The following is a 72,089-nucleotide window of genomic DNA, read 5'->3' on the forward strand; positions in this document are numbered from 1 at the left end:
AGTATGAAGACAAGCATTTTCAGTGTTCTTTTTCAAAGCATGTTTTTTCTATCAAAGGCCGGAAAAGATGCAACCAAAAATCTCCAGTGGAGACCGAAGATGAATTGAATGGGAAGTTCATTATAAACAATGACTCTGTTTACAGTATCTTTATGACTCTGGCCCATGTCTTGAAGGCTGCATATTCATCCAGGTCCCAGAGAAGGAAAGAGGCCCAAGAGACACTGGAGGCTCTGAGGCTGCAGCCGTGGCAGGTATGAGGTCCCAACAAGGATCCAACAAACTCATCTTACCAATTCATTCAACAGATTTGGCCTATCTAGTTGCTGGGAGGTGGGGGGATAATTCACCAAGGAGCTGGTAGCAGATGTAGTTTGATATTAAACAATTTTTACATTATTTATTTATTTATTTTTATTTTGTCAAGCATGTATTAGATGACATATATAGATATAAACATGATTTTGAATGCATGAAATGGATACAAAAAAAAAGGAAAATTAGGACGGGGGTGGTAGACACGCTGGTGCGCTTATGAATGCCCATTACAGACCTCATAGGAATGGGGTGAGGTCGGCAGTAGACAGTCTAAGGTTAAAGTTTTGGGGGTTTGTGGAAGAAACCGCAGAGTCAGGTAGTTCATTCCAGGCATTGACCACTCGGTTGCTGAAGTCGTATTTTCTGCAATCGAGTCTGGAGTGGTTTACCTTAAGTTTGTATCTATTGTGAGCACCTGTATTCTTGTGGTTGAAGCTGAAGTAGTCATTGACAGGTAGGACATTGTAGCAGATAATTTTATGTACTACGCTTAGGCCAGACGGAAGGTGATGTAGTTTTAAGTTGTCTTAAAACTTCTAATTTTAAAAGGGTGATTGCACTTTTTAAACAATGTTTTAACAACATCCCTGTATGTAGCGTTTGTGATGAGCACTGTAGAATTTTACTGTTATAAATTTGAAGGAGACCATGAGAACAACAGTTGTCCTGAGCCTCAGCTGGGTTCTATTTTCCAATGTGAGGGGCTCATGAAACATGCTGGAATGAGGGAGGCAACTTTCAGTTGTTTATTCCTGCAAAAATAGAGCCTCATGCTTGGGAGAGAGGTCCATTTCAAGTACTCTGAGTAAAAGCTCAGAACTCTATACAAAATGTTCCTTTGTTGATTACAACATGTCAACCTATGTAACTTCTCTCACAAGATGTCAGCATTCCAAGTATCATGCAGAATTAAATCAGAGTCCAAGGCAAAATGATCCTTAAAGTTCCAATTTAATAAGTCAGACATCTTGGCACATCTGTGGAATCCCAATTCTGGAAGTTACCCAGGATTCCCATCCAGTTGTAAGTTCATGATCTTGTCCCCACGCCCACAAATCCATCACATGGTCCAAACTTCTTCAACGCAGGCATCTCCACCCAGCTGGTTCCGGTCAGGTGCAGAGGTACAGAGGTGCAGAGACAAAAGATGACCTTGGCTTCTAGAAAAGAATGACAACAACACATTCCACAATTCTACTCCTTTCTATTCCCCCTCCCAACTACTACACTAATGAAATAGCATAATAAAATAAGAGGGAGTGTGGCAGGCCAATGATCCTAAAAGGGATATAACTGCAGGCCTGACACAAGATCAGAGTTCACACTTGGTTGAATACATTTGTGCTTTTTGGTACAGGATCACATTTGTTGTGTTTAGTACAAGATAGGAAAAAAACTTTCTAATCTTATTATTTTTAGGAATTTCTTGTTGCATATAGTTTGTCAGTTTTGCAAGGAAGCTGGGAAAGAGGGGCACATAGACAGCCCGGTTGGTGGTTCAATCCACTCAAACTTTTGGTGGCTTTTTTTCTACATGTTTTCATCTCTTCCTGGCTGACTTGATGTTGAAAAATTATTTGTAATCTTTTCTTACAAATAGTATTCTTCTCATTTAGAAGTTGTTGCTTTTGTTCCTCCTCCTCCTCCTCCTCCTCCTCCGCCTCCTCCTCCTCCACCTCCTCCTCCTCCTCCAGGATTTTGAGGGGACATTCCCTATTTGAAGGATTCCTTTGTTTTATATTCTTAAATTGTTACCAAGCTATCATAGCCTAACCCTCCCCTCTACAGAAACCCCAGTTAAATATTCTCACTCTCTGCATTAAGCCAACCAGTGAAGGGGAGATTGAACTTCTCTGGTTCACTTGTGAAGCTGTAAAACTGCTTCTCTTCTTAGGATATTTATTTTCCCTTTAATTCAGCCAGAGTATCTTCACTGAGTTCATTTTATCATGTTCCAGACTCTGGTGTAACCGTGAACAGATCTTAAGCCTCTCTGTAACAACTTTCAGTTTTTAGGAGAGTGTTCTATCCTTCCCTTCTCCAGTTACAACACTATTAGAAAAGGTCCTTCCAGACTCCTGATTTTCAGCTCCTGTAGATCAACATGACTTCCATGATTCTCTTAAGAACACTCCAATAAAGTAGCATTAGCTACTGTGGTCATATTTCCTGGGAGCAGATTAGCTTGGGAACTTTCATCTTGAAAAATCCATGCTTTCTGGTAATCAATTTGTTGTTTTCAATGAGTTTATGAACTCCTTGTTGTTGTTCAATTTATTTGATGCCTGATATAGAATGTTCCCTATAATTGATCCAATGTGTCTATTACTTTTCCTCAATACATGTTTTTTTTCCCAATATACAATTGACAAAGTATGCTGAACTTTTTTCGTTCACTTATGAACATAGTGGTAACACCTGTTGCCCCAATAAAGCATGTTGGCACATTTTAAAAAACTGTAGAAGGAAAAGTCATAGATGAAAATACCAGGTGGGTATGAAGGTTTCTGCTTTTAAAACTCCTGGATGTTTCCATTCTAGTTCCATCCCTTTCTGGAGAAGAATGAGTTCTGCAATCTTTCCCACTGGAGCCTTTACGTGGACCATAATGGAGAAATAGCTGCAGATATGGACATCGAGTTCATGGTGATTTCACCCGATGGGGATTTGGTGAAAAGGAAACTGGGGAGTATTGAAAGAGAGAGAATTATTATTAATGAAATTGCTCTTTCATGGCTAAATCTGCTGAACAGGGTGGGTCAAATATTGTTGTGTTTTCTCTTTTTTTTCTTAAGATTATGACTCATTTCAAGTGAGTCAGAGGTGGGTTCCGGAAGGCACTACTGCTGGTTCACTCATGGCCATGTCACATGTGCGATTTGCGTGTTCACATGCACATGTGCAGTTCAATAACAATTGTTCTGGGCATGCATAGAAGCCAAAAACAAGATGGCAGCACCTATGGTGCCACCAGGAGAACCGGTTTGGGGAATGGCAGGCCTGGGTCTCTACCAGTTCCAGTGACCCAGGCTGCCAAACCACTACCTGTTTGGCCTTACTGGTCCAAAGCAGTAGGAACCCACCACTGAAGTGCGTTAATTCTCATTGCCATGATGGATGAGCCTCCCTGGGAGCTGAATGTACAGAAGAGAAAACTTAACATTTTGTTAGATGGATTGTGGGGACTTCAATATTATTCAAAAAAGTGTCCTTCAGATCCCATGATAAAGAATATTCTTTTAGGTTGATTTAGTCATGTCCAGTATTGGGTGTTGGATAATTGTTCTTCAGGATGGAGATCAGCTGGTGAGAAATATTCAAGTACTGGCAATTGTGTTCCTAATAGTCTCAGGTTGTTTTAACCAGTTTCTGCATTAAGGATTGGACTGAATCGTATGAAATATAGTCATGTCTGATTAGAGATCCTGTTGCTCCATATTAGAAATAAGCCTCACTTTGTCCAGGAGAATCAGGTTTCTATTGAAAGGTCACTGATGTTCTACAATCTTTTTAAGCAGCCCAAACCTGGCCAGAGTTACCATATCTCTCCTTAACCCCACTGTGACAAGCAATAGGCCTTTTGCTCTTCTGAAGAAGATCCAAAGATGTTCATGTATCACATGAAACCATAAAGGTTGTTTTGATGTGAGATAATGCCCATAACCTGGAAAATTGAAGCACTGAAACAAGACTTTGATTTAAAAAAAAAAACAAACCCTTCCTCATTTTTTATTTTTATTTTTGAACTAACCAGGGTGAATTTGAAATGAAATGCTACTTTGATTTGGGTTTTGGTTTATAAGAGGGCACTTCACCTGAAAAAACCTAGAATGCAGGTTTTTTATGTTTATTGCTAGCTTCGTTTAGACCCTCTGTGCAAAAAGGAGGATCCAAATTTAACTGATAAGAAATGTAGATTTGTCTTTCCATGAAAATTGGTGTCCCCTAACTGCAATTCTTCAGTAGAAAAAGACCCAGATACAGAGCTGGACAAAGATCATTTACTCTTGTTCCACTTGCTGAAGATGAAAAGATCCCTTTTTGAGGGACAGGTTCTCATGACCTCTCCTGCATCTCATCTCACCTCAGTTCTAGAAAGTAGACAGTGAGTTTTAGTTTTAGGCGAGAGCCATATGAACTCAGGAAAGAAACACACAAATAAAGAAAGTCCTAATTTTTAAGGATTGTTTTCTCCTTTTTATCTTAATTGAGGGATGGTTTGGTACTCCTTTCAAAGGGAAGCGATTTTGCAATGTTCTATATACTCCAAAGAAGCCTATCCAGATCCTACTGGTCCAAAGTTTCTTTCTTCAATACAGTTTTATTTTATTTAATAAATCTAATTTAATAAATATTCAATGCAAGATCATCATACTGTACTTTAAAATCATAAAAATCAAAGAGGAGGTGGAGATGACATTGCAGCAAAACAATGGTTCCTCCATAGGTCTATGGAGTTTCACCAAATTCCCCTTGCCAGAGGGTCCTAATGGACCTAAACCACCTTGGAGGGGTGGCAAAGAAGAGAGGAGACCCTGAGGTCACAAGGAGACCACAAACTCCTTGTTTGACTTGGGGAAGCTCTCAATCCGGCAAGAAGGAAAAGGCGGACAGTGTGTGCTGTCCAAGGCTGTGACAGTCCGATCAGAGAAGAATGAAGAGACATTGAAGAAACAGTGTGGTGACTGGGTGAGAATTTTTTAACTTCTGCTAAAATTGTCCCGTTTAAATTGACTGAATAATAGTGGGACTGATAAAGAAAGGGGGTGGATTTATTTATCTCCCACCCCCAGAAACAGTGGCAAACACACATGTAGCTGAAATAGACTTGAATAAGAAGTTTGAACTATTTGGATAATTTGAGAATATAAGTACTAAAAAAGAAAAATCTAGGAAGTATATTAACTGGACATTGTCTAATTATTGGGGATTATAAAACTTGGACCCTGGAACTTTTAAAAGGAAAAAATGGTGTTTGCTAGAGAAGCTTAAGGAGAGTAAATAGAGTAACCACGACACCTACTGGCTAAGGAAAAATTATAGGGAAAGTGAAGAAAGTGCAAGAAGAAAGTGAAACCTCTGACCTTGAGCAGCTTATTGAAAAACCTTGTTACAAGACTGTTGCAAGACTTAGATAAGCTGCCTGCACCTGGGAAATGTTTATAGAAAAGAACTACAAATAAAAAGAGTCTCAGCTGTAAATACTGATTTTGGGCTGGATACAGATTTTAGCAGCTGAGGAATAGAGAAACTGGAACTGGGAAATAATAGAGGTTTCTTTCAGCCTTCAGCCTTCAACTCTTCTCCATAGGGTTTTAGATTTTGTTGAATATAATTCTGGGGTCTTAGTGGGCCTTTGTGGATTACTGGTTGGTGTTTCCTTGTGGATATTTGAATGTTATACTAGAAGATTGGATTTACTTAATAAGGAAGAAGGGTTGATGAGTGAAAACCAAGACACTCAGACAAGGGAGGAGTCAACAGAAGAGATGAAGGAGGAAAAGGACAAAGAAGAGATAATAATGAAAATAATAGTGATCAGTGAAATTAATAAGGCGGGAAATACATTAAGAGCACTGGAAAGACTATTTGAAAGGGATATAGAGGTCTAGGTAGAAATCCTAGAAATCAGGCAGTGGAAAGGGGTAGAAGTGGGAATAATACTTGGAGTGAATATTCAAGCAGCAGATGTAGACAGAGATAAAGATTTGAGAGATGTATTTGGAAGGCAAAAAAAACAAATCAACCAAAATATTGAATAAAGCAAGAGATGAGGGATAGATTTTATTTTATTTTTACTGTTGTTTTGACTTGCTTTTCTCTTTCCCTCTTTTTTCTCAAAGAATAGCAATTAAATTGCTATTGTGGAGTGGGAAGAGATGATGGATGGATTAATTCTCTTTTTTGCTCCTTTTATGATTTGCTTTTCCTTCTCTCTCTTTCCCTTTGCTCATTGCTTCTTTTTTCCAGATAGGTGACATGATTAGAAGTTAGATAGAAAAAAAAGACTCTTTTAATAAATGGTGACATGATTAAAAGCTAGAATAAGTGATAGAAATAAGAGAAGGGGGAATAATAGTGTATACATTTTTAAACAATAAAATGGAAGAAATAATAAGACAAATATGAAAATTGAACAATGATAGATTGCAAATTAATATAAATGTGTATTATTACTAGAAATACATAATGTAACAGTTATGAATATTTTTATCAGTTTTATCTGTATTAGAATGTATGACACCCAGATGCCACACTGTTCAACCTTTGATTTGCTACATTTGTAAAAAATAAACAAAATCATAAAAATCAAAAGCTAGGAGGAGGAACCAAACTGCTTGTCACTTAAGGATGAAATCTTTTCAATTCCATCCTTCCAGTCTTTCTTAAGTAGAAAAAATACTTTATTTCAAGCAAAGGGGAGTGAGTAAATGAACAATTGCCAGTATTTATCTCTCCTAAATCTGTTTGGAATGAGTCAATGATTTCATATTTATCTAAGTGAAGCTGAGGAACTATTTGGATAATGTTAATGCCTACATCCATTTTCATTGATGCTTCATTCCAATATATTTTCTTTCACATTTCTTGTTTGTCTGCTTAGTCTCTGCCTCAATCCCAATGTGTGGAAAGTTGTCATCCTGGGTTTGTCAAGCGGAAGCGAGAAGGAGAGCCTGCTTGTTGCTATGACTGCATTCCTTGTCCTGAGGGGACCATCTCTATTCATGAAGGTGGGGAACGCCAAGGGAAAGGACAGGCCTTGTGGAAGTGGATTCATCTGAAACACCGTCATACAAATACAAGTTATAAGACAGATTTAAGCTCAATTGTTTTTTGTTTTTGTTTTTGCTAGCAGTTTGGCAGTTCAATTCTCACCAGCTGAAGATTGATTCAGCCTCTTCCATTCTTCTGGGATTGGTAAAATGTGGACCCAGATTGTTGGGGGCAATAGGCTTACTTTGTAAACCACTTAGAGAAGGTTGTAAAGCACTTGAAGTGGTTTAAAAGTACTATTGCTATTAACTTCAAACTGCACAATTTCTTATCTAGAGAATAGAAGAAAAACTTTGAGGGAAGGCCTAGGAAGAAATAGGAGGGTGGAGCAGATTGAACAACCTTCTCTACGGCCAGGAAAAAAAAATCTTCTGCTTTTTAGTTTGGATTTTAGCTTCCAGATTATTTGCAAAACTATTTTTTCTATTTAATTAGATTTCAAAAGATAGGCATCCAGAGTCAAGTATATTAAGAATTGATCTGGCAGGATCCAGGAAATGTGTTGAGAAAGATTAACTGATTCATTATCTACCTCTAATAATGTAGGTTCTGCAAATTACCAAAGAAATCATTCAGATTCCAGGACTTTTTCCAATTTCATAAATTATAAAAATATATCTGATTTTTAAAAAAAGAAAATGACATTTTCTCACATTTCTGTAGAGATTTTAAGCAATGTTTCTTGGAAAAGTCTGCTAGTAACAAATGTTATTCCCAATAAAATATTTCTTGAAAAGTAAAAGTACTAAATATTAAAATATACATATTACTTTTTTTTGTTTACTCAGATACAGAAAAATGCACCAAATGTCCAATTGAAAAATATCCAAATGTGGACAGAATCCAATGTATCCCCAAATTTATAGCCTTCCTATCTTATGAAGAACATCTGGGAATCATTCTGGTCTCTTTTGCCCTATTCTTCTTCTTAGCCACAGGTCTTGTTTTAATCATATTCCTTAAACATCAGGAAACTCCCATTGTGAAAGCTAACAACCGAGACCTCTCTTACGTCCTCCTGGTCTCCCTTCTGCTTTGCTTCCTGTCTCCCTTTCTCTTCATTGGTCAACCAAGGAAAGCCACTTGCCTTCTCCGACAAACAGTTTTCAGCATCATCTTCTCAGTTGCTGTTTCTTCTCTCTTGGCAAAAACCATCACAGTGGTGCTGGCTTTCCTGGCCACAAAACCAGGAAACCAGGTGAAGAGATGGTTGGGGAAGAGCTTGGCCAACTCCATCATCCTTTCTTGTTCTAGTGTCCAAATTATGATCTGCTCCATCTGGTTGGGAATTTCTCCCCCATTCCGTGACTCAGACTTTTACTCCCAGCCTGGAGAGATCATCCTACAATGCAATGAAGGCTCTGTTTTCATGTTCTACATCACCCTCAGCTACATGGGCTTCCTGGCTGCCATCTGTTTCACAATGGCTTTCCTGGCCAGGAATCTCCCTGGAGCCTTCAATGAAGCCAAACTGATCACCTTCAGCATGCTGGTCTTCTGCAATGTCTGGGTTTCCTTCCTGCCCACCTACCTGAGCACCAAAGGGAAATACATGGTGGCCGTGCAGGTCTTCTCCATCATGGCCTCCAGTGCTGGTCTGCTGGTCTGTGTCTTCATCCCCAAGTGCTACATTATCATTTTGAGGCCAGACTTGAATACAAAAGAGCATCTTACGACCAGAAGAAATGTGTAAATGTGAGTTAGAGGAATTTACACTCTCAACACATTCCAACAGGCCAAACATAGACATTGTTTCAAACATGAGCTGGGACAACAATTTTACATGGAATAATCAAAGGGCCAATGGAAGATAGGTCCTCCATCCTTATCCAGTATAATTGCAAGACGTGAATACTCTGGTGTTTTGTCCTTACCATACATTCGTTTGTGTGCAGCTCAACATGAACCTAAACCCACCTATCCTCCAACAAAACAGACCATATGCGTAGATCTGAAAGCTTTTTTGAAAGAACAGGATATGGTGAAACTGGGGAAAATAGGAATACATACAATGAAAACCAAATACAAGATAGGCAGTATTGAGTTACTGCTCAACATAACAATTAATACATACAAATATTTTAAATCTCACCAATGATACTCTATTTGTGGATGTGTTTGTCCTTGGATGACCATGTGCCATTAAGAGGGATTCTTCTCTGTGTGTCTCCAAATGCTATAGGAAATGGAGTCTGGCTTCCCAGCATACACTTGTTTGAGAGTGTAGGCTGATGGGTAAAATGGGTTGGATCAGCTTCAAACAATGTAATTGGTATTGTCTCCCCAGCCACTAGATGGAGCAACAATATATAAAATGTATATGCTGAAGCATGACATCTAAATGATCCAGGTGGTCAAATTATGTAGTAATAAAATAAAACGGGGGCTGAAATAAAGCCTAAAGAATCGAGAGTGAAAGGATTAGAGCATGCACAGAGTGTAACTAACTCAACATTTGATATTCTGAGCTTCATTGTAGCCTAAAATGCACCACCTGCAGAGTTAAAAACTCCAGGCTAAATGCCAAGCTTAGCCTTGCTAAGTAGCCTTGCTGTAAGTTTAAAATGTGTATTCTGATTGCTGTAACTACCTTATTTGAGATAGCAGCCCTAACAAGCTCCAGGCTAAATGCCAGAAAATGTGTACCCCTTTTTTCCTTGTGAGCCCCATTGTTCCTAAGCACTGGGAAAATCATGAACTTTACATAAAACAGTGGATAAGAAATTATGTTTCTAAACAATGACAAGCTATGCATGAACTATGTGTAAACTATAGAAATAAAAAAAAGTTTTCCCTTTCTGCTTTCCTGATTGAGGCAGAAGATTAAGGACACTCAGTTTTACTTTTGATCAAAAATAAAGCCGAATTTCAGTAGCCTCATGTTCAGATTCTCTTTGGGATTAATTTAAATTCTGAGCTGCATAACCGCTACCCTAATAGAGAGTATCCATATTTAAGTGTCCTATAAATGTAGTGTAATGGAGGGAGGTGGGATTGGGCAGAAATACTCCTTACTAAGTTGCAACAATTCATCCATCTCATTCTTCTGATGGTAGACACTCCAGACTTATATACCCAAGGGACTTTGGAGGTCTTCTAGTCTAACTCCCTGCTTAGACAGGAAATTCTATATACCCTTTTCAGATAAACGGCTGTCCAATCTCTTTTTAAAAACCTCCACTGTTGGAGCATCCACAACTTCTGGAAGTTAGTAAAACAATTCCATGATAAGTTATGTTAACCCCTACATTATACTCTTTTCTTCTAAGGAGAGGCCGCCTGTCAGACCTGCAGTCTTTTTGGGATCTTTGGCCTGCCACATTTCTATCTACTATGCTGTTTCTATAGTAGGGAAATGAGAGGGGAATAGTAAGGAGTAGGATGTGATGTAACCAAAACAACAAATTATAACAAAATTCTTTCAAGAAAGCCAAGGTCATCCTCTGTCTCTATACCTCTGCACCTAACCGGAACTGGATGGGTGGAACTGCCAGCATGACAGTGGAAGATTGGACCATTTGATGGACTTGTGGGTGTGGGGGCAGGAACTTGAACTTCCAACTGGGTGGGGAAAACTGGGAAGCTTTCAAATTTGGGTTTTCCCAGATGTGCCAACATGGCTCTCTTAATAAAATGGAACTTTGAGCAATACCTTGCCTTGGACTCTGATTTACTTTTGGATGCTATTAGGAACCCTGACACCCTGTACTAGACCTGCTCTAGGCCATATGGGAGGCCACAAAATTAATGACTTAACCCATTCCACTTTCTGGCAGATTCTTCACACACACTTAACCAAGGACTCTAGAGCATCAAAAAAACTGGACAAGTTTTATATGTGTGTTTTTATTAGGTTTATTTACCTGGATCAATTCTACAGGTTTCATAGCTTTTATATCTAAAAATGTTATGCTTAAATTTAAGGAATTTGAAGGATTTGAAGGATTTGAAGCAGGCTCAATTTGCATGACTGAATGTACTATTAAATTTGGATATTAAATAGAGATGCAGAGAATTTGGGTAACGAGTATTCGATTTACATTCTGCCATAAGTTAAGATACATACATACATACATACATACATACATACATACACACACACACATACATACATACATACATACATTTGTTTTCATTTGTTTTTGTTTTCTGAGGTTTTCGCGGGTGTTTATATGTAGGTCTTTGGTTATTCGGGTTTTTCCCCGCGTAAAATTGGAAGTGTCTTGGCAACATTTCGACGAAGTCTCATTCGTCATCTTCAGGCTGGTTTGCTCGGCTTCATGCTTCCAGGAGCAATGTGAGATGGCAGTTGCTCCTGGAAGTATGAAGCCGAGCAAACCAGTCTGAAGATGACGAATGAGACTTCGTCAAAACGTCGCCAAGACACTTCCGATTTTACGCGGGAGAAAACTCGAATAACCAAAGACCGACCGACCGACCGACCGACCGACCGACCGACCTACCTACCTACCTACCTACCTACCTACCTACCTACCTACACACACACACACACACACACACACACACACACACACACACACATACATACATACGAATGAATGAATGAATGAATGAATGAATGAAATAAAATGATGTATTCGTGATATAGGACCTCAGAGACATTATAAACATTTGTAAACATACTTCAAACCAATGCAAGAATTGGGAAAAGAATGGGGAAACATTTTATCATGCAGGGTGGAAATTTTAGATACAAATTGACACAATAATGGAAAGAATTTGAAAGGCTAAAATCATGAAGAAACCACAATTCTTTTTATTGGGACTTCTGAACAATGAAATTAGAAACCATTCATAGTAGATTTTACATATGGTAATTGCAGCAGGATTATTGTATGCTCAAGGATGGAAGATTCATGGAATTCCCACAGTGGAGGACTAGATTGTGAAAAATTTGCAGAAATGAAAAATTATCTGTTGAAAAGAAGATTAGAAGTCAGGGTTTATTTTCTCTTTTCAATTTCTTCGATCTTTTCCTCCTTTATCTATTTCTTTCTTTCCCTTTTCCTTATTATTCATTTTCTGTAAAAATTCTTAATAAATGTAAATTTAAAGAATAATTAAAGAAAGTGAATAATAACTAGATTACTTCATACATAACATGCATGCAGTATCCAAAAATAAAAGAAAAATGGAAAGTAACCCAGAGTTCCATTCAGATAGGTGAAAAGATTTTTTGGTGATTTGAAAATACCTCCAAACTTCTCAGCTTTCGGTGGATTAGAAATACAATTGTTAAAAGTTAAATACAATGCTGCTTCCATTGATTATGTCCTGATATATTCATACTTTCAGTAAAACAACGACAGACTACCACAGAATCCTATCCTTCCTTTTTGCAATCCAAGCAATCAACAAGGATCCCAACATTTTGTTCAATGTCACCCTGGGATACAACATCTATGAAAATTATTTCAGAGCAGAAATGACCTCGGAGGTTTTGCTGGACCTGCTTTCAGAGGGGGAGGCCAACGTTCCCAACTACAGCTGTGGAAGGCAGAGAACCACAGTGGCTGTTCTGGAAGAGGCTGATATTGACATCTCCTTCCAGATTTCAACCATGTTGGGACCCTACAAAATCCCACAGGTGTGTCTTTCTTGGGAAGACCATTTGTAGACATGCAACATACAGCAGCACATCCTCTTTTGTAAATGAAGAACAAAGTTCTGTTGTAGGAATTGCATGAAGTAAGGATGGAGGTTCCATCAAATGGAAGAGAAGGTCAGAGGGGACAATCCCTGACACACTTGTAATGCAGACTGTGCATCTTTGCTGGTTCTTTGCAACAGCCAAATGTTGCACTGAAGTGAGAAGAGATGCAATTTAAGCAGAATGACCAGATACTCCCTATAAAATGTTCTTCATTGCAAGGAGTGGAGCAATTCCTCCATTAGAGCTAGATGCAGTTTTTATGGTCTCCAAATTTTTGTTCTCTCCAATAAAATAAACGTTTTTCCCCTTTTCAGATCAATCACAGTTTTGAGTCCCAGGTTGTGAGTGATGGAAATCCTTTCTTCTACCCAATGCTCCCTGCTGACGGAGCCCATTACCCAGGGATGGTGAAGCTGGTCCTCTATTTCAGGTGGACCTTGGTGGGTCTCCTTGCTCCAGAAACTGAGAATGGAGAAAGGTTCATGAGGACAATGACTTCCATGCTGGTCAGGAATGGCATTTGCCCAGTTTTATTGCAAACCTTTTCTACGGTTTCTTTGAATGCGAGAGTAGACTTGTCTTTATACTTGAATTGGAGAAAGATGAATGTCTTTATTTTTTGTGCAGAGTTGACTGTAAACCTTAATGTAGGTCTTTTCACTTTACCTCAGATATGTGAAATGATTGCTGAACCTCCTAGAGGAAAAGTCTTGATCACCACAATCCGCTGGGACTTCACTGCTTATATGTCAGAAGAAACCTTTCTTGTTCAATACATCCAAAGCATATTTTCCTTTCCTTTGATGAATATTGAAATTGAAAAGTATGGCAGGATTGTGAAATTAGACCCTCTTATCAAACACTTTTTAAAGACCTCTTTCCTGTGTTCCTACACCAATGATGCCTTTTCAGTGAAAGTCTGGCGATGGTGCAGGCAGAGGGAACAACTGGAAGCTCTCACGGAAGAGGAGATGGCTGTAATCCTGTCAGAGGATGAGTATTTCATTTACAACATAGTCTGGGCTGTGGCACGGGCCTTAAATGCAGCTTATACATCCAGATCCAGGAGGACATTTATAGGTGGTAAAAACATGGAAATTCCCATGCTGAAGGCATGGCAGGTACTTATTTTCTATTCTGACAATTCTATTCTATTTTATTCTGATATTTTTATGGTATCCTGTATTCTGAATATAGAGATTAAATTAAACTCCAATTTTCCACTTGCTCTCCATTCTGCAATTCATTTCACTCTGCTAACTTCTTTTCCAATTTATTTTTACAAGTTTCTTGGTAAAAATATTTCTCTTCAACCTCTTTCTTCTTTGATTCTTTTTTTAACAAGCAGAACCATTACCATGTGACACACAGTCTAAGAAAAGTGACCCATGTATATTAAGTTGTCTAACGTCTCTGATCCTCTCACTTCCTTGGCTGTTCTTCTGCTCCAGGGCAGCCTTTACCCAGAATGGGTCTTATTCTTTGGCTAAAAATCCCTTTGATTTTCCTTCCCCAGCTCAAAAGTCTCAGTAGAATCACAGATAATAACGGATCTCATCAAGCAGCAGCATATGGAGAAGCTAAGCAGGCTAAAGTCATGTGGGAAGATGTCCCTTACCTTCCACCACACAGAATATCACCCAAGGCATTTATCTTCTTCTGATGCAAGATTCCTTTCACCTTTTTTCAATCTGATGTTTACTTCAAAGGCAAGAAGTAGCAGAAGAGATTTCAAAGACTAGAATTGCAAAAATTACAGTGAGGAGAAACTTCTCCTCTTGGGACCCTGAACTCTTGGGTGCCACCTGTAAAGGACAGCTGAAGAATCTTAGCATCTTGGTGAAAAATCACAAATCCACCTCTGAAGGAACTGTTCCTTAATGGCTGTGGTCCTTCTTGTCAGGACATGTCCAGAAAGTGATGCTGGAGGAAGATAGTTCAATACTCTGATAATCTCCTTCAATGTGGTATATTGTCTCCAGAGACCACTGGAGATAACATCAGCCAAAGCTATGGAGTTTGGTGACATTTTAGGTTGCTGGCATTTAACTCTAGTGCTGCCTGTCTTCTAATGCCAATTAAGTAATCAGTAACCTTGAAACCTGTCTGTTAAAAGTTGGGCCTGTTTATGGTTTTAATGCCAGGGTTTCAAAAAACACCCCCAATGAAATAAAACTCCGAGGCTTGAGTTCCCTCAAAGTTCCACTTTATTAGAGATGTCATGTTGGCACATCTGCGAAAATCTGAATCTGAAAGCTTCCAGGTTTTCTCACCCAGCTGAAAGTTCAAGACCTTGCCCCAACACCCACAACACCCACAAGTCCATCACAGACAATTTTCCACTGCCATAAAGACAGATTCCTCCCATCCACATCTGTCCAGGTGCAGAGAGGAAAGTGACCTTGACTTTCTGAGAAAGAATGTTGTTATGGCTACACATCACCCAACTCTGTATAACACCCCCTCCCATTTTCCCACAGTAGAAAAGTGTGGCAGGCTTGAAACCCCAAAAGCTTGTAGGTCTGACAGGCAGCCTCCCCTCAGAAGAAAAGCATGTCCTATAAAGAGAATAATACAGAGGGTTAACATTTAATAACTACCATGTTTCCCTGAAAATAAGACAGGGTCTTATTTTCTTTTGAACCCCCCCCCAAATGTTGCTTGGGCCTTATTATCGGGGGGGGGGGGTATTGGTTTGAGGTTGCCGAGTGGCTGCTCTCTTGTAAGTGGGCGCCCGGAGAGCCAGGCATGCCTCAGGGGCAAGTGGCCATGAGGTGACCACGCTCATGAGCAGCCACCCAGCAACCCCTCTTTCTAGCTGGGCAGAGCGCCACTCACCAACTAAGTAATATCCCAAAGGCTCTAAGCCGCGTGGGGCTCTACCTGGCTGGAAAGGGAAGTTGTTCCGCCCCAGCTTGCATACCTCCCAGCCTCACCATATCCTGGCCCAGTTCACCCTGTAGGCCATGGTGGCGCCACTGCCGCATTGCCGCCGCCACCGCACTCCGAGCATAACCAGCTTCCAAACTCCAGAGAAGTTTGGAAGCCGGTTATGTTCAGAGTGCAGTGGCGGTGGCACCCTGACCCTGCAGGGATAGCTGGGCCAGGTTATAATGAGGCTGGGAGGCATGCGAGCTGGGGGCAGAACAGGCACTCGCGCAACCTCCTTTTCTAGCCAAGCAGAGCACCATGCGGCTTAGCACCTTTGGGATATTACTAGGTCGGTGAGTGGCATTCTTCCTGGCTGGAAAACGGGGTTGCTGTGCGGCTGCTCATGAGAGTAGCTGCCCAGCAACCCCCCGTTCCAGCTGGGCACAGTGCCACTCACCAACCTAGCAGTATCCCAAAGACAGCAAGCAATGTGAGTGCCTTTCCCCCCTGCTCCTGCAGCTTGGGTGGTTAGGTCTGTGGTCTTAAACTAGACCCAGTCACAGGTTTCAGCAGGTTACAATGAAAAACTGGATGTATTTTCCCTACAATTCTAGGCAGACTGTGCTGAACTGTTACTGGGTTAATTATTTTGGCTATTGGGGTATTTATTAGATCTCCGTATATGAATTGTAAATTTGAGCTGATTTTAAAATTGCTTGTGTCTGTAGTGAAATTTTATATCCCACATTTTCTATAAGTATCAATTTTTTGGTGAGGGTTGACTAAAGAGCAGGAAAATGACAGCCTATAAGGTAAAGGCAAATGTTCCCCTTCCATGCGCATGTGCGGGTTTGGAATGGCGACCGGGCTCTTTCGCTCTGTTCAAACTTGGCGAAGGAGCGCTGGGAAGCCTTCCAAACAGACTGCAAAAAACTCTTGGAAAGGGATCCTGGAAGAGCTTAAGATCTGCAGGGCTTGAGGAACTCCAGATAGCTGGGGGCTAACACTCCGGAGGTTCGTTTTAGCCCCGCAACGCTTTGCAGCCTTCGACCACCTGGCTGCGCAAGGACGGCGACGCTGACGCTGACGGTCAGCGTTTTTCTCCTTTACCATCCTGCACACCTGGCGTTGCCCGTCCGACCTAGTGGGGCCCCCTGATGAGAGAAGGTTTTGTTGTTATCCTGGCAGCCGTTTCCTGAGCAGCAGAGCGGCAGCGGTCGAGGCTAGAAGGAAAACGCGGAGGCTGGTAGGAAAACGTGGAGGGAAGATGGCGACTCAGACTTCAAGCAGCTGAGTCGCAGCACTTTTACATCTCGGACGCCTCTTCCCTAGCCAGCCTGTTTGAACTTGTTCGCGTTGAAGGATTAACGATCCCTGATGAGCCCTAGTGACTGGTGAGCCTGGAGGGTTTTAGTTTTAATCAGCATCTCTTTAAAGAAGGAAGCGCTGGAAGCTTATTGAGACCTTAAGCTTTGACTGTGTTTGTTACTGCCTCAGACGCTCCCCCCCCCTTTTGGCTCTTTAAGAAGGAAGCGCTGGAAGCTTATTGAGACCTTAAGCTCTGACTGTGTTTGTTACTGCCTCAGACGCTCCCCCCCCCTTTGGCTCTTTAAAGAAGGAAGCGCTGGAAGCTTATTGAGACCTTAAGCTTTGACTGTGTTTGTTACTGCCTCAGACGCTCCCCCCCCCTTTTTGGCTCTTTAAAGAAGGAAGCGCTGGAAGCTTATTGAGACCTTAAGCTTTGACTGTGTTTGTTACTGCCTCAGACGCTCCCCCCCCCTTTGGCTCTTTAAAGAAGGAAGCGCTGGAAGCTTATTGAGACCTTAAGCTTTGACTGTGTTTGTTACTGCCTCAGACGCTCCCCCCCCCCTTTTGGCTCTTTAAAGAAGGAAGCGCTGGAAGCTTATTGAGACCTTAAGCTCTGACTGTGTTTGTTACTGCCTCAGACGCTCCCCCCCCCTTTTGGCTCTTTAAAGAAGGAAGCGCTGGAAGCTTATTGAGACCTTAAGCTTTGACTGTGTTTGTTACTGCCTCAGACGCTCCCCCCCCTTTGGCTCTTTAAAGAAGGAAGCGCTGGAAGCTTATTGAGACCTTAAGCTCTGACTGTGTTTGTTACTCCCTCAGACGCTTCCCCCCCCCCTCGGTTCTATCTTGCTCACCCGGCTATTTGCTGTCTGCCCTTTGATTGACTGGTGTGCTTACTAGGGTGGGGAAGAAGACGGCCCTCTAAACTCCCTGAACTGAGCTCTGTGTCACTGCGGCCTCTCCGGACATTGCCCTTTGCATCCCGCTCCAGCCACTAGGGATTGTGGCTGAGTTGGTGTGAGAGTAATGGGAGATGGCGACCATGGTGGCAGAGACTGGGCTCCAAAAACATCAGCACTTCCCGCCTCCTCTGCTAAAGTGGCTCAGGCTAGTTTCAAACCTTGGCCCCCTGGATTGGGACACTTATTCACCGTCAAGACTGCCATTTATGAATTGCTGGACTTCCTACTTTTTACATCCTGCCCTGCCTGCATACGGCCGCCTTGTATACTATCCATTTTTGATTGGACGGCCAAGGACGCTTTCCCAGGACATAGGAGGAGAGAGAAACGGAGTATCTCTCCCCCCCCCTTTTTCATATTGTTATACATCTAATTGCGCAATTTTTTAAATAGTATGATGAGTGTATGGGACTGGTTGTGATTGAATGAATGGCCCACTTTTATTATCATATTGCTGTAAATTTTTGTGTTTTTTAACTTCTACGTGGGGACTGGTTGGGGGAGTGCATGGGTATGTATGATTCGGAGGACCTGCCGGGAGACGCGGGGGCCATGGGGATGGTTGAGGGGACCAGAGACACGGGAGAGGGTCGGGGTATTACGGTCGTAACAGGGAGGGGCAGATACGGCGGGGACTTTAGGGCAGGCCATTACCGGGGAAGGAGGGTTCGCTACATTACAGAGATCCCTCCTTCCGGCCCTATGAGTCCCACTCCGAGACCAGATGGCGCAAGTGATCAGGACCCTGGACTCAGGCTGCTGTCGCTAAATGCCAGGTCTGTAGTACACAAAGCTCCTCTCGTCCGGGACTTAATTTTAGACGAGAGGGCAGACCTGGCATGTATTACTGAAACCTGGCTGGGCCCAGAGGGAGGAGTCCCCCTTGTAGAGCTGTGCCCAGAAGGATTTCAGGTGCTGCACCAGCCGAGAGCCCAGGGAAGGGGTGGGGGTGTGGCCGTTGTTATCCGGGAGTCGTTAGTTCCTCGTAGGGTCCCTGCTCCGGAGCTTGTCGGGTGTGAGTCTCTGCTGATAAAGTTGGACCTCAAGGGTCAAGTGGGTCTGCTGTTAATGTACCTGCCTCCCAACAGCGTTGCAGCAGCCCTCCCCTCGCTCCTCGAGTCGGTAGCCGAGCTGGCAATTGAGTTCCCTAGGTTGATGGTCCTGGGGGACTTTAATTTGCCGTCGCTCGGTGAAAACTCTGACGGGGCGCAGGAGTTCATGGCTTCCATGACGGCCATGGGCTTGACCCAAGTAATTCGGGGCCCGACCCATTCGGCGGGGCACACGCTCGACCTCGTATTCCTCTCGGAGCAGTGGATTTGTGATCTTGGTCTGAGGGGTAATGACATCATACCCCTGTCGTGGACAGACCACTGCCTACTGAGGCTCGACTTCCGGAGGCCAAACCCCCACTGTAGGGAGGAGGAACCGACCAGGTGGTTCCGCCCCAGGCGACTCATGGAACCATTAAGGTTCCAGACGGAACTTGGGGTCATTCCTGATTCTTTCGCCCACAATCCGGTAGAGACTTTGGCTGCTGCCTGGCATTCGGCAGCATCAGAGGCCCTAGACCGGATTGCGCCACTACGGCCCCTCCGAGGCGGCGGATCCCGGAGACCTCCTTGGTTCACCGAGGAACTCCGGGAGATGAAGCGCCGGAGGAGATGCCTAGAGCACCGATGGAGGTCCAATAAGTCCGAATCGAACCGAGCAATGGTAACCACCTGCACCAAGGAATACACCAGAGCGCTTAGGGCAGCGAAAAGATCCCATATAGCCACCTTGGTTGCGTCCGCTGAGTCCCGCCCAGCCGCCCTGTTTAAGATAACCCGCTCCCTATTAAATAAAAGGGAGGCGGGGGAACCCTTACAGGGCAGAGCTGAGGATTATGCCCAATTCTTAGCGGACAAAATTGCTCGGTTTCGGTCGGACTTGGACTCCACCCCTGCAGTTCCAGCCGAGGCACAAGAGGATCAGATGGAACACCCCTGGGTTGAGTTTTCAGGATGTTACCCCCGGAGATGTGGACAAGGCCATGAGGGCTGTGAGTGCCTCCACCTGCGTACTGGACCCGTGTCCCTCATGGCTGGTTACCAGCAGCAGTGAGGTGACACGAGGCTGGATCCAGGCGGTCGTGACCGCCTCTCTTCGGGAGGGGAACTTCCCCGCCGCACTGAAAGCGGCGGTGGTGAGACCCCTCCTAAAGAAGCCATCTTTGGATCCAGCTGTCCTTAATAACTATCGTCCAGTCTCCAACCTTCCCTTTCTTGGGAAGGTTGTTGAGAAGGTGGTGGCCTTTCAGCTCCAGCGGTCCTTGGAGGAAGCAAACTATCTCGACCCCTTCCAGTCAGGCTTCAGACCCGGTTACAGCACTGAAACCGCTTTGGTCGCATTGACTGATGATCTATGGAGAGCCAGAGATGGAGGACATTCCTCCATCCTGGTTCTCCTTGACCTCTCAGCGGCTTTCGATACCATCGACCATGGTATCCTTCTGCGACGACTGCGGGAGGTGGGGGTGGGAGGCACCGTGTTGCGGTGGTTCTCTTCCTACCTCTCGGACAGGTCGCAGTCGGTGTTAGTGGGGGGGCAGAGATCGTCCCCTAGGCCCCTAACATATGGGGTGCCTCAGGGCTCGGTCTTATCCCCCCTACTATTCAACATCTACATGAAACCGCTGGGAGAGATCATCCGCAGGCACGGGATTAGATACCATCAATATGCGGACGATACTCAACTGTATCTGTCCGCCCCGTGCCAACTCAATGAAGCGGCAGACGTGATGAGCCGGGGTCTGGAGGCGGTTATGGACTGGATGAGGGCTAACAAGCTTGTGCTCAACCCAGAAAAGACCGAGTGGCTGTTGTGTTTCCCTCCCAAGGATTCCACCAATATTCCATCTCTCAGGCTGGGGGGTCAAACTTTATACCCCTCAGAGAGGGTCCGCAACTTGGGAGTCCTCCTAGATCCACAGCTATCATTCGACCACCATTTGACGGCTGTGGCTAGGGGGGCATTCGCCCAGGTACGCCTGGTGCGCCAGTTGCGACCCTACCTGAATCGGGAGGCACTCACAACAGTCACTCGGGCCCTCGTGACCTCTAGGCTGGAATACTGCAATGTGCTCTACATGGGGCTGCCCTTGAAGAGCATCCGGCGTCTTCAGCTAGTGCAGAACGCAGCCGCGCGAGCGATAGTGGGTGCACCGCGGTTCACCCACATTACACCTATCCTCCGCGAGCTGCGCTGGCTGCCTGTCGACTTCCGGGTGCGCTTCAAGGTGCTGTTAATCACCCATAAAGCCCTACATGGTAGTGGATCTGGATACTTGAGAGACCGCCTTCTGCCAATTACCTCCCTGCGACCAATAAGATCACACAGATTGGGCCTCCTCCGTATTCCATCGGCCAGCCAGTGTCGGCTGGCAACTACAAGGAGGAGGGCCTTCTCAGTAGTCGCCCCGACCCTTTGGAACGAACTCCCCGTGGAGATTCGTACCCTCACCACCGTCCAGGCCTTCCGCGCAGCCTTGAAGAACTGGCTAGCCCGTCAGGCCTGGGGATGAAGATAGTTGCCCCTCCCGAATGATGAATGCATGTTGGTTACTGTTTTTATTATATGTGTCTTTGTTATTGTCTGTATCTCCCCTTCCCCGATTTTGTGTGAGCCGCCCTGAGTCCCCTCAGGGAAAAGGGCGGCCTACAAATCTCAATAAAATCAAATCAAATCAAATCAAAATCAATTCCACATATGTGCTAGTCATTCCTGACTCTAGGAGGCGGTGCTCATCTCCATTACAAAGCTGAAGTACCAGCAGTGTCAGAAGACGTCTCCGTGGTCATGTGGCCGGCATGATTAAATGCCAAAGGCACATGGATCGCTGTTACCTTCCCACCAAAGGTGGTTCCTATTTTTCTACCTGCATTTTTTACATGTTTTCGAACTGCTAGGTTGGCAGAAGCTGAGACAAGTAACAGGAACTCACTTTATTACGTGGCACTTGGGATTCAAACTGCCGAAGTGCCGAACTTTCTGATGGACAAGCTGTAGTCTATAGCATTTCCTTAATAGGGAGAACTTTTTTTTTTACCGCTTGACACAGTTTCTGTAGTCTTTAATTGTTGTGTAAGCACTGAGAAATGTTCTATTTTGAATTTTTTATTAAGGTTGTGAGGTCTATAGCTGCGACAGTAGCAATTTCCACAGTATGGTATGATCTGATTTCGTGCCATCCCCTCCCCAAAACAGGTGTAGGGAGACTTTGTGGTTCCTCTTTTTCTGTGGGCTGAGTTAGTGTATTGGGGCCCCTTAGGCCTACCCATCTCTAAGACTGTGTGAATCTCTCCACCCCAAAAAAGAATGCCAAGTGCTCAGTAGGTGTGGTTAGGAGTGGCTGTGTTCCTGATGTCTCTGGATCAGTTTTTCTCTTGGGATTCTGTATCTTGGTCTGGAGGGGGAGGACACTGACATGTGCACCTTGGCCTATAAGAGTCACCTGAGGGTTTGAGTGAGAGAAAAAGCTGACAGGATAGGTATCCTGATTGTGACAATTAAAACATGGCTCAGCTATATGTACATAAATAATAACATAAGAAATCTCAATTTACTTCTTTTCCCTTCTGTTATCTGCAAAGAAAAATGGTCTTAGTTCTAAAGAGCATTTTCATCTTCAGACTCAGGAATTGCTGTGGGAAAGTTCTCATAAAACTTCCCATAGTTCACTAGGAGCTGTAAAGCTACATTCCTTATGTCGCCATTTCCTTACTAGAAAGAGTCATTCATCTGGAAACTGATTTTACTGACATTATCAAGCCTAAAAAAGACTTGATATTTTGTTATTGGTTTGTTTAGGAATACAGACGAATAGGAACAGAGTAACTTTAGGAATAGGAGGAATATCTGCTCCACCTGTACATCTTCCTCTCCACCCCTTCACTCCTTTATCAATTTTAAAACAATGTTAGTGATAATATTTATTCTTTGAATGATCTAAAGTTTCACTTGTTTTTATTGATTGTAAGCTTCATAGAGTCAACTTTAGGCAAGATGGGAAGCATATCAGTTCAATACATAAATATTAAATGATCTAAACCTGTTAATTGAGACTATAAAATGCCATTTGTGAAAAATATTTTTTTTCCTATTTTATTTTGACATGAGATGTTCTTTGGTATTCAGATCTGGCCTAAAAATAATAACGTAGCACTTGGGGATGAAGATGCAGCCCAGCAAGCCAGCACTGGAGGCCAAGATGGAGAAGACCTGAACAGCCACCGTGTCCTTCCCCTTGGTGCTCAGGTAGGCAGGCACAAAGGACACCCAGACACTGCAGAAGACCAGCATGCTGAAGGAGATCAGCTTGGCTTCGTTGAAGGCCCCAGGGAGATTCCTGGCCAGGAAAGCCACCGTGAAGCAGACAGCAGACAGGAAGCCCATGTACCCAAGGGCAACATAAAACATGGTGACTGAGCCTTCATTGCATTGTAGGATGATCTCTCTAGGTTGGGAGCGCATGTCAGAGTCAGGGAATGGGGGGAAAGTGCCCAACCAGATGATGCAAATGACAACTTGGAGACCAGAACAAGAAATGACAAGGGAGTTGGCCAAGGTCTTCCCCAACCATCTCTGCACTTTATTCCCTGGTTTTGTGGCCAAAAAGGCTAACACCACTGTGATTGTTTTGGCCAAGATGGAAGAAATGGCAATGGAGAAGACAATGCTGAAGGCTGTTTGTCGGAAGAGGCAGGTCAACCTCCTTGGCCGGCCAATGAACAGGAAGGAGGTCAAGATGGAAAGCAGGAGGGAGACCAGGAGGATGTAGGAGAGGTCTCGATTGTTGGCTTTGACAATTGGGGTTTCCATGAATTTAATGAAGATCCCTAAACCAAAGCTTGTGGTTAAAGAGAGGAACAAGGCAATGGAAGTCAGGATAATCCCCAGATTTTCCGTATAAGACAGATGACTTTTAATCTTGGGGATACAGTGAACTCGCTTGAAGTTTGGATGTTGATCTTCTGGACATTTGGTACATTTGTCTGCATCTGGAAAAGAGCAATAGTTAAAGTTCCTTTAACATGTCCTTTAATGAAATGCATTGTTTGGGTAGAATTATTTTTGGAGTGAATAGCTGTGTGTTGGTGAAGACAGTATGTGTATCTTCATTCCACTCCAGCTAGAAAAGCTAAATATGTCTTTTCTTTTTTGATGCCACCATTTCATCAATGAACGTTGAGAGAAAAGGAAGGAAGGAAGGCAGTTCTACCATTTTACCTTTTCACTGCTGAACCTCTTGAAAACTGGAGCCGAGCCTTGTGTCAGTGCCTTAAGGCAGCAATAGAATTCAGCTTACAATGGAATGACGTACGTGTGAGAGATTGCTTAGGGGAGCTTATGCCAGCTGAAGTGGATAATCAGCCCCTTTGCAAAGAAAAATTAGGTGGAGGTGAAGATGAATTGGATCTGGAGTGAAGATGTTAAAATGCATTCCTCTATTTTCTATAAGCAACAACAGCTTTGCACAAAGTCAAGAAGGAAGTTAGCCTTGGCCATGATTCTCTCTTCTCTTCTCTTCTCTTCTCTTCTCTTCTCTTCTCTTCTCTTCTCTTCTCTTCTCTTCTCTTCTCTTCTCTTCTCTTCTCTTCTCTTCTCTTCCCTTCCCTTCCCTTCCCTTCCCTTCCCTTCTCCTCCCCTCCCCTCCCCTCCCCTCCCCTCTCCTCTTGTTAGGTCAGGAGTCAGACAATGGATCTAAAGAAGAACCCATTGAATGTCTCCCTCAGGAAAAAAATGAATGTTCATGGAAAATGTCAGCATTATCGTCCTTCCAAAAAGACTTTCTCCTGCTGTCACCCACCTTCTATGGTGGAGATGGTTCCTTCTGCACATGGGCGACAATTGTAGCAGCAGATGGGCTTCCCTTCCTGAGCCACCTTCATGAATCCAGGAGAACAGCTTTCCACACATCTGGAGGGAGGGAAGGGCTGGGCAGAGAGGAGGAAAATTTTAAAATCCACAAATGAATTGTGGTATTTCCTAAAAAGAAGTGAAAGGTAAAGTTTGGAGCTATCTGCATAAGGCTTATCTTTGCTAAATTTGAAGAGGTCCTCAAGTCCAATTCCCTGCTCAAGAAGGAGACCTTATATCATTATGGACAAATGGCTGTCCAATTTCTTCTTAAAACCCTCCAGTGGTGGAGCACCCACCACTTCTCTAGGTCAGCTGTTCCACTGATTAAGTGTTCTTACTGATGGGTAATTTCTCCTTCATTCTTGCTTGCTTGGATCTCTCTTTGATCTGCTTCCATCTGTTACTTCTTCCCTTGTCTGCTGATGATTTGGAGAGTAGGTTGACACCTTCTCTGTGACAGCCCCCAAATATTGGGAGACTGCTATCATGTCACCCCTAATCTTTTTTTTTTGTTTGAATTGACATTTCCAGTTTCCACAATTGTTGATGATATAGCTGAGCCTCCAGTCTCCTAATCATCTTTGTTACTCTTGTCATGTACATACTCAAGGGAAAGTTGGAAGGATTCTCTGCTTTGGAGAAGTGAATCATGTTGCCCTTTGATTTAAGCCTTGCTCCTGCACAGAAATTGATAGACTACTAACTGGATGTAAGGATATTTTTCTTAGACAGCTGAACATGTAACCAAAGAAGATATTTCCTCTCTGGGAAAACTGAAATGACATCCCTGCCCCAATTCTGCAATCCTCTTGGTGAGACCTTCAGAAAGGGTTGAATAAAGTCTTCCCCCCACCTTGTCTAGCATTTCCATCATTGCAGTAACATTCTGGTGGATCATCAACTTGAAATCCTGGTATCCCTCTCTTTCTAGACTTCCAAATGTCACTCTGTTGATAGACATATTAGAATAAATAACCCAAAGCATAATGTCCAGGTCTGCCACCAACTCTCCATTCTGATCTAAATATAATCCATTGATGCAATTATTATAAAACTGAGAGTTTTGAAAGAAGGAATGAAGCTGGAAAGGAAAAGAAAAATGATAATGTTACAAATGACATACAAAGCTGTATTGGAAAAATCTACAGTTTGTGCTGGAATGATCTGTACTGAGGAATATGCAAATATATATATATATATATATATATATATATATATATATATATATATATATATATATATATATATATATATATATATATATATAAAGGACAACTTTTATCAGTCTTTGCTTTGAATAGTCATTGAATGGTTTATATATATATATATATATATATATATATATATATATATATATATATATATATATATATATATATATATATATATATATATATATATATATATATATATATATATATATATATATAAAAAAAAAACCATTCAATGACTATTCAAAACAAATCTCTCCACATTCATAACTGTCACTGCAGAGGGAGATTAGAAAACCAAAGGGAAGTTTAGGAAAGGAGACACCCAGTGTGAGCTAGTGAGGTCCAAAGTTAAAACCCTAAAGGAAGGGGATGCAGTGCACAAGCACATTGAAGGAATTCTGCCAGTGAGGTCAATATGAACTACAGAGAAACAAGGCTATAAAGAGCTAGTTAACGATCAATGGGAGGATAGGAAGAGAAAAATCTTGGCTCAGTTTGAGGTTACCTATCAGAGCTTTTGCTCTAGTAGCATGTTGTGCTTACGAATCTTGCATTGAAGTGAGAGATGCTATTTGGTTTGGAGAAGAGACCCCAGATCCTCACTGGGAAAGATGATTCTCTCACACCAGTTAAGGTCACCTCCATATAATTTTATGCAACATCTATGGAATTTTTTATAGAATGTTCTTCACTCTTGCTCCTTCTAGACTTTCTCCTAGTTAAACCTTTCACCTTGTGAGCTGACTTCAGCCCTCTTAGCTTCTTGGCCAAAGATCTTTATCACTTCTTGATGTCTCAGATCCTGCTGAGAGTTTAAAGCAGGGGAAGAGGAATCCAAAGGGGGGTCTTAGCACAGAAATGAGACCCCTCTGGGTCAAGGCTCCTTTGGAGCAGAGGGGCAGCCCAGGAGGTGAGAGGGTCAGAGTGTTTAACTGCCTAATATGGAGAGCACGTTTTCTGAGGCTGGGTGGGACAGGGCAGTGCTCCTGCTTGTGAAGAAAAGAGTCCAAGATAAAAGAGCTGAATGTAAATCAGAAGTTAGCAAGAAGCTTTTGTTATAAAATAAAACAAAGCAAAAGAAGTTGGAGGCTAAACATACGAAGAATGGCTACAGGAATTTCATAGATCTTGTCTAGTGAAAGAAAGAACTGGGGTGACATGAGGGGGTTTCCAATATTTGAGGGGCTGCTACAAGGATGAGGGGATCAAACCATTTTCCAAAGCAGCTGAAGGCAGGACAAGAGGCAATGGAGGGAAACTAATTAAGGAAAGAAGCAACCTAGAACTCAGGAGAAATTTCCTAACGGTGAGAACAATCAACCCATCAAATGATTTGCCATCAGAAGTTGTGGTTGCTCCATCACTGGAGGCTTTCAAGAAGAGACTGGACAACTGTTTGTCTGAAATGGTCTAGGGTCTCCTGCTTGAGCAGGGGGTGGGAGTAGATGACCTCAAAGCTCCCTTCCAGCTGTGTTGTTCTATGTTTTAGAAATGAGCAATTTAAAATGAAAGCAACAGGGAGACCAATCGAAAGTTGGAACTCAATTTATTTTTTCTATAATCAGACTAAACTATTACTATTGTCAGAACAGTTACACAGTTCTTACAATTGTAAAATTGATTCTCAACTTCAGTGGAAAGCTGTGAAAAAGAAAATAAGTACCTGCCAGGCCTTCAGCACTGGATTTTTGAAGTTTCTAATATTTTTAAATGTTGTGCTCCTGGACAAATAAGCTGTATTTAAGGCCCGTCCCACAGCCCGGATTGTGTTGTAAATGAAATAGCTGTCCATAGTCAGGATCCGATCCCTTTCCTCTTTCCTCAGAGTTTCCAGGTCTACTTTCTGCGTGCACCGTTTCCGGACTTTCACCGAAAAGGCATCCTTGGTGTAGGAGCACAAGAAAGAGTTCGCTATAAAGAGGATCATGGAATGAAGAAACTCGATATTCCCCTCATCGTTTGACATTTGACTTTTCTTCATAAGAAAGGAAAAAACGCCATGGAAGTATTGAAAGGAAACACTTTTATCTTTCAAATAACGACTGAAGCCCCAGCGGATTGTTGTGATCATAACTTTTCCTCTAAGAGGTTCAGCAAGATATGCAAATATCTGATGCATAATTTTAAACCCTGTAGCACATGTATTCATGTCTGCACCGTAAATAAAGACCTTCACTTTTCTCCACCTGAGGTATTGTTCTATGTATATACTTGGTTTCCCAAGAGCTGTGGGAAAGGTTTGTGATATAACTGGGCAAATGCCATTCCTGATCAGCATGGAAGTCATCGTCCTCATGAATCTTTGCCCATTCTCAGTGTCTGGAGCAAGGAAACCCACCAAGGTCCACCTGAAATAGAGGAGAAGCTGGACCATCCCTGGGTACTGGGCTCCTTCCGCAGGGAGCAGGGGGTAGAAGAAAGGAAACTGAATTTTATCACTCAGAATCCGGGAGTCAAAACTGTAAGTGATCTGAAAAGGAAAACAAAGAAACTCTATTTTACTGAAGAGTGGGGGAGGGGAACAACTTTAATGTAGGAATGGTTTCAATCCTTGTAATGAAGAACTATCCTTAGACACATTCAGCAGAGTTTTACAATCTGCTTTAAGAGTGTGCCAGAGAGAGGATTGTCTTCTCTGCTCCTTCTCTGCCATTTGATAGAACCTCCATCCTTACTTCATCCAATTCCCACAATATAACATTGTTCTTCATTGACAAGAGAGGCTGTCCGGCTGTAAGTTGCATGTCTACAAATGGTCTTCCCAACAAAGACACACCTGTGGGATTTTGTAGGGTCCCAACATGGTCGAAATCTGGATGGAGATGTCAGTGTCAGCCTCTTCCAGAACAGCCACTGTGGTTGTCTGCCTTCCACAGCTGTAGTTGGGAACGCTGGCCTCCCCCTCCGAAAGCAGGTCCAGCAAAGCCTCCGAGGTCATATCTGCTCTGAAATAATTTTCATAGATGTTGTATCCCAGGGTGACATTGAACAAAATGTTGGGATCCTTGTTGATCGCTTGGATCGCAAAAAGGAAGGACAGGATTTTCCAGTAATCTGTTAATGCTTTCCTGAAAGTATGAATGTATCAGGACATAATCAATGGAAGCCCCATGTCATTTAACTCTTCTTTCAACAATTGTATTTCTAATCCACGTAAGGTTGAGAGGTTTGGAGGCATTTTCAAATCGCCAAAATATATATTTATCTCACCTATCTAAATGGAACTCTAGGATTCTTTCCATTTTTCTTTCATTTAGGATTATTGAAGGCATATTATGTCTGGATTTATTTAATTATAGCTATATTATTTCTGAGTTTATCTAGTTTATCTAGTATTACTTCCCTTAAATTATTAATTTAAATTGATTAAGAATTTCTCCAACAAATGAAATCTTAATCAAAGGGGGGGAAATGAAATAAATAAATAAATAAATAAGGAGAATTCCAGAAATAAAAAGAGAAAAATAATCTGATTTCCAAAGTTCTTTTCAAGAGATAAATTTTCATTTCTTTAAATTCTACATTTTTCACAGTCAAGTCTCCCACTCTGAGAATTCCATGTTTCTTCCATCCTTGAGCATACAGCAACCTTGTTGCAATTACCATATATACCATATATTCATCTGCTATGAATGCCTTTTCATTCATTGTTCAGAAGTCCCAATAAAAAAGATTTCTGGTTTCTTCACAATTTTTAGCCTTTCTAATCCTTTGCATGATTGTGTCAATTTGTATCTAAAATGTCTTAGTTTTCTCACAAATCCACCCTGCATGATAAACTGTTCCTCAATGTTTTTCACAATTCCTGCTTTTGTTTGAAATATGTTTTACACGGTTTTGATAAAGTCTCTGATTTCATATACCAAGAATAGAACATTTTATTTTTTTAAAAAAACATTCTCTTAAATTATGACAGAATGCAAATTGAATACCAGTTACCCAAATTCTACCTATTTAATTTCCAAATTTAACAGTGCATTCAGTCATGCAAATTTAATTTGTTCATCTTCTTTCAAATGCTTAAAACTTTATACATTTTTCTTATTAAATGTTCACCATTTGTACATAATTCAGCTTTAAATTTAGCTTTAGCTTATTCTTCAAATTGTCCTTATTCTTGCTGTTGATTGAGATTTCAGACTGTTTTTCCATTTCTTTTTGTCCATTTGCCTATTTATCTTTTCTAATAATTAATAATTGGAAGTGTGACAATTGGAAGAGGAACATACAGAGACACCCACAATGGCACAAAATATGAGCAGCTATGATTGTTAACAAATGGGGAAAGTGCTCAGTTGCTGAAGGTGTTTATATGTCCACAATAGAGACTTAGCTGACATTTAATTCATTGTATGATAAAGATATTGGCAATCACTCAAATGGGATTCAGGCACTTAAGAAAAGTCAATTTTGAATTGGGATCCATTCATTTAACAGGTGGTACAGAATACAATTGAGGATATCTCATTTTTACTTCAGAGAGAAAAAAAATCAACATTTCTGCATTTTTCTACCCCTGCTGATGACCTTATTGGACATGAGAGTGGTAGAATAGGAGAACCATCCTCTCTTCTCCATCTAAAGTCCACCTCTGCTGAGAGGGTGTCAAGAAAAGCAGAAACTGCTTCTTCAAGTTCAAGAAAAATAGACAACCTCTACTGGTTATTTATTTGAGAATTTCAAATCAGGTTCATCAGCTGAAAAAAGTGATCCAAGGATGAAATGAGTCAGAAAGAGAGAAAAACTAGCAAATCAAAGAGATCATTCATTGTAAGAGAGGCAGATGGAACTTTAGAACTTAGGGTGAAATGGAGAGGCTCTAATTCTGAGCAGAAACTTTGACATACTGAGCAATTTGAGTCAAAGGAGATTTGTTGAAGCTTAATGGAAGAAGAAACATCCTTGTTGCAGAGACAATGCCACCAATGAGAAACTTTCCTGGCTTGTAATAGTTATCTGGATGCACCTCGTCCCACTTCAGAGTCAGGATGCATTTGGCTCTGAGACTTCCCAGAACTTCCTGGGGCAGAAGAAGCAGCAGAAGCAGCAACATGACTTGTGCTCCTGATGGAGTCTCCAGTCTTGCTTTGAAGGCAGGATGATAGGTGAAAGAAACTAAAGTCCACTTCCAAGACTGAAGCTCTGGAAGTTTCCTAATCCAGGCAGAGTCAGACAAGGCTTCACATTTGCAACTCTTGCCTGTCTTAAAAGCTTTCAAGGTTCTCTCTTTCTCCAGGGCCACATATGCTCCCAAGATTTTCCAGTGCAAAGACATTAGCCAACGAGGCTTTGATGTACTATCAAAGAGGAAGCATGCTATGTCTGTCTTTGTATGACATCTTGAAGCTTTCCAATATGTTTTTGGAGATTTAGTACCAAGAGAAGAAATAAATCACTGTGATTTGGATAATGGCCACAAGGAGAGACATCATCTCTCTAAACTCTGAGTGAGTCAACAGGCAGATGCACAACGGGAGGAGTCACAAATGGGGTGAAACTCTGTTGATGATCCCAGGAGTGAGAGAGAAGCTGCTCCCTTAACGCCTCTTAGAAAATCTCTTGATACTTTCCACCCTGAAAAGAGAAATTTGGGATGAATCTGAAATGTCAATCCTCAATATGAATGCAATTTATCCTGCTTTAAGGTGGACTTTGGCTGCCTTTATTAAGAGATGGGTGCCTGCTCTTCTTTCTATGACTACTTCTTCTCTCTTATAATGTACCAAACTAGAACAAAATCCCTCAAAATGACTTTTGTTCATTATTTTATATGAATAAAATAACTTTTATTCATTATTCATAAACGGTTGAGTCCATGTTCTATTATTGGAGTATTTCAACTTTGGAAAAAAAATAGCTATTGTTCTGCAATAGAGAGAAAATACACTGTTCTTTGTAAAGGTAGAATTAAACCGTAGAAGAAACCAGAATGTGTTTCAGGGACCACTAAGAAGAGAGAGAGAGAGAGAGAGAGAATACAACAACTTATGTACCTCTTTAGAGATAAATTAATAAATAGGTCAAATTAGGACAGCATAACATTTTCAGATGTAAAAACTTTGAAACCTGTTGAGAGGATCTAGGCAATCAAACTGAATAAAATCTACCATCTATAAAACCTGTTCACTTTATTTAATACTCTATAGCAGGGTTGTCAAAATGGCGGCCCATGGGCCGGATGCGTCGTGTGCAGGCCACACCCACCCCAGCCTCACGAAGGGGGAAAGTCGTGAAATGTCACATGACGGCAATATCATGCAGTGAGTTTGACACCTGTGTTCTACAACCTTTGGTTAGATTAATGTAAAGAATCCGTCAGAAAATGTATTAATTCAATGACTTTTCGGCAAGCAAGGTGGCCCAGGGCAAAAGGTCCAGGGGAGATTCCTTGTGAGGCATCTGGATGGGTTAACTGGGGCCAGACAAACCAGTTGGACCTCAGGAAGTGGACAGGATCCTTAGGACTGAGAGCTCAGCCATTGCCTTTAGACTCACACCCTTTATGGCTGATGAAAGAGCCCTGGTGGCACAGTGGTTAGAATGCAGTACTGCAGGCTATTTCTGCTGACTGCCAAATGCCAGAAGTTCAGCAGTTCAATTCTCACTAGTTCAAGGTTGTCTCATCCTTCCGTCCTTCAGAAAGCAATATGTTGACCCTGTAACCCAACAGGAAAGAGTTGAAAAACACTGTAAAGTGGCATATAAGTCTAAGTGCTATTACTATCAGTCTGGAGGCTTTCCTGAGGCCTGCTAGGCCCAAAACTGGGTTGGTGGTTTGGGGGGGGGGGTCCATTTTTACTCCTAGGAGGCTTCCCTGGGGGGTTCTAGGCAAAAGAAAGAAAGAAAGAAAGAAAGAAAGAAAGAAAGAAAGAAAGATGGAGGGAAAAAGGAGAGGGAGAGAGGAGCACAAACCAGGCACTAGGCATAGCTTCAGAGGATATCTTGAAAGAGCATAGCTGAAAGGGATCTGGAGGTCATCTAGTCCAACCCCTGCTCCAGCAGGATATTGTTAAAGGGAGTTTCTGTACTTTGAGCCCACAGTCACATGACTACATAGCCATGCACACCCAATCACATGACCCCACCACCACCAAGCCACACCCACAGAATCAGAAGGAAATATTTTTAGACTTCACCCCGATATAGAGTTTCACCAGTGGTGGGTTTCAAATTTTTTAGAACCTCTTCTGTCGGTGTGGCCTGCTTTGTGGGAGTGGCTTGCCAGCCATGTGACCGGGTGGGAGTGGGCAACTTGTAAAATGTGGTGAAACTCACTTAACAACGCTCTTGCTTAGCAATCAAAATGTTGGCTCCGAAACTCTGGCATTTGAAGCACGCAAGTCTTAAAGCTGTCAAGTTACAAGACCCTCACACCCCTAACCCTTTAGAAAAAACCTCAGGAGTGTTCAAACTTGACAGCTTTAAGACTTGTGGACTTCAACTCCCAGAATTCCTCCTCTCGCTCTTCATCTTGATGATGTGCGGACGGGTGAGGGGAGGGAGCTGGAACTGGTTCTAAATGGCACTGTAGATTTGTGGATCCTCTTTCTATAGAAGAGCTTAGAACTGGCAGGACTCCACCCCTGAGTTAAACCCAGAATTGTTTTATGACCATATGATGGTCAGAAACTACTGTACAACACTAGCACTGTTTAAAACAGTACATATGTTTTTACTTTTGTTTTATGGTAAGTGAAATGCCAGGACAACTACACTGTATTCAATATATTCATATGTAAAGAATAAAAATATATCTTCAAAAGAAAAGACTTGAGCTGCTTCCCAAACTAAAGGAAGACAGTGGGAGGTTGCATCATTGACAAAGAGAGAGAAAATTACAGAATGGATGGAAATATTTATTTTTGTTCCTTGACACTTTCTGAGTTGTGTTTCCATACTGATGAAAACATTGAGAGCCATTAAATTCTGATTTATTTATTTTTTTGCTTTCTTAGATACAGGCTATGCTGTGAGGTCTGCAGCTGAGATGGTGGCAGTGCCCACATTGTGGTGAATGGTGTGGCCTGATTTCTTGTTGCCACCACCCAGAATTTGGTTTTGGGGGACCTGGGAACAGATCCTCAGGTTTTATAGATGCACATGGTGTGACTGTTGTGACATTGCTATCTCTGAGGCTTTGTTTGAAATTCCAGCCCAGATGACCTCCAAGTGCTTCCAAGATATAATTCAGAGTCCCATGTTATGGTAATGCCTGGTCAAGCATTCATGCTGTGTGAATGTGGCCCTTACAGGAAGAAAAATGTCTCCAGTTTATTGCTCTTAAAAAGGATTAGAGTGTTTAGAGTGTTTATTATAATTTATAGGCCGCCCTTTTCCCTGAGGGGACTCAGGGCGGCTTACAAAACACGGGGAGGGGGGTACAAAGACAAAAAACATAAGACAATACATAATATTAAAAATAAAGCACAACATTCATTCATCATTCGGGAGGGGACAAACTAAGATTTTTATCCCCAGGCCTGACGGGATAGCCAGATCTTAAGGGCCGTGCAGAAGGCCTGGGCAGTGGTGAGGGTGCGGATCTCCACGGGGAGATTGTTCCATAGCGTCGGAGCTGCGACTGAGAAGGCTCTCCTCCGCGTAGTCGCCAGTCGGCACTGACTGGCGGATGGAATTCGGAGGAGGCCTACCCTGTGCGATCTGATGGGACGCAGGGAGGTAATTGGCAGAAGGCGGTCTCTCAAATAGCCAGATCCACTACCATGGAGCGCTTTGTGAGTGGTAAGTAGGACCTTGAAGTGCACCCGGAGATCAACAGGTAGCCAGCGCAGCTCACGGAGGATCGGTGTTATGTGGGCGAACCGTGGTGCGCCCACGATCACTCGCGCGGCCGCATTCTGGACTAGCTGAAGTCGCCGGATGCTCTTCAAGGGCAGCCCCATGTAGAGCACATTGCAGTATTCCAGCCTAGAGATCACAAGGGCTCGAGTGACTGTTGTGAGGGCCTCCCGGTTCAGGTAGGGCCGCAACTGGCGCATCAGGCAAACCTGAGCAAATGCCCCCCTGGTCACAGCTGACAAATGATGGTCAAAACTCAGCTGTGGGTCCAGGAGGACTCCCAAGTTGCGGACCCTGTCTGAGGGGTATAAATTTTGTCCCCCCAGCCTGATTGATGGAACATTAGCCAAATTATTGGGAGGAAAACACAACAGCCACTCGGTCTTTTCCGGGTTGAGCACCAGTTTGTTAGCTCTCATCCAGTCTTTAACAGCCTCAAGGCCCCGGTTCATCACTTCCACCGCTTCATTGAGTTGGCACGGGGCGGACAGATACAACTGTGTATCGTCTGCATATTGATGGTATTTTATCCCGTGCCTCCGAATGATCTCGCCCAGCGGTTTCATGTATATGTTAAATAGTAGGGGGGATAAGACCGAGCCCTGCGGCACCCCATAAGTAAGGGGCCTCGGGAACGATCTCTGCCCCCCCACCAACACCGACTGCGACCTGTCCGAGAGGTAGGACAGTGCAAGACAGTGCCTCCCACTCCCACCTCCCGCAGTCGTTGCAGAAGGATACCATGGTCGATGGTATCAAAAGCCGCTGAGAGGTCAAGGAGAACCAGGATGGACGCATGGCCTCCATCTCTGGCTCTCCAGAGATCATCGGTCAATGCGACCAAAGCGGTTTCTGTGCTGTAACCGGGCCTGAAGCCAGACTGGAAGGGGTCAAGATAGTTAGCTTCCTCCAAGGTACGCTGAAGCTGGAAGGCCACCACCTTCTCAACAACCTTCCCCACAAAGGGGAGGTTGGAGACTGGACGGTAGTTATTAAGAACTGCTGGATCCAAGGACGGTTTCTTCAGGAGGGGTCTCACCACCGCTGCCTTCAGCGCAGTGGGGAGATGCCCCTCCCAAAGAGAGGCGGTAACAACCGCCTGGATCCAGCCTCGTGTCACCTCACTGCTGTTGGCAACCAGCCAGGAGGGACACGGGTCCAGTATACAGGTGGAGGCACTCACAGCTCGCATAGCCTTGTCCACATCCCCGGAGGCAACATCCTGAAACTCAACCCAGAGATGGTCTGCCAAATCATTCCCTTGTGTCTCGGCTGGATCTGCAAGAGTGGAGTCCAGGTCCGATCGAAACCGAGCAACTTTGTCCGCCAAGAACTGTACATACTCCTCAGCCTTACCCTATAAGGGGTTCTCCGTCTCCCTCCTATTTAGGAGGGAGCGGGTTATCCTAAACAGGGCAGCTGGGCGGGACTCAGCGGACGGTACCAAGGAGGCAATGTGTGATCTTTTGGCTGTTCTTAGAGCCCGAATGTACTCCTTGGTGCAAGCTGTCAACAGTGCCCGGCTCGACTCGGACCTATCGGACCTCCACAGGTGCTCTAGGCGTCTCCTCCGGCGCTTTATCTCACGGAGCTCCTCGGTGAACCAAGGAGGCCTCTGTGGGCCGCTGACCCGGAGGGGCCGTAGTGGCGCAATCCGGTCCAGAGACTCTGATGCTGCCGAGTGCCAGGCCGCAGCAAGAGTCTCCGCCGAACTGTGGGTGAGAGCATCTGGAATAACCCCAAGCTCTGTCTGGAACCTTACTGGGTCCATAAGTCGCCTGGGGCGGAACCACCTGGTCGGTTCCTCCTCCCTACGGTGGGGGTTTGGCCTCCGGAAGTCTAGCCTCAGTAGGCAGTGGTCTGACCACGACAGGGGAATGGTCTCATTTCCCCTCAGACCAAGATCATAACTCCACTGCTCCGAGAGGAATACGAGGTTGAGCGTGTGACCCGCTGAGTGGGTTGGGCCTCGAATTACCTGGGTCAAGCCCATGGCTGTCATGGAAGCCATGAACTCCTGCACTCCATCAGAGTGTTCACCGAGCAAAGGCAAATTGAAGTCCCCCAGAACCATAAGCCTAGGGAACTCAACTGCCAGCTCGGCTACTGACTCGAGGAGCGAGGGGAGGGCTGCTGCAACGCAGTTAGGAGGCAAGTACGTAAGCAGCAGACCCACTTGACCCTTGAGGTCCAGCGTCACCAGTAGGGACTCACACCCGACAAGCTCCGGAGCAGGGATCCTACGAGGTACTAAAGACTCCCGGATTACAATAGCCACACCGCCACCCCTTCCCTGGGCTCTCGGCTGATGAAGCACCTGAAACCCGTCTGGGCACATCTCTACGAGGGGGACTCCTCCCTCCGTGCCCAGCCATGTCTCAGTAATACATGCCAGGTCTGCGCCCTCGTCTGTTATCAAGTCCCGGACGAGGGGAGCCTTGTGAACAACAGACCTGGCATTTAGCGACAGCAGCCTGAGACCAGGGTCCTGACTACTCGCGCCATCTGACCTTGGAGTGGGACTCATAGGGCCGGAAGGAGGGATCTCTGTGATATAGCGAGCCCTCCTTCCCCAGTAATGGCCAGCCCTAAAGTCCCCGCCGTATCTGCCTCTCCCTGTTATGACCGCAATGCTCCGACCCTCTCCCGTGGATGTAGTTCCCCCAACCACCCCGGTGGCCCCCGCAAATCCCACCAGGTCCTCCGAATCATACATACTCATTCACTCACTCAAACAGTCCCCACATGGTGATTAAAACACAGAAATACAACAATAATAATGATAAAAAGTGGGATCATTCATTCAATCTCATACATACTCCTAACATATCCCAAACACAGTAAGAAAAAGAGATAGAAAAAGGAAGAAAAAATAGAATTGCGCACTTATTACGTTGTTAAAAAGCGAGTCCAGATAGGGCCAAATGGCTCTCCATAATTGAAGTAATTAAAATAGGTGTTGTAATTAGCGTCCAGTTATAGTCCGGAGAAGGTATGTGGGGGGGTAGTTCGTATTCCCCTCTTCTGTTGGTCTGGATAAGTCCAAAGAGTCCGGAATAAATAAAGGTGATAGGAGGCCTTCTTCCACCAGTGCTGCTCCAAATAGAGTTCCCAGAATAATAATGGTAGGTAGTGATGCTGATGGTACTCGAAGCCAGATAAAGCTGAGCTAGCAGGTCTGGAACCAGATGAAACTGAGATAGCAGGACCAAATGCAGATGGAACTTAGCTAGCAAGTCTGGGTAACCAAACACCACAATCAGATGTGGCTGGAAATTGAAAACCCACCATAAGGGGGCGCCAGATGGTACGTGGAAGACACAAGGCAGAGCCTCACCATAGCAAAGGGAGGCAGGAAGTAAAATGCGTCCAGGGAGCCACCTGATTGGGCAGGGATAAAGAAGGGAGGAGGCAATGCTAGGAGGGAAGTAAGGCTGGATGGAAAAAGGGGCCATCTGGAGGGGCTGATGCAGCGTCGGGGGAAGCCACCCATCCACTCTGCTCAGTCCCCACACTGCTCCGATACGTTCTCTCTCCCTCTGAGATGATGAAGGTCTCACACAGCCCCAATGAGGCAGTTCGATAAGCCAGGTAGAAAAAGTTTGATAAGCCAGGTAGATAAGCCAGGTAGAAAAGCCAAAAGCCACCACCGTTGCAGCCGGCGTGATGTTACTCCTCCCACCGCCAAGTAATGCAAACAGCTCACGGAACCCAAGACCCCAAAGTTGTAAAGCCCGGGGGCGTCCAGAAACGGCGACCCCTGCAAGGGACTGGGCTGGTCCTATAAATTCTCTCTCCTTCCAAGGCGGCAATAGTCCCGTAGAATCCCAGTACTGTGGCTCAATAAACCAAAGGAAATCGCCTGGATTGAAAAACGCTGACCCGACACCGCCCCCCCCCACTGCCGGATAACACGGGCGGCTCGCAGTTCACAGACCTTCGGGATCGTACTGTCCGGGGTTGCTCAGAAACGGTGACCCCCACAAAGGTTTGGTCTCCTCGGGTCCCCTGGATTCCGGACATCCCCGGGACCTTCTTCGGGCGCATAAATTTCAGGTTTTTCAGATGTTTTTCCAGCGTTTGCTCTCCTTATCGCCTGGAGCAAAACGCCTGGGCGCCATCTTCCGTTCTCGCACATGCGCACATATCTTCAGCCACTTTCTGAATTAATACACATGATTAACTGACCCATCAGCTGACAGGTTCAACCTCCAAAAATAAACAATGCTTAAAAGTTGCAAGTGTGAACGCGGCTATTGGTGACTTGACCAGGTAAGTGAGATGCACAGCTATGACCAGAGCCAGTCTATGGTCAAGGCATGAGGATAATAATCAGGAGACCATGAGTTCTAGTCCTCCCTTGGGCAGAAAGTCAGCTGGGTGAACCTGGACCAGCCAATCTGTCAGAGCCCTAGAAAAGAGTCAATGGCAAACCACTTCTCAAAAGCCTTGTCACCTATGATCTTTCTGATATCCTTCACACCCAGCCGGCTGAGGGTATGGTCCTTCCTGAGTCTGTCTTCAGTCCTACAAAACCAGCCAAGTGGATTCTAAATTGCTGAAATTGGGTGGAGCTTTTATCTGATTGCTCTGTGAAGACGAAGAAGCAGGAAAGTTCCAATCCTGACCAGGAGAGTGGTTTCAAGTCCTCATGGAGGCTGTGGAAAGGGAGAAGAGAAAGAGGGGTCCTGGAAGGCCACACAGGGCTGCAGGAGGTTGATGTCCCTTCCTGTCCAGGACAGGGAAGGTGTGCTGGAAAAGAAGAAGGCAGGTGGATCCTGTACCTGATCTGGCTCAGGCAGCCTTAGAAAATATTTCTTTGAAGGAGGAGCCCTAATAGCAACTGGGAGGGGGGCAATGAAGAGTCCTGGAGAGCCATGAGTGAGGGGGAGTGAGGTGGGGAATGCGGGAGGTTTATGTGCCTTCCGGACAAGGGCAGGGATGGGTCTCTGGAAGAGAGGAAGGCAGGTGGAGCCCACAACCCAATTCAGCCAAGGCAGCCGGGAAATGTGATCAGAAAGCTCTCTTCTGAGGGAGGAACCCTCCTCACATGCAGACAGGCAGTTAAGCCACACTGACCACACAGAGAAAGTTTTCTTTGCTTGCTTCCTGCTTTCTCTCTACTTTTTAAACTCTGCAGTCAAAGTAACTGATTTGGAACCAACCTAGAAGTAGGGAGAAATTTCCTGAGAGTTTAGTTTTAGCACCTAATTCGGGGCTGGGGGAGGAATAATTGTCTTATCACTACTTGCAAAGCTGGGTCAGAACAGATACATACTGTATGGAGAATGTAGGAATGCATGTTAATAATAGTTATGAAGAGGGACCCACTGTTTGTCATTTAATGACAATTTTCTCAACTTCATCCTCCTACACTTTATCAAGTAGAAAAGTCCATTATTGCAATGTGGACTACCAGAAGCAAAAGTGAAGAACTAAATTAAGATTCTGTAACGGATTGTATTTCTTACAATCTGGGACCGGTTAGCAATTTCATATTTACCTAAGTGAAGACCAGAAATTACTTGGCTAATGTTTATGCTGTCTTCCATCTTCCATGGATGATTCCATGGTCTTAACATGTTTTCTTTGCCATTCCTTGTTATTCTGCTTAGTCTTTGCCAGAGTCCAAATGTGTGGAAAATTGTCTTCCTGGATTTGTCAAACAAGCTCGGGAAGGAGAACAAGTTTGCTGCTATGATGGTGTTCCTTGTCCAGAGGGGACCATCTCCATGCAGGAAAGTGGGTGATACTGGTGGAAAGAGTATGAGATTCATGGTAATCATTTTGATCAATGTGAATAATATTAAAACGACATATATGTTGACTACTTTGTTGCTTTTCTTTACTTCGGCTTACTGGGTGTCTTCCCCCCCCCCCCGCCTCGCACGGACGGCTATTCCCAGCAGGAGTGGAGCCGAGGTGAGTTTGGGCTGTTGCTGTATATCTATCGGCAATACGGACAGCTAAGAACAATCACATTGCTGCTCTGATAGCGTCCGCTGTCTTGCCCTGCCGCCTTGTTTAGGGTGACCCACTCCCTCCTAAATACGAGGGTTGCGGATAACCCTTTACAAGGTAGAGCAGAGGAATATGTCCAGTTCCTCGTGGACAAAGTTGCTCGGCTTCAGATGGACCTGGACTCCAATTGCGCAGAGCCAGCTGGGGTACCAGGGGAAGGTCTTGAACACCACCTCTGGACTGACTTTCAACCTCTTGCTCCTGATGAAGTGGACAAGGCCATGGGAGCGGTGAGTGCTGCCACGTGTGTACTGGACCCGTGCCCCTCCTGGCTGGTTGCGAACAGCAGGGAGGTGACGCGGAGCTGGGTCCAGGTGATGGTGGATGCTTCTCTTCGGGAGGGCTTCTTCCCACCGGCATTGAAGATAGTGGTGGTGAGACCCCTCCTGAAGAAGCCATCGTTGGACCCAGCTAGTTTGAACAACTACCGTCCAGTCTCCAACCTTCCCTTCATTGGGAAGGTTGTTGAGAAAGTGGTAGCCTCTCAACTCCGACGGTCCTTGGATGAAGCCGATTATCTGGACACCTTCCAGTCTGGATTCAGGCCTGGCTACAGCACAGAAACTGCTTTGGTCGCACGGACCGATGATCTCTGGAGAGCCAGGGATGGAGGTCATTCCTCCATCCTGGTGCTCCTTGACCTCTCAGCGGCCTTCGATACCATCGACCATGGTATCCTTCTGCGACGGTTACGAGAGGTGGGAGTGGGCGGCACCGTTTTCCGGTGGTTCTCCTCCTACCTCTCGGACAGGTCACAGTCGGTGTTAGTTGGAGGAGAGAGGTCGACCTCTAGGCCCCTGAAATATGGGGTTCCTCAGGGTTCGGTCCTATCCCCCCTTCTGTTTAATATCTACATGAAGCCACTGGGTGAGATCATTCGACGGCACGGGATCAAATACCATCAATATGCGGACGATACTCAGCTGTATCTGTCCACCCCATGCCAACTCAGTGAGGCGGTTGACATGATGTGCCAGTGCCTGGAGGCTGTCAGGGTCTGGATGGGGGTTAACAAGCTTGTACTCAATCCAGACAAGACCGAGTGGCTGTTGTGTTTTCCTCCCAAGAATTTGGCTATTATTCCATCACTCAGGCTGGGGGGTGAAAATTTACGCCCCTCACACAGGGCGCACAACTTGGGAGTCCTCCTGGATCCGCAGCTGACCTTAGAACATCACCTGTTGGCTGTGACCAGGGGGACATTTGCCCAGGTTCACCTGGTGCACCAGTTGCGCCCCTACCTGAACCGGGAGGCACTCGCAACAGTCACTCATGCCCTCGTGACCTCAAGACTGGACTACTGCAATGCGCTCTACATGGGGCAGCCTTTGAAGAGTATTCAGAGACTTCAACTCGTCCAGAATGCAGCCGCACGAGCGATTGTGGGTGCACCTCGGTACACCCACGTTACACCTATACTCCGCGAGCTGCACTGGCTACCGATCGGTCTCCGGATACGCTTCAAAGTGCTAGTCGTAACTTTTAAAGCCCTTCATGGTATTGGACCTGGGTACTTGAGAGACCGCCTGCTGCCAATTACCTCCCAAAGACCCATCAGATCACACAGGGTCGGCCTCCTCTGGGTTCCGTCCACCAGCCAATGCCATCTGGCTACTACCCGGGGAGGGCCTTCTCTGTAGCAGCTCCGGCCCTTTGGAATGAACTCCCTGCGGAGATCCGGACCCTCACCTCTCTCCAGGCCTTCCGGAAAGCCGTCAAAATCTGACTGTGCCGGCAGGCCTGGGGTTGATGAGTTCCCCTCCCCTCTTGACTGGTATGACTGTGTGATTTTCGTGTATTTTAATTATGTGTATTGTTGTTTATGTTCCCTTTCCCCTTTGAGTTGTTCGCCGCCCAGAGTCCCTCCTGGAGAAGGGCGGCATACAAATAAACCAAAACAAACAAACAAACAAACAAAACAAACAAACAAACAAACTTTCAACATGTCCAATTTCTTCCATAATTTGAAGTTTAAAAAAAAATCTTCAGTGAGGAGATTGGAAGCAGTACAAGGACGTGAGGAATTGGGCAAGATTTCTTTAGTCAGAAGAAATGTCTCTTTTGCTGTTCAGTTTGGAAGTGTCCCTCATATTTGCTTTCTTAGCAATCTTTGATTTTCTTTAAAATTTGAGGAATGGTATCAAGTCAATGGATTTTGGTCACCCAAACCATTTTCACATTACAGGCCAAAGAATGCAATAGGATACTTTACTATAATGGCCAAGAGTGATTGGAAACACAAGGAATTTTTCTGTGGTGCATAAGCTTTCAGGATGCTCCACATGGAGTTCCTGTTAAAGATCACCTGGAATGTACAAATGGTCCAAGAATGGAATAGCATGCATATGTTGGGTTTCCCTACATTTTATCATATTATACCCATGTGATGTGAACTGCAGAGTTCAAGTTTAATTTCCAATTGAAAATTAATTCATCTTTAAAGCCCTACTTTGCATAGGACCAAGGCATCAGTAGAACCTCCTCTACCTCGAGTTATCTGCCTTTCCCACTAGAGCAGATATAATAGACATGTTTTAGGTATTTTCTTTGGGACCTGCCTTTTTGGTTGAAACTCCTGCACTATTGAATATCCTCCCTCTTGAATTGCAACAAGATTCTTCTTCTTCTTCTTCTTCTTCTTCTTCTTCTTCTTCTTCTTCTTCTTCTTCTTCTTCTTCTTCTTCTTCTTCCTCCTCCTCCTCCTCCTCCTCTTTTTCTTTTCCTCCTCCTTCTCATCCTCCTCCTCCTCCTCTTTTTCTTTTCCTCCTCCTTCTCATCCTCCTCCTCCTTCTCATCCTCCTCTTCCTCTTCCTCCTCCTCCTTCCAGGTATTGGGAAAAGGCAAGGTCAGTGCAGGATGAAAATGTGGCAGTTTATATTGATTAGTTGTGGCAGCAATTATTTCACTTTTGTCCTTCCTTTGGAGAGGGACATTGTTTTTGTAGTCATATATATTGAGGGGTTCTCCTGGGATGGAAGATACCCAAAATTTGTTTTAAGATGCTCAAACATGTAAAGGTTTTACATATGTATGCATGCTGCTATTTACCATTTACTATAGCTTTTTCACCTCTCCTTCTAAGCTGTCAACCAAAGGTACTTCATGAAATGTGAGAGACTAAAATATTATTTTCTGGGTTTTTTTCAGACACTGAAAAATGCACCAGGTGTCCAGATGAACAATATCCAATCAAGAACAGAGTCTGATGTAAAAAGAATAATCTCCCTGTCCTATGAAGACCATCTGAGTATCATCCTGGTCTCCTTTGCCCCACTCTTGTTCCTAACCACAGGTTTTGTTTTAATCACATTCTTTCAATACCTTGGAACTCCCATGGTCAAAGCCAACAACCGGGACCTTTCCTTCACCCTCCTGATCTCCCTCCTCCTTTGCTTCTTGTCTCCTTTTCTCTTCATTGGTCGACCTAGAAAAGCCACCTGTCTTTCGCGACAGTGTTCAGCATTGTCTTCTCAGTAGGTGTGTCTTCTGTGTTGGGCAAAACAATCACAGTGGTGCTGGCTTTCCTGTCCTCAAAACCAGGGAATAAAGTAAGAAGATGGTTGGGGAAGTGCTTGAGCAACTCCATTATGCTTTGTGGTTGTTCTGGTCAGATTTTCATCTCTATCATGTGGTTGGTAATTTCTCCCGCATAAAGGCCAGGAGATGACTCATATATCTCTTCTCTTGAAGAGTTGCTTAAGCCAAATATTGGTTGACATGTGTGCTTAGGAAAAATAGGACTACAAACAGTTTAAAAAACATAAACATTATTTATTTGTTTGTTTATTATTTATGTATTTTATGATTATCTTGAATTTTTGTTTTACTAACAAACCTTACATATTTATTTCCTTCTGTTTTAATAAACATAATGTCAGGCCTGCATTTATATTCCTTTTAGAATTTTGGCCTGCCACACTTTCTCTTTTCATTATGCTGTTTCTTTAGTATAGTCGATGGGAGGGGGGAATAGAAGGAGTAGGATTGTGGAATGTATTATTTTCATTCTTTACTAGAAGCCAAGGTCATCCTTTGTCTCCGCATTTTCATACCTGACCGGAAGCAGCTGGGTGGAGATGCCAGCGTGGAAGAAGATTGGAACATGTGATGGATTGTGGATGTGGGGACAAGATCATATAATGAGCCGAAGTGGTGCAGTGGGTAGAGTGCAGTACTGCAGGCCACTTCAGCTGACTGTTATCTGCAGTTCAGCGGTTCAAATCTCACCGGCTCAGGGTTGACTCAGCCTTCCATCCTTCCGAGGTGGGTAAAATGAGGACCCAGATTGTTGGGGGCGATATGCTGACTCTGTAAACCACTTAGAGAGGGATGAAAGCCCTATGAAGTGGTATATAAGTCTAACTGCTATTGCTATTGCTATTGCTATCATGAACTTTTAACTGGGTGGAATTCTGATGTCATTTCCAGTATTGGAATTCCACAGCTATGTGCCAACATATCTGTCTTATTAAATTGGAACCTTAAGCATAGTTTTGCCTTGGACTCTGATTTAATTCTGCATGATATTTGGAATGCTGACATTATTCCAATACTCCCTTTAAATTAAATCACCAGCACCCCCTCTCTCATGGGGGGGGGGCTGGTGAGGGTTGCTGTTTTCCCTACTGCTGAGCCACCCGGTCAGCGTAAAATATCAGTGAACAATTAGGAGAAAGCCTTTTGAGATAAGAAGCTGAAATGAGACACAGATCTTCAAATCTTCAAAGGTAAAAGCAGTTTCGTTTTTAAAATTTATTGCCGCTGGCAAGAAGCCCAACCTGTGGGGGATGGAAAGAACAGGAATGAAGGAGCTTATTCTCAATGCGGAGAATGGATGGCATGAAAATCTGATGAATGGAGCTTCAAGCCACCCTCATGCACTCAGCTTCGATGGAGATCCTGGACCATTCCAGACAACTAAATGTGAGTGCATACTACCCCTCCTTCCCCCCCAGCCAAGGCTTGGAAAACCCCCTGGAGTGGAGATTTTGACTCCTTCCAAAAAGGGATATTTGAAATGAGCCAATGCCTTGCAACTGAGTTAAAGACAGAATCCCTATCAAGATGGGATTTTCAACCCAGCCAGTAAGAAGGGATTTGGCCAGCATCTTTCACTTGGCAGCCACCAGGAATTGGGCTGCAGCTAGTGGATGAAGAACCACTAAATTGGGCTTTCTTTCCAGAGTATGATGGTTAAGATTCCAGTGGGCACCTCCTGGACCATCAACATGGGAAAGTCCCCCAAGCCAGCAGAGGGGCCCTTGGGCCAGAAATCCTCCAAGCCAGCAGAGGGGCCCTTGGCACATAAACCCCGCTAACCAGGCATCATTGGGTGAACTGCAACCTGTGAATCAGGCACCCTCGGGATGGGTCTGAATCCCAGGTCATGGATGAAAGGGATTCCAATTGGTACCTGCCCTTCCTCAGCAGATGGCCCCATGACAGAAAACTGGGCAGTGGCCAACTGGGGGATTGATCTCCCAATTGGTTCCAGTCTCCCCTGCAATGCCCCAAAAGATTCTTGCCCAACCTTCCTACAGAGAAAGGTTCTCAACAATGGAAGAAGGGATTACCAAGGGGCAAACTACAGAATGGATGGTGGAAAAATGTGATGAGGCGGTTCCTAAGTTTAGAGATGTAACTAGGTCCCTTTCTTCGTGGGGGGGAAATAAAATGCCACCTTTGCTGTCAACTTGGCCACCAAGCGTCAGAGTGCTTGGCTCCAGCCCCATTGCCACATATGTGCGCAACAAATGCCACGGCGGAAAAGAGAAGGCCCCAGATGCCACCACAAAAGTGTCATCTGGCCCAACAACCTCTGGAAGAGGATCCCCAACTTAAGGTGACAAAGAGTCCTACCAAGGGAGAGGCCTCGGAGGAGGAAAATGCTGAAGATGACCCAATGGTGAATGCACCCATCTGCCCCTTCGCCTTCCAAGTCAACCTCTAAATTGGAACCGTAAGCATAGTTTTGCCTTGGACTCTGATTTAATTCTCCATGATATTTGTAACACTGACACATAAGTTGTCAAATAAATGCAAAGGAAGCAAAAAACCCAATAATAATGGTTAATTAAATGAGCCTAAGAAACAACTGAACAGTCATTCATCTGCTTTTGTCATTAGATGTTCCTTAGTGTTTAGATCTGGTCTCAGGATGATAATGTAGCACTTGGGGAAGAAGATGCAGCCAAGCAGTCCAGAACTGGAGGCCAAGATGGAGAAGACCTGCACGGCCACCATGGACTTTCCTTTGGTGCTCAAGTAGGTGGGCAGGAAAGAGATCCAGACACTGCAGAAGACCAGCATGCTGAAGGTGATGAGCTTGGCTTCGTTGAAGGCCCCAGGCAGTTTTCTGGCCAGGAAAGCCACAGTGAAGCAAATGGCAGCCAGGAAGCCCATATAGCCAAGGACAACATAAAACAAGGTGACAGAGCCTTCATTGCATTGAAGGATAATCTCTCCAGGCTGGGAGTGCAGATCAGAGTCAGGGAATGGGGGTGATAGTCCCAGCCACACGACACAGATGAGAAATTGGACACCAGAACAAGAAAGGATGATGGAGTTGGCCAAGCTCTTCCCCAACCATCTTCTCACCCTGTTTCCTGGTTTTGAAGCCAGAAAGGCCAGCACCACTGTGATTGTTTTGGCCAACACAGAAGACACGGCTACTGAGAAGACAATGCTGAACACTGTTTGTCGGAGAAGACAAGTGGCTTTCCTTGGATGTCCAATGAAGAGAAAGGAAGACAAAAAACAAAGCAGGAGGGAGGACAGGAGGATGAATGAAAGGTCCCGGTTGTTGGCTTTGACAATGGGAGTTTGGAGGTATTTAATGAATATGATGAAAACAAAGCCTGTGGTTAGGAACAAGAGTAGAGCAAAGAACACAAGGATTATGCCCAGATGTTCTTCATAGGACAGGAAGGTTATTCCTTTGGGGATACATTGGACTCGGTTCTTCGTTGGATATTGATCATCTGGGCATTTGGTGCATTTTTCAGTATCTGAGAAAACAAAGTAATATTTCTTTCATAGGCTTTCAAATTTCGAGAAAATACATTTGATGAGATTTCATACTGAAAGACAGGAAAGCTCTCAGTAAATAGAATATACTTATACTTCAACAAAACATCCCTTGTACATACAACTATGAAAACAAGAGCAAAACCAAAAGAAAATTAAAAGAAAAAAAAATCTTGTGCTGCAAGCTGCCTTCTCTGAGGTAATCCACCTGATTCTTATCCTGCACTGACCTGATCTTACCTCATTCCAAATGCCTGGGAGAAGTAGCAAGTCTCCAGCATTTTAAGAAGATGGGGGCCTATTCAATTTCAAGGGGAAGTGGATCCAATGCAGCAGGAACTGAACCAGAAAGAGAAGGTATTTGAGGACCCATAAAGTGGGAATATTTTAGCGAACAGATCTTTTACATGCCAATTATACCTGCTCTGGTGGAGCCAGCAGATATCCTCAAGGAGAGGCAACAATGCAGATACCCTGGTTCTGTCTCGTGTAGGGTTTTGAAGGTGAGTTTAATTGCACTTGGGAAGAAACTGAGATCCTGTGGAGAGTACACAATAGAGGTGTCCTATGGAACAACACATTGAAATCACAACACTATGCATGCCTTTACATTCTGGACCATCAATAAATTGCAGGGGGTTTTCTAGAACAACCCCATGAGTATGGGATAGAAACAGAAAACTGATGGCAGAAAAAGACTGAGTGTTCCATTGCAACTACCCTTCGAGATTTTTGTTATCATATTAATTTACATTTATCCCAATAATGTTTAAATCAGTTACTGATGATTGAAACACCAACTAGACTTTCAATCAATTCTTCTAAAAATCCTGGACACGCGGTAAAAGTTGTCTAACATGGTTGGATCCATGGATCCTCTTGAGAAGGGTTGTAACACTGCTTACTTCAGGGAGATAATACAGCCCCTTCCAGTTAAAACTCATTGACTACTCTGGATTAGGGAGTATCTCCAAGCTGTAAGGCCTTCTAGAAACCCCTGAAAATGTGATTCTGTCAACAGCCCTGGGAATCACCTGGTAAAAGACCCTGCATGCTCATTGCATAGTTGGTAGCATCTTCATGCATTCCTCTCTTACTTTCTTATTGTTTATTTCTCATTGTTTTAATTTTTAATTATTGCTTTAATTGTATGCCAACAAGGGTTCCTTTGTGTAAATATAAATTTGATAAATAAATTTGAAAATAAAAAGATCTTAAGAAAGATTAATTCATGAAATAATTCAAGAAGAGCAACTGAATCCATTTTCTAGATTTGGGCAACAATTTTAAATGGAGAATGAGTTCAACATTCATATCAATAGGTATTAAGTAGATTGATCTTTTATTAGTTCTCCCCCTCACACTTTCTGTTCTTTTTAATCCTAACACAGCATGTTACACTTTTTTTTCCCTTTCAAAAGCAGGACTATATTCCTTTTTTTTGTTGGTGATATAGCTGTTTGTATCTCAATACTTAACAATATAAGAAAATTGGGAAGATAAGAAAAAGTGGGAAGGAAATATCCACGTGATGGTTTTATAATGAGACATCTGTTTGGTTTTCATTGTTCCATAAACCCAAAATCTCTCCCCCAATTGCTCCTTCTAATTAGATATTTCAGCTTATTGGGAGTTATTTTCTTAATATAGATTGATTGATGAAATGTATGATTGATGAATCTTTTGGCCTGTAATATAAAGTTGGTTTGAGTGAGCAAACTCCATTGAACTAAAACTATTCCTCAAGTTACAAAGAATTCAGAAGTTCCTAAGAAAGAGAAATATGGAAGGATACATCCAAATTGGCAAATAATAATTTCCTAACCAATTCACAATCTCCTTCTTCCTACCTCATCCTTCAAAATCTTTTTTTTACCTCTCCCATTATGGAAGGAATTGGACACCATGGAAATTAAGAACCAAACCATTAATAAAAACCTTTGCTTTAAAATGCATATCTCTCACCCACCTTCCTGAGTGGAGATGGTCCCCTCTGGACAAGGAACACAGTCGTAGCAACAAACTGGCTCTCCTTCTCGAGCCTTCCTGACAAATCCAGGCTGACATTTTTCCACACATTTGGACTGAGTCAAAGACTGAGAAGAGAAAGAAGAAATGCCAAAGAAAATATGTAGAGGTTCATCATTCATGGAAGTTGGAAGTAGATATGAACATTACCCAAATATTCTCTAGCCTTCACTTAGGCAATATGAAATCTCTAGAAACTTCCAAATGGTTGCAGGAGATACAATTGCAGGCAGATGCCTCTTTTAGTCCCTCCTTCTTTTCTTGGGACATATCAGATTGCCAAAATTGTAACTTTCTACTTAACAAAGTCTGAAGGGATGAAATTGAGAAAAGATTTAAGCATCAAGTGACAAGCAGGGAGTTCTGCCTAACAATGGAATTAACATGCATTCCTCTATTCTTCATGATTTTGAAATAAGATCCGGGGTGAAATCCTCCCAGTTCGACTCAGTTCACTCAAACTGGTAGCGATGATAGGCCATGATTTTCTGAACCGGAGGTAAAAATCCCTGGTGGCCCCACCCTCGCCTGGTTGCCCGATCGCTGCTTGCCCGATCACCCAATCGCTTGCTCACTGGTTCACATCCGGCTGCTTGGCGCTTCGCTTCTGCCCAACCAAACCAATATATAAGGTCCCTTTGTCATCTGGCCTAGCTACTTGGTTCGCCAACCTGTTGGATCAGAAGCCTCTCCTGGAACTTCTAAGAAGCCTCACGGACAGCTACCCACTTAAAAAGGTAAGCATTGCTGGTTGCAGGTTAGAGCCCCCCCGGGGTCCCCTGACCCCCCTGCCTGGCCTGGCTAAACCGCCTGGCTAACTACCAGAGGGCAGCAAAGTGCAACCAAAATGATTAGAGGACTGGAGGCTAAAATATACAATGAACAGTTGCAGGAACTGGGCATGGCTAGTCTAGTGAATAGACGGATCATATTTGAGCAGCTGAATAGAAAGGTGGGAGTCAAGCTCTTTTCCAAAACACTTGAAGGCCAGACAAGGAATAATGGCTGGAAACTGAACAAGGGGATATTCAAACTGGAAATTAGGAGAAATTTTCTGTGAGTGAGAGCAATCAACTGATTGAACAGAAGTTGCCTTCAGAAATTGTGGGAGCTTCATCACTGGAAGCTGTCAAGAAGAGACTGGACTGCCATCTATCAGAAATGGTGTAGGGTCTCCTGCTTTAGGGGGATTGAACAAGATGACCTACAAGATCCCTTTAAACTCTGCTATTCTGTTATTCCCCAATTTGAGCAACAGAACTTCCATCCATTCTTGATTCCATTTCATTGGATTGAATTGAAACCTGAAGTCAGGCTCTGGTTAACAGAATTGCCTTCATCTCTAATATTTGAAGACCGGGAACAAGTGAACCTGAAGCTATTAACCTGAAGTTCCTAAGCATATGATTTCTCTCAACAGTTTAATGGTGACAAATTGCAAAAGAGACAATAATTGGCAATGATTTGTGTTCTAAATAATAATCAGCGCAAATCTCATTTTGCATATAGGTGAATCAGCTTCAGAATTGTAGCATCTGAAGGATACTTTGGTCAAAAGAACTGAAGCCCCCTCGATCTATCTAATATAATTATGGACATTTTACTCTGCACTTTAAATTCTTAATGCAGGTTACCCACTTTTTTGAATAGGTTTACCCCACTTGAAAAGGGTCCTAATTATTTGAAAAAATGAAGAAAAGACATCAATATTTTCCCCACCTTGTTGAGCAACTGGAGCTGTGACAAAACATCTTGGTTGATTTTAAGTCGTTGCCTTTCATACCTCCCCAAAATCTTTTTGATAGGATCCTCCTTGGGAAGAACCACAGTAATAACTATTCCCAGATCTGCTGCTAGGTCTCCATTTTGATTCAAGTACAATTTCAACAGGGAAAGATTGTACAATTCCTTCTTCTTTAGAAATGAATGGAACTAAAATGGAAACATCCAGGAATTTTAAAAGCAGAAATCTTGGTTTTTTTTCAATCTCACATGACTTTTTTCACATTTGAATCTCTCTTCTGTGATTGATTAACTTCTAAATATTGTGAGTTGGGAGAACAAGTGTTGCCACTTCTTCAAAAGTCAAGAACAAAGGTTCAGTAATAGTTCTCAATCATTTAGACCAAAAGTGTAGTGAGAAGATATATGTCAACCTTGAAGTGAACCTGGCTGAGGCCATCTTTTTGTCTACATGGCTGCCACAAGGCAAAAGAGGAGGCAGAGAGGGGGAAATTTGGTAGGCGGTGTTTTGCCATGAAAACCAAAAAGATTTTGTGTGGGAGCCAAGGACTTTCCAACAGGTGGGTTGGAGAGGAGGAGTAGAGTATCCAAGCAACCTGCCAGCACCTTTATTGGACAATGAGACTGATGACTTGGGGGGACAGGAAGAATTTTTTTAAAATTTCGGTGAAAACGGTGAGACTTTTCGGAGTCGGCTTTCACCATTGTGTCAATATGATGTATCCAATAAACTGTTCTTTAAGGAATCTACCTGCCTGGGAGTTCTACTTTCAATGGGTTCATTACTTGAAACACTGACAATATAATTGACTAAAATTTTCAGTCATACGGTACATTTTAGGAAAGGTCACAAATCAATTGAAGAAAAAACACAAATAATTAGAGTATTCAAGAACTCCTTGAAATCAACCGGGTGATTACCAGAAAAAAGCATTTATTAAAAATATAGTTACAAGGCTAACCCTTATTCAAGTAGAATGGGGGGGGGAGATGACCAATTGAACTAATTCTACTTTATTCTAAGACTACATTAAGAACTGGAAGGTTCAAATCATTTAATGAACTCCTTTGATGGTCAAAATTAGGGAGGAATTTATCTGTTTCTTTTTCTGACTGTTTTGCAGCTGCTGGTTTCCTCCCCCACATCTTATCCAATCTCTTTCTCTCATCCTCCAAATTCATTCCCACATATCATCACACTTCCTTATTAAACTGTGTGAATGCTGGTAGTATAATTTGATTTTAGCAAAGAATGAAAAAAATCCTTCCTGATGTGGTGAATGGGGATCTATTTAATCATGCACTGGATGGCATGATTATTAAGTGGACATAACTTTGTTTAAAATTGTACTCAAATAAAATTTAATGTTACTGATAAAATTGGGGAGTTATAAAAAACAATTGGACCTTGGTCATTATTTCTTTGATATGTTCATTAAAAAAGGAAGTAGATAAATCGTGATTTGTGATACAGAAAATATAAGTTATTTTGATCTGCTTTAAAAATTCACAGTTCATGAATATAAAAATATGATTTTGAAATAGGGAGAGGTGCATATGTAAAATCCAGTGGGAAACTAATTTTGAGCTCCTAGGACTTAATATATCATTACATTTGGTATAACACAAATGAATGGCAGGCACAATCTACATCTTTCTTTTAAGATTTCATTTGTTGTTTTTCTAATATTATACTGAAAGTACAGTGGTTGCTGATTATAATAAAGTAATAGTAATGTTTTTATGATTTGATAATAATCACATTACTAATCGGATAATGTCATGAATCACACAGTGGATTCATACCAGGTCTCCTAAGAGGCACCACACTTGGAGAAGTCATTGCACAGAATTTTCATCAGCTTTAGGCAAGGACAAAGAAGGGGAGAAAGAGATCAGGTTTAGCCTTGAGGAAAGAGAACAAGGAGAAAGAACCATGTTGGTTTACAAGAGTTTAAAATCAGGAGTTTTGGAGCCCTTTTTCAAATATAGAAAACATCCTGGTTGTAGTAGGGAAAACACAGTTCTCTTCCAATAAGTGCAATAAGATTTTATTCAAAAGCTTAAGATCTTGAGCAACGAAGATCGGAGAGCACCAAAGACCCTGAATGGAATTTATAGTTTGATGGATCCTTGTTGGGACCCCTTACCTTCCATGGATGCAGCCTTGGAGCTCCCAACCTCTCTTCTCCCTTCTTCCTTTTCCTCTTGGACTTGGATGCAGAATTTAAGGCATGAGCCAGAATCTTAATGGCACTGTAAGCAGTGCCAGCATTTGGGATCCGCATCTTATTCTCTTTCTCTTGGTTCTCCACTGCTGCTTTCTGGGTGCATCTTCTTCGGCCTTTGACAGAAAATTTGTGTTTTGAAACAGAGCAGTGAAAATACTCAGCTTGAAATTCATGTTTTACAAAGAAAGGATCTTTATAGACATTATCTCTTTTCCAATTCTTTTTCCATTGAAAAGGAAATGTCCAAATACTATGGATGTACTTGAGACGCCAGTCCTTTACAATTAAATATATTCCAACTAACGTCGTGATCCAGACTTTCCCTTCAATGGGTCCTGGCAAAGTTTCAAATATTGAATGGAAATGAAGAATTCTTTCATAGAGAGACTCATATTCCATGAAGTGAACAATGACATTGACTTTTCTCCACTTAGAGAGGGCATCCCTGAGGGTTGCTGTTTGTCCAGTCACTGAGAATTGTTGTGATATAACAATACAAATTCCATTCTTGACCAGCATAGGAGTAAAAGTTCTCATGAAATGCTCTCCCTTCTCTGTGTCTGGAGCAAAGAGACCAATCAAGGACCATTCAAAATGGAGGAGCAGTGGGACAATTGTTGGGAACTGAAACCCTTCTGTGGGGAACATCGGATGGAAAAAAGGGAATTGACTTTTATCACTCAGAGTTTCTGAAGCAATTTTCTCACTGATCTGAAAAAGCAATGAAGAATTCTGTGTTATATTTAGGGTTTATCAAGTCCAATTTTTTAGTTTTTAATAAACTCAGCTTTTTTCTCATGCACATATCAGAACAGTTTCTTGTTGATTAATCATAAGGACATATCAAGATACAGAATATAAAACACAGAATTGTTTTGGATTCTTTGTGCAGCATTTTATTAGTTATTTGTCCAATTGCATAACGACAGAGAGACCACAGTTCCTAATATGATTTGTAACAATTCACGAACCTTTTAATTGAAAATTATTTGTTCTAACAGTTTTTTTTACTGTGTCACTATTCATACCATTAATTTTATATAAAAAAAATTATATGCATTAATTTTATAAATTGTAGAAATTCCCAATTCAGCTCTGAAGGCAGCAGCTGAAGTCCTTTTATCCACCCACAAGATACTTCTCATGGGATGTGATCAAATTTGTTCAAATAGTGGTATAAATTAAATCCCAAAGTTCAGCTCAATATAAATGCATGGTGGTAACTTTGGCCTTTTGTACTTTAATCATTCAGGCTAACAAGGCTCCATAGCTATGATTTTTTAAAAATCTTTTAATTTTTTTAATTCTTTTAGGTTTGACTCATATGGGCATGGCAGATATTATTTATATGTGTAAATGAAGTTGCCAATATAGGGTCCCACCAGTGGGGATATTTCTTGAATTGTTCAGCTGGTAGAAAATCCTTTCCACTGGCAATGTTGTTTTTCAAACCTTTTATGATTAATTTGATCATGAGCATTTCAGGGTAAAACGTAATTTACAGCATGGATAACATAGTTTTATGTACAATGGTTAATTAATGTTACTGGTTCTAACAGGTTCATAATACCTAGTGATTTATCAACAGTAGATAAGATAATCCAATAAGACTCTGTTTATACATCTTGGATTTGTTCATGATTGAGAATTATATTATTTTGATTAAGATCATATTTTCAAAAAGTGAGCTTTCTATTATTTTTGCACCTCCCTGTTGTACAGAAGACCTTTTGATTGAACACAGAGCCTCTCCTCACCTTCACAATTATGCAGCAGAAGACCTCTAAGCAATGAGGATGGAATCATGAGAAGATATGATTCTTTTGCTCATTGCTCCCCCCTCACTGTATATCCCAATCCCTAGTCATGACACCTACAAATGACATGGTAAAAAGCAGTTCTTGAATTCCGTAGAGAAGACATGGCTGGATCTATTCCTCACAAACAAAACACTCCACTTACTTTATCAAATACAGAAATGCAAACACAAACCTGTGGGACTTTGTAGGGGCCTGTTAATGTTGACATTTGTATAGAAATGCTCTCACGAGCTCCATCAAGAAGAACCAAAAGGTTGTCCTTCCTTCCACAGCTGTAGTTGGGAACATTGGCTTCTCCAGTAGAGAGCACATCCAGCAAGGCATCTGAAGTTGATCAAATAGTTGTCATGGATGTTGTAACCAAGGGTGAGATTGAGGAGCTGGTATTCTTTGTTAACCATTTCAACATTGAAAATCATTCTTTCTTTTTCATAAAGTAAATTTCTGTAAAACCATGTTCATGTTAACATTAACATCATCAACAGCAAAAACTAAATACTTCTCTCGATTTAATCCTTTTTTTCTCCACAAGCTAACTGAGACTTAAGCCAATATTGATCCAAAACCTGAGGTGAATTATATTGACCATCACCCTTTAATATTTCTGAGTATTGAGAAGATTGGATAGAAATACTCTTCCAAAGGATTAAAAATCAGACATAAACTAAAAAAATAAATAAATCAGGCATACACCAGTATTTGTAGAGGTACTAACTTTCATCAGCCCAGTAAAAGTTTGCAGAATAATCATTAAAGTAGAACAATCATAAATGGGAAAGAAATTTTGATGAATAATCCAGAAAAGTTTTTCTAAAAACAAGTTATTCCTTTAAAAATCAGGCACAGAATATCAGTGAGTCGTTATACAAGCTTCCACTATATTCAAGCCATGAATTTAGGAATGAACAGGGAGACAAAATAATGTGAACTTCTTTCAGGTTTCATTTTCCTTAGATTTGGATTAGAGCCTCTTTCAGATAATAAAAAAAAAGTGAGAAGCCATGGAAATTAAAAGGATTCCAGAAATTATTCAGGTCATTACAGGAATAAGTAAAATTAGACAGAAAGAAAAAAGAATGTTACAACTGCAAATGGAGGGAATGAAACTGCATCACAGTGAATGACTTACAACCGCAGCTGAATAGAAGGAGCCACATTGAAAGGAAATGTTGTATGTGTTATTGCTGATCCTGAGATAAGTATACCAATGAGAAGATCTCCTGGCCTATAATAGCTCCATGGCTTCCATCCATCCTGGCTGTCCAAATTCAGTGTGCACTTCATTCTCAGTTTCCCAGAGACAGGCTGGGACACCAGCAGCATCAGAAGCAGAAGCAGGAGGTCCATAATTCATAGGACTGAATCAATCTCCTTCCTGTTTCTAAAGAAGAATTAGAAGCATTGTCCCAGGATGGAGTATCCAGTGGCTTTCCTGATTCAAACACAGAGAAACCAAGAGCTCCTGCCTGTCCCATCACTTGAGCCACAGAGAGCATAACTTGTGGTCTTTATACTTTTCTAATGCAAGATCACTTCCATGTTGCTTCAGTCTGATGTTTACATCAAAAGTAGTCAGGGGAGAAGTAGGAGGAGAGATATCAAGGCTGGTATAGTAATAATAACAGTGAGAAGTAACTTCTCCTCTTGGGACCCTGAATTTCTTCCATGTAAGGAAGGGTAGCTGGAGAAAAGCATGTATGTGAGATATCACAGATGCACCCCTTGGGGCTTTTTTCTTTGGTGGCCTCACTCCTTCCTCTTAGGACACATCCAGAAAGTGATGCTGGAGGAAGAAATATCAACAGCCAGAAAAGTGACTTATGCTGTCCTTCAATGTGGCCTCTTGCCTCCAGAGACTGCTAGGAAATGTCAAACAGAGCTACGGAGTTTGATGCCACTTTAGGTTGGTGAAACTTAACTCTAGTGCTGCCTGTGCTCCAAAATCATGGAAGCCATCATTATCCTTGAACCCAGCAAATGTTAAAAATAGGACCCATTTTTACAGTACAATTACAGTAGAGAACATTCTCCAAGTGGCAGATTTATGGGTTACAATACTCTTTCCCAGCAGGGTTTGCAGTAACTTAAAATTTGCAAGTTTATTCAGGTGGGTTCAAGTCTATTTATGGGGGGACAGAAACAAATGTTATACTTGGTGTATGTAATACACCAGAAAGCAAGTGATCAAACTATAAAAGTCAATTTTATTGGTACTTTTTTCTTTGATCTAGTTTTTTCTTGATTGTAAGCAACCTATAGTCACCTCTTGTCAAGGTGGGCAGTGTATAAATAAATAAATAAATCTCCATGTAACTTTTTCTTCTTTTTTTGGGTAAAATATTTCTTTTTGGAGGTATCAAAAAAAACCCCATCCATCCAAGCCAACACTGTCAGTCAAATTAGACTGGTGAGACTGTCCTGGTCAAAGTCACCATCCCAGGAGGAGAGAAAAAGGCAGCAGACTCCAACCTCTGATGCCAGAAGAGGGGAGGAGGGAAAACACCATCCATACAGGTAGCCCTCCTCTGTCCCCATCAGTCAGGAACTCACCATGGTGGAAAATAACATGGCCAAAAAGTTTACACCCAAAAACGTCATTTTGGTCTTCAGGAATCCCTACCATATAACTTCACAAGCATATGGAGTGACTTTTGATCAAGGGGTTTCCCCTTCTCAATCCAAGAGAAAGTTCTCTTGTTTCTTAAACTTCTCCAGGAGTCTGATTGGTTTCCAGGCAACCATTGTCTTTTTCCTCCTGCTTGATTGGCTGCTGCTGGGTTGCCATTACAACAGGGGCAGGCCAGGAATAAAGGCAGCAACTAGGAAAAGAGGGGCAGGGCTTCTGACTTCCCTCAAAACTGGAGGCAAAATCTTCTCTCTTCAGTGACGTGCGGTGAGCTTCATGGCTGGTGAGACAAGCGCAAAATCCCTGCTGAAGCCCCGGCGCCACGTCCGCCATAGAGTGGGACCCTCACCGGCCATGAAGCTCACTGCATGTCACTGATCTATAACCACCCTTGGCAGGACCTCCTGCCCCCCTCCCTCCGCCCAGGGCCTCCCCCCATATCCCTCCACAAGCCCTCACCCCACCCCCCTGGGTGCCCCTCCCCTCCCCTTCCCCTGGCCCCGAAGCCCCCCACCCTCCCGGGGGGAGCGCTCACCTGCCGCCAGGGCCGGGGGGCCGCCGCCGCCTCCCTCTGCGCCCGCCGCCATGGCCGCCGCACTGACGTGGATCTGCCGAGGCAGCACCGAACGAGTGCCGATTGAGCTACGCCGGCCAGAGAAGCGCCGAGCCACTGATGGTCGGAGGCAACGGGCTCCTGAGTGCGTGCAGAGCGCTTCGGGATCACCGGGGAAGAAGTTGGGGAGCGAGGGTCGCCCGGACCTAGCAGCCTCCCCACATTCGCTTCTGAAGCGTCTGCTACTGCTTGGGGACTCTAGCAAAGGAGGAATACAATTAGCGTTTTAGAGTGCCGGCAGGGCTCAGCCGTCATTCAGCGAAACATGTTTTGCTGAATGGCGGCCGAGCTCTAAAGTGCTGGCATGCCTTCCGGGCCAGCCGGCCATTCAGCAAAACATGTCCTGGTTTGTGGCCGGGCGGCACGCTTGCACTTTAAAGTGCATGCCGACTGGCCACAAACCAGGACATGTTTCGCACTATGGCATGTCGAGACGGCATGACTTTAAAAAAATAAAATGAAAAATAAAAAATGAAAAATGAAAAATAAAAATAGATGTGCCAGCCCGCGCGCCAGCAGAGGCGAGTAAAAAAAACAACAACCCACACACGCACATACACATAATAAAAAAAATTATTTACATTACAAATAAATTGAATTCCTCCCCCTGCCCCCTCCCTCTGACTCACATACCTTCCAGCTGCATCAAAAATGCTAGATTTGGTCTAGCCAGGGCCAGGCAGGCTAGGCTAGTTGCTGCTAGAGTCACCACGTGGATGACTCTGCTTAAATGTTTTAAAATAGGCTCTAAACAAAGTGCCCTCTGCAGGAGGAGGCGGGAGAATCATGTCCCTCATTTGCATACGATTGTTTTTGCTTTTTAACCCTTGGTTAACTCTTAAAAGGCGAAAAATTCTTTATGCAAAGGAGGCCCATAGTTCTCTAGCCTCCTCCTACTAACTGCACTAAGGAGACTCAGAGTCACTGTGACTTAGAGTCTGGGAGCAACTACCTTGGCCTTTTTAATTATTTAAAAAATAGTTTCCTTTCCCTCAGGAGACTGGTGAAGCACGTCACTGTCGCTCTTATAGGGAGTCTCTCTTTTTTTTTTGTTTTTTTTTGTCTTTATTTTATTTATTTATTTTTTTACATAAAATTTTTATTTCCATTTCATTCTATACAATCACATGTTTACTGTGCATAACCGGGGCATATAACATTGAGTAATAGACACAGCCCTCGCTTATATAGAAAATTCCCTCTACAATACAAACCCAATATACCACCTCGGCCCACCATACACCCTCTTTCAACCCCCTCCAACTTTCATTCTTCCTTCTCACATACCCCTCTACACCTACTTCCCCTCCCCCTCTATCTAACCCTAACCCTATCACTCCCTCTCTTAATCCATTCCCTCCCTTCCCTCTCCTCCTCCTCACTCTCACACTCTCCACCCTCCTTCTTCTTTCAATATATTCGGTTTGTTCTGTTTTAACACTAACATTAAAAAGCCACAGTATACAGATGCAGTCATATACTTTAGAATTTAACACTTATTATATTTCCCCCCTCCCCCCTCCCCCTAGATCCCCACCTCCATTCCCTCCCCCCGACTTCCCAGAGCCCGTACACGGTATAACTTTTTGACAATCACAGTCTAAAATATCTCTACATTGAACTCAGCTTCTTACTGTTACCCAAGTTTTAAACAGTTTAAGTTATTACTGATGTTAAGCATAAGCTATCTGGAGTTTCTTAGTCCCATATTTACTTTGTATATAATCAATCCATTTTTTCCAATCTCGTTTATATCTCTCGTTTGAATGTTCTTTGAGATATGCTGAAATTTTTGCCATTTTGGCTAAGTTTATAACTTTCAAAGTCCATTCTTGAATTGTAGGCAAGTCTTTCTTCTTCCAGTATTGTGCCACCAAGAGTCTTGCTGCTGCTACCAAGCACAGAACCAAACTAATCTCCGCCGCTGCAAAGTCAATACATACACCCAGTAAAAACAGCTGGGGGGCGAATTCCATCCCTCCCCCGAAGACATTCCGCAGGATCCACCACACTCCCATCCAAAATGCCTTAACATTACGACATGTCCACCATATATGAAAACATGTAGCATCAAGAGAACCACATCTCCAACATTTAGGCTGAACACTCGGACACATAGAAGCAAGCTCTCCGGGATCCAAGTGCCATCTATAAAACATCTTATAAAAATTTTCTCTCAGGTTTTGTGCTTGTGTAAATTTCACACCTCTCACCCAAACACCCTCCCATGTGTCCAGCATTATTGGTTCCTCAATATTCTGAGCCCATTTTATCATACAGTCCTTAATCAGTTCCGTTTCAGAATCCATCTGTATTAACACACCACATATCCTCTTCACATGCATCGAGCTCCGATCTCCCATTTGTTCAAACAAGCCATCCCCAACTTTTACAAAGCCAATCCTTTGATCCACCTTCCACCCAGCCTGCAGTTGACCACACTGAAACCACGCCCGAACTACCCTCTCCTCCCCAAGCACCTCCAAAGATCTCAATTGCAACACCCCTCCCTCTAAAATAAGAAGTTGTCTACAGGTGGCTCCATCGTGCCCTTGCTCTGCACTCACATTTTCAATTGCATGTCTAGGAACTGCCCACACGGGCAGCCTATCACCCAGTCTACGTTGGTATTCCTTCCAAACCCGCAACAAAGCACCTCCCAAAATATGATCCCTAAAATTCCTATCCAGTTCTCCGTTAAACAACAAGCAAGCACGCCAACCATACACCAAATCATGTCCCTCGATACTCAACACTCCACCATCGGTCAAATGAGTCCAATCACCAACCGCTGACAAAACCACTGCATCGCAGTACAACCCTAAGTTAGGTAATTTCAGTCCTCCTCCCCCACGCGCATCCCACACCACCTTCATCCCTACCCTCGGCCTCCCCCCCGCCCATACAAATTTGTTGATACCCTTCTGCCACTCTGAAAGACTCGCATCTCTTCCAAGTACCGGCAACATTTGAAAAAGAAATAAAAATCTTGGTAAAATGTTCACCTTCACTGCGCTATCCTACCCAGCAAAGACAAATGCAGTCTCTCCCACCCTTTCAACTCCAACCGTATACTATGCCAAAGTGGTTCATAATTATGCTTACATAATTTCCCATTTGAGGTTAAAATATTAACTCCAAAATATTTAACTTTTTTAACTACCTCACATCTTAGCATCGCTCCCAGTTCTTCCTTCTGCTTGGTATTCATATTTAGAGCCAAGGTGGCGCAGTGGTTAAATGCAGCACTGCAGGCTACTGCTAGATCAGCAGTTCAGCGGTTCAATTCTCACCGGCTCAGGGTTGACTCAGCCTTCCATCCTTCCGAGGTGGGTAAAATGAGGACCCAGATTGTTGGGGGCAATATGCTGACTCTCTGTAAACCGCTTAGAGAGGCCTGAAAGGCCTATGAAGCGGTATATAAGTCTACTGCTATTGCTATTGCTATTGCTATTTATAGCCAATATCCCGGTCCCTCCTAGACTCATTTCAAATCCAGAGACTTGACCATATCGATTAATCGTATTCATTAAGACCCTACCGGACTCCTGCGGTTGTTCTAACACCATAACCAAGTCATCCGCAAATGCGCGGACCCTGCACTCCCGCCGTCCAATCTTGATCCCTTCCAGACCGTCCAAGCCCCGCATCCCATTCAACAACACTTCCAAGGCTATAATAAACAATAATGGGGACAAAGGACAGCCCCGTCCCGCACCCTCTCCAATCCGAAAGGAGTCCGCTAAACTTCCACTGACCACGATCTGGGCCGTTTGCTGCTGATACACTGCACCAACTGACCGCAAAAAGCCATCTCCTATCTGCATTTCCCGCAACATCCCCAACAGGAACTGCCAATTAACTCGATCAAAGGCCCTCTCAGCATCCAAAAACATAAACACGGCCGGGATCTGATTGTTCCCTCCCAGATACTCCAAAGCGTTAATAATTAATCCAACATTGCTCTTCATCTGTCTGCCCCGTACAAAACCAGCCTGATCGGCGTGCATCAATTGCTGATCAACCACCATTAGCCCATTTGCTAACATTCTAGTGAAAATCCTATAATCTACATTGAGCAGTGAAATGGGTCTATAACCTTTTGGCTGAGTAAGGTCCTGATCTTCTTTGGGTATCAACGATACGAACACTGTCTTCCACGAAGGGGGCACCCTCCCTCCCGATCGAATCCCACCAAACAATTCTCCGAGAGGTTCCACCACTTCCAACTGCAGGTTTCTATAATAAACAGCTGTTAAACCATCTGTACCCGGTGCCCTCCCCAACCCCAATTGCTTGATTGCCTGCAAGATCTCCCCAGAGGCCACTGGTTGATTCAGCCTATGCCTATGTTCCTCTCTAACTAGGGGGATCCTCTCCCCATCTAAGTATTTATCCATGTCCACTTCCCTGATCTTGTCCCCTTTGTACAACTCCGCAAAAAATTCTCAAAATGCCTCCTGGATCTCCTCCTGCCGGAACACCTCCCCCCCTCCGTAACACAATTTGGATACATCTCGAGCCTTCCTCTTTTTCCCAATCTGATAAGCCAACCACCCACCGGGTCCACTTGTGTTGCAGAAAGCACTATGTCTAGCACATAATAAACTGGTGGCTACCTGGTCGGAGACCAGCACACCAAACCGGGATTTTAATATAGAGATTGCCTCCCCAATCTTTATATCACCTGGGTTCAATGCTAATTCCAACTCTTTCCCTTCAATTTCCTCTTCCAACTCTTCTCGTCCTTGCCCCTGTCCGTGTCCGTGTACCCTGTTTATGTTCATTAATACTCCTCTCATATATGCCCCGCCTGCATCCCATACATATTCCACAGATGTACCCTTATCCATATTAAGAACAAAGTATTCAGACAACAACTTTTTACAATCATTAATGTACTTTTCATATCTAAATAAATTTTCATTCATCCTCCAAGACCCCCCTGCCTGGACTACCCCTCCCAATTCCATCCAAACTGGGCCATGATCCGAAAGAACTCCCACCACAATCCCTGTCCTCTCCACCCCAGAAAGAAAATCATTAGTAATTAGTATAAAATCAATCCTTGAAAGAGATTGATGTCTGTCGGAAAAGAAGGTAAAGTCATATTCTTCTGCATACCTTTCACGCCAAACATCTCGCAATTCGAAGTCATCCATCATGTCAAAAAAGGATTTGGGTAACTTAGCTCGAAGTTTGGTGTTCGGGCGAGATGTCTTCTTATCTCTTCTGGTATCAATCACGCCATTCCAGTCTCCCAATAGCACACAAGACCTGAAGTCCCACTGCACTAATCTAGCATGGAGACCTCTATAAAATCCATCTTGTTGTTGACTAGGAGCATAAATTCCCAAAAGTAATGTCCCTTTCCCTTCTAAGATTAAGTCTAATGCAATATATCTTCCAAAGGGATCCGCCCCAATTAACTCGGCTTTAATGTCTTTTCTCAAGTACACTACCATGCCGTTTTTCTTCTCCGCAGCTGAAGCCGCAAAATGTTGACCAAATCTGGGGTCAAGCAAATATTTTTGATCAGTTGATTTGATATGAGTTTCCCGCAAACAAACTACATCATTCTTAAACTGCTTGAGATAATGAAATATTTTCTTTCTTTTCTGTGGAGAGTTCAGTCCGTTAACATTCCATGTCAAAATCTTAGTTGTCATTTTGGGTTGCCTGAAGCTTTTTTAGAGCCTCCCGCAAGGCCTGTCTCACCTTTGGTCTGGCTCCTCCCACAGCTTCTGAGCTTGTTGCTGTAGCTCCTTGATCAATGACCAAGGATTGTTGAGATTGTTGCATTGTAGCTTGTTTATCCGTTTGTCTGGTGGTCATACGGTTAGGTCCTTCTTCCCTGACCCCTTGCCCTTCCGGGAGGGGGAGATGGTACATTTTATCTGATGGTTGTGTGGTTTGCTGTTTATCTTGTTCGTCTTGTAGTTTTTCTCCATATCCGGAAGGTTCAGGGTGTCCCACCTTCAGAATCTTATGATAGAAATCTCGAGCTTTCCATACAGAACTGAGACGATATCTTTGCTTGTCAAATGTAACTATGATACCGAATGGGGCATCCCATCTGTACTGTATCTGACGCTTTCTGAGCTCTTCCACCAGAAAAACATAATCTCTTCTGGCTCTTAACATTTGAGATGGTATTTCTTTCAAAACAATCAGATCCTGTCCGCCAATTGAAGCTTGGTATTATAGGACTCTTGTAATATCATATTTCTAGATTCTCTTGTAACAAAGTATATTACCACATCTCGGGGGGAGTTGCCTTTGCTTTGCCGCCCAAGAATTAACGCGAAAAATTTTGTCAATCTGCCAATCAAAATTGGATCCCAGTCTTCCCACCAGACAGTCAAAAGCCTCAGAAAACATTTGCTTTAAGTTCTCCTGTTTCTCTTCACGCAGCCCCCTAACTCTTAATGCAAGCTCCATCTGCTTATACTGTATCATAATAATTTGTTTTTCACCATTATCAACTTTTTGTTCCACCACTTCAGTTTTAGATATCAAGTTAGTTTTAGCTTCATTGAGAATCTCTAAGTTGTCTTCCATTCCAGAAATATATTCTGTCATTACATTTACAATTCCCATCATATCATCATTCATTTTGGTGACCTTAGTATCAAATTTATCATATAAGACTTTCATCTCATTCCTTATTTCATCTTTGAACTCTCTAAGCATTTCTGAGCTCTGTTCTCTGGATTCTCTGAACATTTCAAAAAAAAATTCTTTCGTTAGTACATCTCCACTAGGGGGCATAGAGGGTGGGGGCTGCGACTTTGTGCCAGGTATGGGAGACGTGGATCTATGAGGTAATTTCGCCGAAGTCAATTTTGATGCCATTATATCTTTGCTTTAAGTATTTATTCTAATTTTGCTAGTCCACTATGCCGTTTGGAAAAAAAGGAGAAATTCCTCCCCTTTTTTACAGAGAGTTTTACGGAGGATTTCAAAAGACTAGCATTAAACCGAAAAAATTCAGCAAGACAGAAAAAAAAAAGACAAAGAGAAGCCCCGTTTGGAATGTCTCTATATCAACAGAGTCTTTGAAAGCTTCAAGGGAGTGGAGCTAATTAATTTGTAAGAAGTTATTCCTTTGATTCTGTGCCAGGGTTGGAGATATATCATTATAACAAATGCGGAAGCTATAAAATCGCCATTTTGAAAACAATTAAACAAAGGAGTTTTTTATAACATTGAAGCTGGTATTTTTGATGGAAAAAACAAAATAAAGTTCTCAGGTTCGGTCTTTGCTCGTATTAATTTTCAATAGCCTAGTTTCAAAAGATTGTCCTGAGGCTGGGGGTGGGGGTCCTTGCCTTGTACTGTGAAAAACAGCTGAGAAATTCTGGTCGGAGTTAATTGACTCAGCCTTGGCTGATCCTCCCCCTCCGTTCACAGCCAAAAAAAAAAAAAAAAGCTGCAAACTTCAAAGAGGATTCTTACCGACTGGGTCCCTCTCTGCTTTTTTCTTGCCTGAAAAAAGAGATCTCTATTAGATATTAAGTAGATAACGAACCAGAACTCTGGGGGCAGCTCAGTTAAGCTGCCGGCGACGGCAAGCCCCTCCCCGGCTCTTATAGGGAGACTCTGATCAGAGGCAGCCCAAATCAAAGAATATTTAGAAATATTTTTAAAACAAAGGAAAACTTCTAGACTTTGGCAGAATTGAAATAGGAAATCGTGTGGATATAGAACTTACTTAAAGAATAGAGAGCTGAAATAGAAAAAAAGCTTAGAAACGAAGGAAAAATCCAAGACTTTGACAAAAAGGAAAATAGGAAACAGGAAGTAAAAAAAGATAAAAGGAGGGAGATGCATTGAAGTTGGACATTAGGGAAAATAGTGTGGATAAAGAGCTAATAGAAAATAGAGAGCTGAAATAGAAGCCAGCATGGAATTGACCTCTACACCTGTTAAAATTCCTCAGAGTGAAAAACCCTGTTCTGGAGATAAATGGATAGATTAGATAGATAGATAGATAGATAGATAGATAGATAGATAGATAGATAGATAGATAGATAGATAGATAGATAGGCAGGCAGGCAGGCAGGCAGGCAGGCAGGCAGGCAGGCAGGCAGGCAGGCAGGCAGGCAGGCAGGCAGACAGACAGACAGACAGACAGACAGACACACATAGTTAACAGATGCCTGCTTATCGTTATGATCTGCTTCACACATTTATATAGGAAAAAAGTAAGTTTCCACCTATCAGAATATGAAATGGGCTATACAGCAGGGCTGGGTTTCAACCGGTTCGCACCGGTCCCTGCGATCCGGTTGGTCGCCGAACCCGGAAGTAAGTAACTTCCGGGAACGGTGAAGCCCCCCCCACGCCCGCGCACGCCCGCACACCCGCGCCCGCTCCTTACCCGGTTTTTTTGAATTTCGCGCTTTCCACGCATGCGCAGAACGCCTGCGCGATCCTCCAGGAGCAGCTGGAGCATCGCGCAGACGCTAATACGCATGCGTGCGCCACGTGCGTGAGGACGCTGCCGGCCTCGTTCCAACCGATCCGGTTGGAACGGGGCGAGAAACCCACCCCTGCTATACAGGTTTTAAAATCTCAGTCAATGTTTTCAGGGATCTGTGGCTGGCAAAGGCCAAGACCTCAGAGGCTCCTTTTGGGATGGAAGGAAGAAAGAATCAGATTTTAAACTGATTTCTTCTAAAGCTCAATTCCTTTGCACCACCAGAAAATCTTCAGAACTGCCTGTGGGCAAGGCCAGGCTGAGATGCACACCCAGCTTGTGCAAACCACTACAGAAATGCTTGGAGAAACCTGGATGCCATCAACATTATAGCAGTGAACGTGGCTGATTAAGTCAGTTTATGAGTCTACACAGCCCAGGAAGCAGGATTCCTTTCCGATCCAGGTTACACACTTACATTATGGTTAACAGAGTTTGGGCTCCCTTGGCTTCATTCTACTTGACACCCAGAACTGTCAACCATCCAGTGAGCCCTTCAGATGATGCCCTTGCATGGGCTCCTCCATGGGGCCTTGCAAAGGCGACTGAGGAGGTCCCACAAATACCAGGCTTGACTGATGCTAGCCAAATCCAAACCTTGTCATCCAATAGGCATTGAAATCCAGTTAATCTCCCAAGAGGAGTGCAAGAAACTCTGGCCCTGCCTTGTCCTTCTCTTCTGGGCAGGAGCAGTATCTGAGTGAGCTTCACACGACTCTTGAAAGTCCAGGTGAATCACTCTCACTTCCAGATTCTGAGATGGATTCTGGCAAGAGAGATGACCTGGGGTTTCCCTGCCCCATTTCTCCCCCACCTTTCCCTTGGCACCCCAGGAAAGCTCTCCTCACCTGCCCTGCAGGCCCAGAAAGACACCATGCTTTGGGGTGTCCCATTTCCCATAAAAGGAGGAAGAGACACTGGCTGCTCCATGGGGATCCTTGCAGGAGTGGCCCTGTCCAACCAACCAAGGTCACAAAAAACCACCAGTTCATGGCCAAGGTGAACATCTCAATGTGCCTCCTTCCAGATAAGAAACACAATCCCTCAACAACCTACCCAGATAAACCAGAAACACAGAGACCTCCAACTGCACCTTCAAAACACTTGGAGGTCTGGGGGGAGGGGCTACACAAAGCCTCAGAGAAGGGAATATCAGAGTGACCCCCCTCACAAAACACACCCACTGAAAATGAAGGGGGACCACTAGGTCCCCACAAAACATTTCTGGGTAGGAATGACAAGAAATCAGGTCATGCCATTCCCCACACTGTGGGCACTGCCACCATCTTGGCTGCAGATCTGACAGCCCATTGTTTATTCAATAAATTAAAAAAACCCTAAAATATGAAGATCTCCATGTTTTCAATGAATATGGAAAGACAACACCAAGACAGAGTACAAAGTAAAAAGAAGTTAAAACTTCTGTCTACTCTGTAACTTTCTCCCTGTTTACTCAAGAATATAGTCAATAAACTGTCATAATAGTCCATACTCTTTTGTCCCTTTCCTATTTCATAGTCAGTTTTTAGTCTGGACTAAAGTTACATAGACAGGACTGTAACTTTGTTACTTGTATCCTTACGATTTATATTGATGTTGATTGTTTCCTCATTGCTTATTTGTACCCTATGACTATCATTAAATGCTGCACCATACGATTCTTGACGAATGCATCTTGTCTTTTTATGTACATTGAGAGCATCTGCACCAAAGACAAATTCTTTGTGTGTCTAATCACACTTGGCCAATAAAGAATTCTATTCTATTCTATTCTATTCCATTCCATTCCATTCTATTCTATGGAAAAATTGATATTTATAGAAAAGATGGAAATCAAATTTCACTACAGGCACAAATAGTTTTAAAATCAGATCCAACTTAGAGTTTGTTTGTTTGTTTAAATAAATAAACTCTAAGTTGGACCTAATTATAAAATTGTTTGTGCCTGTAGTAATGCATGAAGATTGAACAGAAAACAAGATCCCTCAATGTTCTACTCTTAACATTAGAGAGACATGAGGCTTAAAGGTACTGATTGATTGATTGATTGATTGACCATAGAAGACAGGCAGAACTGGTGTCTAAGAGTCAAGACCCTAATGTTGCACCAAACCCAGTAGCCCTGGGCGACCTTCCCCAGATTATCTGGAGATAAGAGACCATGCTAAAGTGATGCCAACCTGATACCAAACACCAGTTTCCTTGATGTTGAATGATCTTCCTCCAGCATCACTTCTGGGACATCTCCTGACAAGAAGGACCACAACCACTGCAGAAGAGCGCTCCCAGTGGTATTCTATTTATTAATCCTGATTGGAGTTGATTTTAAAATTACTTGTGAATGAATTTTATTTATGTTGTGAATTTTATTTCCCAATTTTTCTAGAAAGATCAATTTTGGGATGAGACTTGACTAAGAAACTTTATATTCTGAAGTCAGTTATTGTACTAAATAAACAGAGTCCTTTTGTCAAGGTGGCAATTCCCACAGCAAGTCCATGGTGAGACTTGATTTCTTGCCACACCCTGCCTGAAACTTGTGGACCACCACCTCCTCCTCCTCCTCCTCCTCCTCCTCCTCCTCCTCCTCCTCCTCCTCCTCCTTAGATGTAGTTGGTGGAGTGATACCACTTTGGCTTACTCATCAGGAGTTTATTTTGAGAATCTCCCTCTTCCCCCAAAGATTGCCAAGTGCTTGGGAGGTGTGCATGGGAGGTGTGCATGGGAGTCCCTGATGTCTCTGGGTCAGTTTTTGTCTTTGAATTTCATTCATTATCTGGAAGGGATGCACAATGATTTCTTCACCTTGGCCAATAAGAATTAACTGGGGTTTTGAGGGGAAGAGAAAACTGACAGGATAGGTAGAACCATCCTGACTCTGACAGGTAGATTAGATTAGATTAGATTTAATGAATTTATAGGCCGCCCAATCCCAAAGGACTCCGGTAGAATGTGGGTCATACTTTAGGACATCTGATCTGTGACTCAAAGCTCTCCACACTGTATGGACCTTGGCTTCTACTCTCAGTGTCTGGCTACCAGATGTTTGGTGGCTCTGAGTCCCAGCTGTTTCATTTGAATGCCAGGTTGATGCCTAACAAGATGCTTTCATTGGACCTGTGATCCAGGTAAGGCCTCAGTCCTGGAATGGGCAGGTGGATGGAGCCTTGGATCACACCTCCATCCTTTGCTAATGCCGTGGTGAACTTTTGGTTTACAGAGAAGCTACAGAAGATTAAACAGCTGAAAGGAGTCTGGACAACATTGGAGGAAAAGGTGAGAGGAACATGACCATACATGTCTAAGAGCCCATATTGGGGATGGCATCATAGTGATAAGAATTGTGAAACAGCAATACTTTCCCACACTCATTGTGTCTGCTGATAGCCATGCAGCAGCCATATTTCGGGTGACCTTATTGGTTAGGGAGAGCAGCTCGTAAGAACTGTTGGGCATCCCTGAATTGAGATGGATGAATTGTTGCAACTTAGTAAGGAGTATTTCTGCCCAATCCCACCTCCCTCCCTTACGCCACATTTATGGGACACGTAAATATGGATACTCTCTGTTAGGTTAGCAGTTATGAAGCTCAGAATCTAAATTTATCCGAAAGAGACTCTGAACACGAGGCTACTGAAATTCAGCTTTATTTTTGATCATAAGTAAAACCGGGCATCCTTTATCTCCTGCCTCAAACAGGAAGGCAGAGGGAAAACTTTTTTTCTTTTTATAGTTTACACGTAGTTCATGCATAGCTCATCATTGTTTTAGAAACATAATTTCTCATCCACTGTTTTATGCAAAGCTCATGATTTTCCCAGCGCTTAGGAACAATAGGGCTCACAAGGAAAAAAGGGGTACACATTTTCTGGCATTTAGCTGGAGCTTGTTAGGGCTGCTATCTCAAATAAGGTAGTTAGAGCAATCGGAATACACATTTTAAACTTACAGCAAGGCTACTTAGCAAGGCTAAGCTTGACATTTAGCCTGGAGTTTTTAACTCTGCATGTGGTGCATTTTAGGCTACAATGAAGCTCAGAATATCAAATTTTGAGTTAGTTACACTCTGTGCATGCTCTAATCCTTTCACTCTCAATCCTTTAGGAATTGTTTTGTAAAACCCTTATATGGCTTTATTTCAGCCCCCGTTTTATTTTATTTCTACATAATTTGACCAGCTGGATCATTTAGATGTCATGCCTCAGCATATACATTTTATATATTGTTGCTCACTAGCCCCATCTAGTGGCTGAAGAGACAATACCAATTACATTGTTTGAAGCTGACCCAACCCATTTTACCCATCATCCTACACTCTCAAACAAGTGCATGCTGAGAAGCCAGACTCCATTTCCTATAGCATTCGGAGATGCACGAAGAAGAATCCATCTTAATGGCACATGGTCATCCAAGGACAAACACATCCACAAATGGAGTATCACTGGTGAGATTTCAAATATTTGTATGTATTAATTGTTATGTTGAACAGTAACTCAATACTGCCTATCTTGTATTTGGTTTTCATTGTATGTATTCCTATTTTCCACAGTTTCACCATATCCTGTTCTTTCAAAAAAGCTTTCAGATCTACGCATATGGTCTGTTTTGTTGGAGGATAGGTGGGTTTAGGTTCATGTTGAGCTGCACACAAACAAACGTATGGTAAGGACAAAACACCA

General features: G+C 43.2%; 1 protein-coding gene across 1 annotated transcript; it reads right to left on the reverse strand.

Moving 5' to 3' along the window:
• Nucleotides 1-22,971: 22,971 nt before the first annotated feature.
• LOC148047345 (vomeronasal type-2 receptor 116-like) lies at nt 22,972-28,316 on the reverse strand. Its single transcript, XM_087711556.1, has 3 exons — nt 27,685-28,316; nt 25,661-25,888; nt 22,972-23,945 (listed from the first exon to the last, which is right to left on the reverse strand). The coding sequence occupies exons 1-3, from the start codon at nt 28,306-28,308 to the stop codon at nt 23,829-23,831; spliced, it is 969 nt and encodes a 322-aa protein (XP_087567682.1). The 5' UTR covers nt 28,309-28,316; the 3' UTR covers nt 22,972-23,828.
• Nucleotides 28,317-72,089: the final 43,773 nt, after the last annotated feature.

Source organism: Thamnophis sirtalis, unplaced genomic scaffold (genome assembly GCF_051295495.1).
Source record: "Thamnophis sirtalis isolate CommonGarterSnake01/CBP01778 unplaced genomic scaffold, rThaSir2_p1.2 scaffold_3, whole genome shotgun sequence".
Lineage (NCBI taxonomy): Eukaryota > Metazoa > Chordata > Lepidosauria > Squamata > Natricidae > Thamnophis > Thamnophis sirtalis.

Excerpts from the sequence above, each read along its gene's own strand:
- LOC148047345 (XM_087711556.1), bottom strand. The coding sequence starts at position 28,308 with ATGACTTCCATGCTGATCAGGAATGGCATTTGCCCAGTTATATCACAA. Across the intron at positions 25,889-27,684 it reads CAGTGCTGAAGGCCTGGCAG|CTTCATTCCTTCTTTCAAAA; the intron begins GTACTTATTTTC and ends TTTCCTTTCCAG. Across the intron at positions 23,946-25,660 it reads TGATGGAAATGCTAGACAAG|ATGCAGACAAATGTACCAAA; the intron begins GTGGGGGGAAGA and ends GCTCTTTTCCAG.